The sequence below is a fragment of the Pongo pygmaeus genome, chromosome 6 (genome assembly GCF_028885625.2).
Source record: "Pongo pygmaeus isolate AG05252 chromosome 6, NHGRI_mPonPyg2-v2.0_pri, whole genome shotgun sequence".
NCBI lineage: Eukaryota > Metazoa > Chordata > Mammalia > Primates > Hominidae > Pongo > Pongo pygmaeus.
This window is the reverse complement of record NC_072379.2, coordinates 28506762-28567709: the sequence shown is the minus strand read 5'-3', so window position 1 is coordinate 28567709 and position 60948 is coordinate 28506762. Positions and strand designations below refer to the sequence as shown.

The 60948-nt window shown below is 46.8% G+C and overlaps 2 pseudogenes; one reads left to right on the top strand and one right to left on the bottom strand.

The window, feature by feature from the left end:
• Window positions 1-10430: 10430 nt before the first annotated feature.
• LOC129041370 (beta-glucuronidase-like) lies at window positions 10431-59502 on the bottom strand (annotated as a pseudogene).
• Window positions 46254-47129, top strand: LOC129041369 (ATP synthase subunit a-like; annotated as a pseudogene).
• Window positions 59503-60948: the final 1446 nt, after the last annotated feature.

Genomic DNA, 60948 nt, shown 5'->3' with positions numbered 1-60948 from the left:
CTCTACTGAAAATACAAAAATTAGCCGGGTATGGTGGTGCATGCCTGTAATCCCAGCTACTCAGGAAGCTGAGGCAGGAGAATTGTTTGAATCCAGGAGGCAGAAGTTGCAGTTAGCCGAGATTGCACTGCTGCACTCCAGCCTGGGCTACAGATTGAGACTCAGTCTCGAAAAAAAAAAAAAGAAAAGAAAAAAGGCCAGGCACGGTGGCTCATGCCTGTAATCCCAGCACTTTGGGATGCAGAGGCAGGCAGATCATGAGGTCAGGAGATCAGGACATCGAGACCACCCTGGCCAACATGGTGAAACCCCGTCTCTACTGAAAATACAAAAATTAGCTGGGCGTGGTGGTGCACGCCTGTAGTCCCAGCTACTCAGGAGGTAGAGGCAGGAGAATCACTTGAAGCCATGAGGCGGAGGTTGCAGTGAGCTGAGATCATGCCACTACACTCCAGCCTGGGCAACAGAGCGAGACTCCATCTCAAAAAGAAAAAAGAAAAGAAAACAAAAAAGAGAAAAGAAAAGAAAGAAAAGAAAAGAAAATGACATGGTGTATGACTGGGGGACTGGGGCTGTGGAGGGAGGTGCCCAGCTGCAGGGCAGGAGGGCAGGAGGGAGGGAGGGGCTCTGACCCAGGACCCACCAAGAGGCTCTGAACCTTTCCAGGGAATCATTAAGGCCACACTTTCAACCATGACACAAAGCTGCTAGATACTTGGGCCCCGCTCCCCAAGCCATCTTCTTTGGTTAGTGACAGTTGTCATTCCCCTGATCAAGCTAAGAACATGTCTTATCCATATCTGTTTGCCATAAATATTTATATAAATGAATGAATATATCAAATTCAGCTCTAAGGAATGAAAGAAAAAGCCTAGTGCTCATGTTCCATAGCCAGGGTCTAGCACTTCATCCAAAACAGTCACTCTTTAGAAATTCTTTATCATTTCATAAAGTGAATAAAAGCTATCCCTACATTTCTGACGCCGCGTCCTCAATGCCACACATTTGGGCTAGCTCATCGGTTCCTTCTTCTCTGATAACTGTGCTGTCAACATCAAAACACACAGCATCTGCTGAGGGGAAAAGCTTCCTCAGCTCTGAGTGGGAGACCATCCTTGGAAGAATTTTCCTCCTATAGAAAATAAAAGATAAATATATTTAAAGACATCCAATAAAATTATGAAAAGATCCTACCTTGTCTAATAAGCCAATCTAATTTGTGTCAAAGTCAGTGCAGGCCACATAACAGTGTACTCATGAATTCATTCCTTTCTTTTTCCTTTTCTTTTTTACTTCCCACATGACACCAATTTCTTTTCTATTTCTTCTTTTTTTTTTTTTTTTAGATGTAGTCTTACTCTGTTGCCCAGTCTGGAGGACAGTGACATGATCTTGGTTTACTGAAACCTCTACCTCCTGGGTTCAATTGATTCTCGTGCCTCAGCCTCCTGAGTAGCTGGGATTACAGGCTCCTGCCATCACACCCAGCTAATTTTTTTTTTTTAATTTTTAGTAGAGATGGGATTTCACCATGTTGGCCAAGGCTGGTCTAGAACTCCTGACCTCAGGTAATCCGCCTGCCTCGGCCTCCCAAAGTGCTGGGACTACAGGTGTGAGCCACCGCACCCAGCTGGTACCAGCTTTTAACTATATTTGATGTGGAGGCCGGGCACGGTAGCTCACGCCTATAATCGCAACATTTTGGGAGGCTGAGGCAGGCAGATCACCTGAAGTCAGGAGTTCCAGACCAGCCTGGCCAACACGGTGAAACCCCATCTCTAATAAAAATAAAAATTAATATAAATTAGCCAGGCGTGGTGGTGTGCACCCATAATCCCAGCTACCCAGGTGCCTGAGGCAGGAGAATTGCTAGAACCTGGGAGGCAGAGGCTGCAGTGAGCCGAGATCGCACCACTGCACTCCAGCCTGGGTGACAGAGCAAGACTCCATCTCAAAAAAAAAGATACACATATAATATATATTTTATATATATCATCAAATATATATATGTATTGTTGAAACAATATTCAATTATTTTTGACCTAATTGTAGCAAGAAAGCAAGCATTAAAGTGGAGGTGTGCATAAGGCTCTGTGGGGACACAGGAAAAATGTTTAGCCTTATCTATGAAACAGGACTTCAGACTGGACGTGGTAGCTCATGCCTGTAATCCCAGCACTTTGAGAGGCTAAAGCAGGAGGATTTCTTGAGGCCAGGAGATTGAGACCAGCCTGGGCAACATAGAGAGACTCAGTCTCTACTAAAAATATTAATACAAAAAATTAGCTGGGCATGGTGGTACACGCCTATAATCCCAGCTACTCGGGGGGCTGAGGCAGAAGAATCACTTGAACCTGGGAGGTGGAGGCTGCAGAGAGCCAAGATCGCAACATTGCACTCCAGCCTGGGTGACAGAGCAAGACCCTGACTCTAACTAGAAGAAAAGAAAAGAAAGAAGGCTTCAAGGAGGCACAGGTATTTGAGCTGAATCTGACAGGTAAGTGGCCCTCTAAGTGGGTTGTCAAAGGGCAGGGCATCGATTTGGCATGTGCTGGGAGGAGAGGCAGAGAGGTGAAGACAAGGAGAGACGCTTGTGATGGCAGAGGGAGGAGCATGAGCAAAGATGAGGAGGAGGAAGAAGCAGATGACCTGCTGGAAGCTACCTCATGGCTTGGCCCAGGGGCCTGGCAGTGCATCAGGAGTTTAGACTAAGCAGGTCCTAGGGCCAGGCTAAGGAGCTTAGACTTTAACTTCCAGGTACTGGAAAATGCTTTAAGCTTCAGAAGAAAGGTCAGAGCTAAATATAAGGGCTAAACATACACAAGGTCGCCAATGTAGAGGGGATAGTTGAAGACATGGTCTGATTTAAGTCCAGGGAAAGGCCGGGCACAGTGGCTCATGCCTGTAATCCCAGCACTCTGGGAGGCTGAGGCAGGAGGATCACTTAAGGCCAGGAGTTCAAGACCAGCCTGGTCAACATGGCAAAACCCCATCTCTACTAAAAATACAAAAATTAGCCAGGTAGGGTGGCATGCACCTGTAGTCCCAGCTATTCGAGAGGCTGAAGCAGGAGAATTGCTTGAACCTGGGAGGCAGAGATTGCAGTGAGCCGAGATCATGCCACTGCACTCCAGCATGGGTGACAGAGTGAGACCGTCTCAAGAAAATAAAAAATTATAAAAGTAAAGGTCAGGGACAACAGAGAGAGGGAGAAGAGAAGAGCACTAAGGACAGAGCCTGCAGGACCACCACCTTTACGTCCTCACTTGAGCCTGGGCAGGAGAAGGAAAATGGTGAAGTTACAGGAAGAAACTCTGGGAGGCACACGCCACAGAAGCTGCAGAGGCAGAGAGTCAAAACGAACTTTATTTATTTATTTATTTTTTTGAGACAAGTTCTCACTGTCACCCAGGCTGGAGTACAGTGGTGTGATCGTGGCTCACTGCAGCCTCCAACTCCCGGGCTCAAGAGATTCCTCCTGCATCTGCCTCCCAAGTAGCGGGGACTACAGGCATGCACCACTATGCCTGGCTAATTTTTAAAAATTTTTTTGTAGAGATGGGGGTCTTCTATGTTGCCCAGACTGGTCTTGAACTTCTGGACTCAAGCAATCCTCCCACCTAGGTCTCCCAAAATGGTGGGATTACAGGCATAAGCCCCCATGCGTGGTCTTTATTTCTTAGAAAATCTTTGGACTAGAATTAGGGTGAAAGGGATCCTCAAGGTTGCCTAGACCAGCCTCCCATCAGAGACTAATATGTCATATATAGAAGGCTACACAAGTGATGTAAGTAATCTATATTTAGAATAGACTGTGGTTAAAAACAGACTCAAAGCAGCTGACCAACCCACTGCTCAACTGATTTCCAACCAATGCAGTTGGCAGAATAATGCCATTTAAAGTTGGCCTGGAAAAAAAATCTTTTAAGTCAGGGGTCAGCAAGCTTTGGCTTGTAGGTCAAATCCACCCTGCCACCTGGTTTTGTATGGCTCACAAGTAAGAATAATTTTTACATTTTATTTTACTTTTTTTTTTGAGACAGAATCTCATTCTGTCACCCAAGCTGGAGTGCAGTGTTGCCATCATAGCTCACTGCAGCCTCAAACTCCTGGACTCAAGCGATCCTTCCATCTTGACCTCTCGAGTAGCTGGGACTACAGGTGTGAGCCACCATGCTCAGCTGATTTTTACATTTTAAACAGTTGGAAAAAAATAATTAGAAGAATAATATTTGTTGACATGTCAAAATTAATGAAATTCAAATTTCAGGCTGGCTGCAGTGGCTCACGCCTGTCATCCTAGCACTTTGGGAAGCTGAGGCAGGAGGATTACTTGAAGCCAGGAGTTCAACACCAATCTGGGCAACATAGCAAGATCCCATCTCTACAAAAGTATTTTTTAAATTAGCCAGGTGTGGTGGTGCACGCCTACAGACCTAGCTACTCAGGAGGCTGAGGGAGAAAGATTGCCTGAGCACAGGAGTTTGAGGCTGCAGTGAGCTACAACCATGACACTGCACTCCAGCCTGGGTGACAGAGTGAGAGCCTGTCTCAAAAGTAATAATAATAATAAATAAAAATGAAATTCAAATTTCAGTGTCTATTAAATCTTTTTTTTTTTTTTTTTTGAGAAGGAGTCTCGCTGTCACCCAGCTAGAGTGCAGTGGCATAATCTTGACTCACTGTAACCTCTGCCTCCCAGGTTTAAGCGATTCTCCTGCCTCAGCCTCCTGAGTAGCTGGGATTACAGGCTCCTGCCACCACACCCAGCTAATTTTTGTATTTTTAGTAGAGATGGGGTTTCACCATGTTGGCCAGGCTGGTCTTGAACTCCTGACCTCAAGTGATCTGCCTGCCTCGGCCTTCCAAAGAGCTGGGATTACAGGAGTGAGCCACCGCACCCTACCAGAGTCACCACACCCGGCCAATTAACATAATGTCTTTATTACACAATTTATGCCCTTCATGATCTGGCTCCTATGCCTATGTATTTTACCAACCTCATTCCCCACACACACACATTTTTACACACACATATTATTCACACGGACACACACACACTTTTTTTATTTTGAGTTAGGGCCTCACTCTGTCACCCAGGCTGGAGTGCAATGGTGCAATCTCAGCTCATTGCAACCTCTGCCTCCCTAGCTCAAGTGATTCTCCCACTTCAGCCTCCTGAGCAGTTGGGACCACAGGCATGCACCGGGATGCCTGGCTAATTTTTTGCATTTTTAGTAGAGGCGGTGTTTTGCCACGTTGCCCAAGGTGGTCTCAAACTTTTGGCCTAAAATGATCCATGCTCCTCAGCCTCCGAAAGTGCTAGGACTACAGGCGTGAGCAACCGTACCTGGCCACACACCCAATTTATGGCTCAAGGAATACTAAGAACATGTTTCTTTTCTTTTTTTTTTTTTCGAGACAGAATCTTGCTCTGTCACCCAGGCTGGAGTGTAGTACAGTGCCGCAATCTTAGCTCACTGTAACCTCCCTCACCTGGTTTCAAGCAATTCTCCTCCCTCAGCATCCTGAGTAGCTGAGACTACAGGTGTGTGCCACCACATCTGGCTAATTTTTGTATTTTTAGTAGAGACAGGGTTTCACTGTGTTAGCCAGGCTGGTCTTGAACTCCTGACCTCAGGTGATCTGCCCACCTCAGCCTCCTAAAGTGCTGGGATTACACAACTGAGCCACTGCACCCGGCCGGGCTTGTTTCTTATGCATGTCATGTGTTCATGTGTGTGTGTGCCTGTTTTTTTTTGCTTTTTTTTTTTTTTTTTTTTTTTTTGAGACAGAGTCTTGCTCTGTCACCCAGGCTGGAGTGCAGTCATGAGACCTCGGCTCACTGCAACCTCCCCCTCCCAGGTTCAAGCAATTCTCTTGCCTCAGCCTCCTGAGTAGCTGATTACAGGCGCCCGCCACCATGCCCGGCTAATTTTTGTATTTTTAGTAGAGATGGGGTTTCACCATGTTGGCCAGGCTGGTCTTGAAATCCTGACTCAGGTGATCCACCTGCTTCAGCCTCCCAAAGTGCTGGGATTACAAGCATGAGCCACTGCACCGGGCCACTAAAGAACTTTTTTTGTTTGGGGGAGAGGTGGGGGGACAGAGTCTCACTCTGTCTCCCAGGATGGAGTACAGTGGCGCGATCTCGGCTCACTGTGAGCTCCGCCTCCCGGGTTCACGCCATTCTCCTCCCTCAGCCTCCGGAGTAGCTGGGACTACAGGTGCCCGCCATCACACCCGGCTAATTTTTTTTGTATTTTTTTTAGCAGAGACGGGGTTTCACTGTGTCAGCCAGGATGTCTGGATCTCCTGACCTCGTGATCCACCTGCCTCGGCCTCCCAAAGTGCTGGGATTATAGGCAAGAGCCACCGCGCCTGGTCAACTAAAGAACTTTTTAAGAAGGTACATGAGAAGGCCAGGCGTGGTGGCTCATGCCTGTAATCCCAGTACTTTGGGAGGCTGAGGCGGGCGGATCACCTGAGTCAGGAGTTGGAGACCAGACTGGCCAAGATGGTGAAACCCTGTCTCTACTAAAAACTCAAAAATCAGCCAGGTGTGGTGGCATACACCTGTAATCCCAGCTACTTGGGAGGCTGAGACAGGAGAATTGCTTGAACCTGGGAGGCGGAGGTTGCCATTAGCCGAGATAGCGCCACTGCACTCCAGCCTGGGCAACAAGAATTAAAACTCCGTTCCCCACCCCCCCGCCAAAAAAAAGAAATTTGGAAAACAGAATTGGCTAGAAACTGGAATTCACACTAATTACCCCCAGGATGCAGAGGGCTCAGGGAATGGGTGGGTGGGGGAGTAGTGGGTGTCTTGTTCTCATTAGTTGAGTGCTCATCAGGAGCACCCCCCGGTTGAAACTTTCCGATTTATACTAAAAAAAATCCAGAATGTCCACGGAGAAGAATAAATGTGGTTGCATCGTGGCTTGAAGAATTGAGGATCCTTCCAGAGCAGAGTTTTACACATGACTTCTCAATCTGGTCTTCTGGAAATGTCCTGGTCTCAGGACCAGAAGATCCAGGCGAGAGTCTGGCTCTGACATCTCTCTGCTGTGGGACTTCAGGCAAGTCCCTGTGATTGAGCTACAATACTTTCCCTCTGTAATGGCGGAAGAGAGAGGCATATGCTTTATGGACCATTCAGGGGCATGTAAAGCTCACATTAAATGAGATATCTGTCTGCTCACTTTGACTTTCACATCACTGTGCAAGCATGGATTACCATTACCAACCAGGTGGGAGGGTGTCAGAAGAGACAGGAACAAATGTCTTCTAAAACCCAGGTTAGGTCAGGTGCAGTGGCTCACGTCTGTTAATTCCAGCATTTGGGGAGGCTGAGGCAGGTGGATCACCTGAGGTCAGGAGTTTGAGACCAGCCTGGCTAACACGGTGAAACCCTGTCTCTACTAAAAATACAAAATCAGCCAAGCATGGCAGCACATGCCTATAATCCCAGCTGCTCAGGAGGCTAAGACAGGAGAGTTCCTTGAATCTGGAAGATAGAAGTTGCAGTGAGCTGAGATTGCACCACTGCATTCCAGCCTGGGCAACAGAGCTAGACTCTGTCTCAAAAAAAAAAAAAAGAAAAAGAAACAGAAAAAACAAAATAAAATCCAGCTTAGACTTAGGAAGTTAGGAAGTCTCTTTTCTCTTTCTTTCTCTCTCTCTTTTTTTTTTTTGACAGGGTCTTGCTCTGTCCCCCATGCTGGAGTGCAGTGGCACAATCATAGCTCACTACAGCCTCGACCTCCAGGGCTCAAGAGATCCTCCCACCTCAGCCTCCTGAACAGCTGGAACCACAGGCCTGGCTAATTAAAAAAAAAAATTTTTTTTGTAGAGACAAGGTCTCCCTAATGTTGCCCAGCCTGGTCTCGAACTGCTGGCCTCAAGGCATCCTCCAACCTTGGCTTCCTAAAGATATGGGATTACAGGTGTGAGCCACCATGCCTGGCCTGGTCTCTTCTTTTCATCTGTGAGTTGGAGGCACAGTCTTTAGTAGCTCAGCTTCCTGGGAGAGAGAACGAAACAGTGAGCATGCCTGGGGCCTGGGTTAGGGCAGAATTCTTGGTGGATGTGGGTGGAAGGGGTGAAGTGAAGAATCTGGGCAGTTGTCAAGATGAGGAATTCAAAATGTCAAAGGACAAAGACCTACAAGAAGCACTAACGTATAATCTTTTTTTTTTTTTCTTGCGATGGAGTTTTGCTCTTGTTGCCCAGGCTGGCATGCAATGGCGTGATCTTGGCTCACTGCAACCTCCACCTCCCAGTTTCAAGTGATTCTCCTGTCTCAGTCTCCTGAGTAGCTGGGATTACAGGCGCCCACTATTACACCCAGCTAATTTTTGGTATTTTTAGTAGAGACAGGGTTTCACCATGTTGGCCAGGCTGGTCTCGAACTCCTGACCACAGGTGATCCACCTGGCTCGGCCTCCCAAAGTGCTGGGATTACAGGTGTAAGCCACTGCACCTGGTCTAATGTGTCATCTTAATTGAGAGCCATAAACATTCATTTATCAGATATCAATTGGTGGTTTTTATTTAATGGGTATATTTCTTTGAAGGTGATGCCACATTGGAACAGGGTCTCATGGGATTAATTTGGATTATATTTAGGGATTGACCATCAAAATTTTGGAACTCAGCTGTTGTGTTCAGTTGAACCACTTATTAACCCAAAGCTAGGTGCAGTGGCTCACACCTATAATCTCAGCATTTTGGGAGGGCAAGGCAGGAGGATCGTTTGAGCCCAGGAGTTAGAGACCAGCCTGAGCAACATAGTGAGACCCCATCGCTACCAAAAAAAAAAAAAGAAAAAAAAAAATTAGCCAGTCCGGGCATGGCAGCTTGCATCTGTAGTCCCAGCTATGCAGGAGGCTGAGGGGGGAGGATGGCTTTAGCCTGGGAGGTTGAGGCTGCAGTAAGCCATAATCACACCATTGTATTCCAGCCTGGGCAACAGAGCAAGACCCCAACTCAATAAAATAAAATAATCATGCAAGATCTGAGCTGTTATATAATTAAAAATTTGTTCTAGAATGGGCCGGGCGTGGTGGCTCAGGCCTGTAATCCCAGCACTTTGGGAGGCAGAGGCGGGCGGATCATGAGGTCAGGAGATCAAGACCATCCTGGCTAACATGATGAAATCCCATGTCTACTAAAAATACAAAAAAATAGGCCAGGCGTGGTGGCGGGCACATGTAGTCCCAGCTACTTGGGAGGCTGAGGCAGAAGAATGGCATGAACCTGGGAGGCGGAGCTTGCAGTGAGCTGAGATCACGCCACTGCACTATAGCCTGGAGGACAGAGCAGGACTCCATCTCAAAAATAAATAAATAAATAAATAAAATAGAATAAAATAAAAAATTTATTCTAGAATGAAGAATTTCCCTGGTTTCTGAAAGGGAGCTTCTAAATCCTTGGAACTTCCCGAGTGATAGGAGTGTGTGTTATTCACACACTCTGCTCCCGCCTGAGTTTATGTTAATGAGGTGACTTGGGATGGGAGCTGGCCATGCCAGAAATTCCAACCATGTGATTACAGGGTTGGAGCTTTGAGCCAGGGGATATCAGCCCAACCTGTGGGGTGGGGTAGGGTGGGAGGCTGGAGACTGAGTTCAGTCACATGGCCAACGATTCACTGAATAACATCTATGATGAAACCCCAATAAAAATTCTGGACACTGAGGCTTGAGGGAGCGTCCTGGTTGGTGAACATAGAGGTGTGCCAGATTCTATGGGGACAGAGCCTGGAACCTGTGCATTTGGGACCCTCCCCTGAGGCCTTGCCCTATATGTCTCTTCATTTGGTGGGTCCTGATTTGTACTCTTTATAATAAAACTGTAATAAAAAGTATAGAACTTACCTGAATTCTGAGTCATTTTAGCAACTTATTGATCCTAAGGAGGGTCATGAAACCCCTTTCCCTCCCAGATTGGGGGCCAGTTGGTCAGAAGTGCATGTGGCTTGGTGACCCCTGAAATGGTCTCTGAAATGAGGATGGTCTTGCTGGAAACTGTGCCCTTAAACCTGTGGAGTCTGATGTTAACTCCAAGTGCCCAGCGTCAGAATTGCATCGCAGTAATTGCAGAGCCAAGAGAACACCACACCTTATTTCATTTTGTCAGCCAAGAAATTCTCTCTCCAGGGCTTATTTTGTGCTAGACCTGGTGGTGGGTGCCACAGGTACCACCTAACTGTTGAATGCTGTGTTACTAAAGGAATTAATGAGGCTCAAAATAGCACCCGTGTCAAAGGTACGACACTGTGAAAACACGCCATGATCGGAATTACTATTTTTGGGAGGATGCACAGATTTGGAGGACCAGATTTTCATACACATTCATTAAACCAAGGAAGTCAAAAAACTTCCTAAAGTTAAAGGCTGGAAAGGAATTTTTACCATTACCTTAAGAGATGTCCCATTTCTTAAGAACTTGGAGTCATTGCTTGATGGAGAAAGGATGCCGGTGGCAGACACGGTGGTCCTATCTGTGAAATCTCCTTGGGATGTGCCAGTTGTGGTGAGTTTGCTGTGGGGGAAATGTTTGAGACCACTGTTAGCAAGGACTTGAGAAGTGCACCAGGCATTGTGCACCAAAAGCAGGAGGAAGGGCTTAAGGTCCCCTTGAGTCCTCATGTGGATGGGTGGGCCCATGGCAGAGAAGCACTAGTAGATGAATGTTTGTAAGACTCCATATTGGGGGTTTTCCTGTCCTGGAGGCCAACACCTCCATTTCTCTTTATCTCTCTCATTTCTCTTTCTCTCTTTCTTTCTGTCTCTCTTTGCATTTCTTCCAAATTCCCAGGTGGTCCTGATGCAACTGGACTCAGGACCACAAATAGAGAACCTCTGCTCTCAAGGGTGGCAGAGAAGTAGATGCAAGTAGCTTCAATTCCTGAATCACCACACGTGAAAGGCCAACCAGCAAATACCAACCCGGGGCTCTGAGTGAGAGATCAGCCAGTGTGTTTAACCTCTGAGATTTGGGAATTAACTATCATAGAGGCTCAAATTACTTAATTAAGGCAGAAGAAACGATAGTTGTCTCAGTGGAGAAGAGGAAAACCTCACTGAGGTTTCTGACTATTATTCCTTGGCTTAAAATACAAGACTCTTTAGACCCTAACCTTCTCCCCCAAGTCTCCCACCAGCCTCGCACTCTCTCTAGATTCTAGGTCAACAAGGCTGCAGCAGGAACACTGAGAAAAGGGGGCAGAAGTGAAATCACCTTAGTTGGCCAAAAGACAGCCTTCTGAAAGCTAGGTATGAAATAAGAATATTGCAGACCCAATAATTTATGTATTAATTTTTGAGATAATTGTAGATTTGTATGCAGTTATAGAGAATAAATCAGAGATTCCATATAACTTTTACCCCGTTATTCCAATAGAAATTGCTTGCAAAAATACATTAACAAAATCAGAATATTGATATTGATACGACCAAGATATAAAACATTTCCATCACCACAAGCATCTTTCTGGTTGCTTTTTTAATAGCCACATCCACTTACCTCCAACTTTCTTTTCTATTGGCTTGTTTCAGAAAACTGCCAAACTATTTTTCCAACTTACATCCTCACCAGCAGTGTATAAATGATCTGGTTTCCTCACATTATCAATAGCATTTGTTATTACTATTTTTTTTAATTTTAGCCATTCTGATAGGTGTGGAATATTTCACTGCCGTTCTAATTTACATCTCCCTAATGGCTAACGATATTGAGTATCTTTTCATGTGCTTATTTGTCCTCTGTATATCTTCTTCAGTATCTCTCATTCATTCTATGTCTTTTTTTTTTTTAATGAGACAGGGTCTTGCTCTGTTGCCCAGGCTGGAACACAGTGGCGTGATCATGGCTCACTGCAGCCTCTTAACTCCTGGGCTCAAGGCAATCCTCTCACCTCAGCCTCCTCAGTAGCTGGGACTACAGGCATGAGCCACCATGCTTGGCTCATTCAGGGGAATTGTTTGAACCCAGGAGGCAGAGGCTGCAGTGAGCCGAGATCACGCCACTGCACTCCAGCCTGGGTGACAGAGCAAGACTCCAAAAAAAAAAACTTTTTTTTGTAGAGACAGGGTCTCACTACATTGCCCAGGCTGGTCTCAAACTCCTGGGCTCAAACGATCCTCCCACCTCAGCCTCCCAAAATGCGAGGATTACAGTCATGAACCTTTCATTCATTCTTTAAAAGATATTTGCTGTGTGCGGATTGTAGAGAGGCACAGTTCTAGGAAGTATAGATACGGTGAGAGGCAAGTTACCTAAAGGATCAGAGCAAGAAGACACTGTCATTGCTGGGGTACTGACTGTCTCCTAGACAGGAGCAAGATTAACCATGATCTAAGTGAATGAGTTAACAATCTCAAAAATATCAAATCTTTTTTTAACTAGAAGGGGCAGTTGTTGGTCAGTGTGGCAAAGATTTGGAGACGCATCTTTCGTCTGGTGGTATCTCTCAGCAGAAGACAGAGAGAAAGCACTACAGCCCTTTCGCTCTTCTTATAAGGCAATGTACCTCAATCTGTCTTAACTGAGAAGCCATCTTCCGTGCACCTACGTACAGGGGGAAAAGGTGCTGATGTGCTACTGTATATGTGCTACTGTATATATATGTGCATATATATATATATATATATATTTTTTTTTTTTTTTTTTGAGATGCAGTCTCAGTCTGTCACCCAGGCTGGGGTGCAGTGGCATGATCTAGGCTCATTGCAACCTCTGCCTCCCAGGTTCAAGTGATTCTCCTGCCTCAGCCTCCCACATAGTTGGGACTACAGGCGAGTACCACCACGCCCGGCTAATTTTTTGTATTTTTAATAGAGACAGGGTTTCACCGTGTTTGCCAGGATGGTCTTGATCTCCTGACCTCATGATCCACCCACCTTGGCCTCCCAAAGTGCTGGGATTACAGGCGTGAGCCACCACACCCAGCTCTATAAGTACCCTATATTTATAGGGATCTGAAGAAAGGTAACACAGGCTTTCTGGTTACACATCGGTCTATTTAGAGTTGGGTTACTGTGAGTCTTTCTGAAGATCAATTCCCCTCAGAGTGCATTGACAATATCAAGTTTATAGGCTTGCTCAACTTAGAGGGACATTTCACTGACCTTGACGTCATGTGAAGCCTCATGACAGCAAATCAAACTTCCTTGGTGACCTTCCACCTTTACCACAGGCCTGTCTTAAAGTATTAACCCAAATTGTTGGCAGTTTCATTCTTCTCAGGCTTTGTGTGTGTTCATCTGCCTGCCTGGAATTGTCTCTCTGCTTTGTTTACCAGGAGAACTCCTACATTTCCCCCAAAACCCAATTCAAATATCCACTCTATTGTGATGACTCTTTTTTTAAGTGTTTTCAGTTTTTATTTTCTTTGGACTTATCATCGTACTTTGGATGTGCCTTTGTTTTTAATTACCTATTTAATGCCTGTTGGATATAGGCTCTAAGGTTGCTATTTTGTGTATTTGATCCTCACACAAACTCCTTATAGAGATTTTATTTTTTTGAGAGAGGGTCTTACTCTGTCACCCAGGCTGGAGTGCAGTAGCATGATCATAGCTCAATGCAGCCTCAAACTCTTGGGATCAAGCAATCCTCCTGCCTTGGCCTCTTGAGTAGCTGGGACTATAGGCATGTGCCACCATGGCTGGTTAATTTTTAAAAAATTTTTTGTAGAGATGGGGTCTCCCTATGTCACCCAGGCTGGTCTTGAACTCCCAACTGCAAGGGATCCTCCTGCCTCAGCCTCCAAACTGAGGAGAAAGGAACTACCCAAACTAGGGGGCATCCCAAAGTGCTGAGATTACAGGTGTGAGCCACCACACCTGGCCAGAGAGAGATGTTTTTATCCACATATTATAAACGATAGATTTAAGCCTCAGAAAGTTTAAGTCCAGTCATACAGTCAGTGAGTTTCCTAGGCTAAAATTCTAATTGCGATGTGTCGGCTGCAAAGGGCAGGCCCTTTCAAGCACCTCATTCTGATCACGGCACTTGGTTATTTATTTGCTTGTCTACGCCTCCATTAGTCTGTGTTTATAAGACCCATGACTGTGTATCACACTCACACCGTCACCGCCTTGCCCCAGCCGTGCCATGCACGTGTGTTGAGTGAATAAGTGGATGAGTGAGTGAGTGAATGAATACATGAATTTTTCACATGGCAGAGATACAGTCATGTGTAATAGATTTTGAACAAATATTTTATTTCACTGTCGGTAGCCTTCTGTCGTGAATTAACTACTATTATCTTCTCTTGCTATCCATCTTATATTTTAAAAAATTCCACTGAGATATTCATGGGAAGATGTTCCTCCCAGTCCCTTCTGGAGAACTGTCCAACCACACAGTACTAATTTCATACAACTTAAATGGCCCAGACATTTAGCTTACCTCTCTCATTTATATTACAGTACAAATCTGGGATGTGCTTCTTTAAGTGACAGGAGACAGCCTCTAATCTACACATGATTTCTTCTCAACTGCTCTCTCTGTGTAATGGCAGATGGTTCACAGGCCCATCCTGTGAATGTTATGGTACTTAATGCATAAATAGAGTCTGGGAGGGGAGGAGAGAGAGAGAGAGATGAGATAAAAGACAATTACCATTTGTTCACATTTGAAATCCCATTTAGAGGAGGAGTTGCGGCTCAAAAATGGAAGATGGAGATGGAGCGAGGAGGAAGCCAGTTACATACAAGGTAAAATCTGGGGGATTAGCTGGATATAATTGACAGCAGAGATGTTTATTTCATGCAAGCACAACCTTGATTTCTTCTAATCTGCTTGCTTAAATATTAGGACTTCAGGAAGGCAACCTCCATATTTTACATGAAACAAATTTGCAGTTAAAATAAAATAATTATTAACATTTTACAACAAATGCTTAATCTATTTAATATTTAATTATCTTCTACAGAGCAAATGAATAATTTAAATAAACACTTAGATCCTCTCATGAAACAAAAACACAAAGAGATTTCTAACAAACTTTTAAAACAATATATAGCCACAGCAGAAATGGGGAAAAAAATGCAATCAAGTAGGAGGCCCTTTTCTGTCCATGAAATTAGCAAAGATACAAAAATTATGATCCAAATCGTGGTAAATATATAACGCAATGTGCAGCCTCATATACTTTTGGCTGGAATATGAATTAGTTCCATCTTTTCAGAATTATCTACAAAGAATAGTAAAAGTACACAGAAACATTATCTCTAAATTCGGTTTCTGAAAACTTATCTTAAAGCAATAATTCAAGATTGGTGGAGGGAAGGAAAGTTTTATACAAAAAGACATTCGTCACACTCTTGTTATTACTGGGGTAAAGTAGGTAAAAAAATAAATGACTAAATCTAGAAATCTGGTTTGGTCACAGTAGAGTCCTACAACAAAATATTTTATGTCTTTTACCCACTGCTTTTGTTGACATCTGTAGATAAGCTAAATAGTCAGTTGTATTTTCTTGTAGATTTTGATTTTTTTTTTTTTAAAGACAGAGTCTCACTCTGTTGCCCAGGCTGGAGTGCAGTGGTGCAATCTCGGCTCACTGCAACCTCCCCCTCCCAGGTTCAAGCAATTCTCTGGCCTCAGCCTCCCAAGTAGCTGGGATTACAGGCATGTCACACCATGGTCGGCTAATTTTTTGTATTTTTAGTAGAGATGGAACTTTGCCATGTTGGCCAAGCTGGTCTCAGACTCCTGGCCTCAAGTGATCCACCTGCCTTGGCCTTCCGAAGTGGTGGGATTACAGGCATGAGCCACCAAGCCTGGTCGGATGTTCTTATTTCTTGTTTTTTGTTTTTTTTTTTTCCAGAGTCAGGGTCTCAGTCTGTCACTCAGGCTAGAGTGCAATGGTGCAGTCATAGCTCACTGCAGCCTCCAACTCCTGAGCTCAAACAACTCTCCTGCCTCAGCCCCCCAGGTAGCTGGGACTACACCACTATGTACACTATGTTCACCACTATGCCTGGCTAATTTTGCGTTTTGTTGTTGTTGTTGTTGTTTTTATAGGGATGGGGTCTTGCTATGTTGCTCAGGTTCATTTCCAATTCCTGGCCTCAAGCAACTCTCCTGCCTCATCCTCTGAAAGTGCTTGGATTACAGGCATAAGCCACTGTGCCTGCCTCTCATTTCTTCCTTCTAACCCTTTATTCTATAGAGAACTTATTTTAACATGTGATATGAAGAGTCAGAGGATATGGGTCCAAATCTTATCTTTGCCATCAGCTAAGTTACCTTTGATTCATGGAAACAAAAATGACCTCACCTACCTCACAGATTGCTTGTGAATCTGCTGTGAGTTGGTGCATATAGAATTAGTGAGATTTGTTTTAATTGGTTTCCTAGCTCATGGCCAAGGGGATGCCGCACATCACCCCATCTATCAGGAGACCGATAGTAAGAACTGGGGCTGGGCGCAGTGGCTCATGCCCGTAATCCCACATTTCGGGAAGCTGAGGAAAGCATGTCTCTTGAGGCCAGGAGTTCGAGACCAGCCTGGCTAACATAGCAAAACCTCATCTCTACTAAAAATACAAAAAAATTAGCTGGGCGTGGTGGCATGTGTTTGTAGTCCCAGCTACTCAGGAGGCTGAGATCGTGCCACTGTACTTCAGCCTGGGCGACAGAGTGAGAGAGACCCTGTTTCCCCCAAGAAAAGACAGTGAGAGAATAGGAACTGGAATGGTTGGATAAATCTATGTGGAAAATGCAATCCTGAATCATGTATTATAAATAAGGAGAGGCCGGGTGCAGTGGCTCATGCCTGTAATCCCAGCACTTTGGGAGGCCAAGGCGGGTGGATCACGAGGTCAGGAGTTCAAGATCAGCCTGGCCAACATGGTAAACCCCATCTCTACTAAAAATACAAAACTTAGCTGGGTGGGTTGGCAGGTGCCTGTAGTCCCAGCTACTTGGGAGACTGAGGCAGGAGAATTGCTTGAACCCAGGAGGCAGAGGTTATAGTGAGCTGAGGCAGTGCCACTGTACTTCAGCCTGGGTGACAGACACTGTCCCCCCAAATAGAGAGAGAGAGAATAAAAACTGGAATAGTTGGAGAAATCTATGTGGAAAAGGCAATCCTGAATCACCCATTAAAAATAAGGGCCAGGCGCGGTGGTGGCTCACACCTGTAATCCCAGCACATTGGGAGGGTGAGGTGGGCAGATCACTAGGTCAGGAGATCGAGACCATCCTGGCCAACATGGTGAAACCCTGTCTCTACTAAAAATACAAAAAATTAGCCAGCCATGGTGGCACGTGCCTTAGTCCCAGCTACTCGGGAGGCTGAGGCAGGTGAATCGCTTGAACTCGGGAGGCAGAGGTTGTAGTGAGCTGAGATCACACCACTGCACTCCAGACTGGGCAACAGAGTGAGACTCCATTCCATGCCCCTGCAAAAAAAAAAAAAAAAAGATGAAAGACTTCCATTTCTATCCGTGAAAGTAAAACACGGATCAGAGTTCCACTCCAGCCTTAAATGACTAGAACATCAGATAAATGGAAGAGCCAAGTGTTTTCAGAGATTGAAAAATAGACAACACAGGACATTGATCCCTGCAGTAAGACCAGCAAATGAGGTGAGCTGTAGGAGTGCCCCAACTCACCACCTGCAGAGAGGTACCATGGCTAATCCCAGTGGACAGGGAGCACAGCAAAGCCAGGTGGCCTTGCAGAATTGAAGGGACAGAGTGTGGTTCTAGGGCAGGTGGCTGGAGTTGGCATGGATGTTTCCTGGAGATAATGAAGCCAAGCCAGAAAGAGAGATCCAGTGATTCACAGACCAGCCTGGGTAACATGGTGAAACTGTCTCTACCAAAAATTAGCCGAGCGTGGTGGTGCACACTTGTAATTCCTGCTACTCAGGAGGCTGAGGCAGAAGATTCGTTTGAACCCTGCTGGGAGTGGAGGGTACAGTGAGCTGAGGTTGTGCCACTGCACTCCAGCCTGGGCGACAGAAGGAGTGAGTCTCTGCCTGAATCTTTGAATACTGCTGTGTGCGTGTGTAAGAAGAAACTACCCAAATTGGGGGGTGGGGAGAGGGCATCCCTATCCTTCCCAAACTGGGCCCCTATTGTAATGGTAGGGGTGGAGGATACTTCTAGGTAACACTGAAGTGGTGATCAAAGTCCTCCCTAAAGCGTTCCCCTTTAGTGATATCCAACTGCCCCCCTACTCACTGGCAAATTTTTATTTACCTGGAACACCAACCTCAGATCTTTTTATTTTTTCTTTTCAGACAGGGTCTCCCTCTGTCACCCAGGTTGGAGTGCACTGGCATGATCACAGCTCACTGCAGCCTTGACCTCCTGGGCTCAAGCGATCCTCCTACCTCAGCCCCTGAGTAATTGGGACCACAGGCATGCCTCGCCATGCCCAGCTCACTTTAAAAAATTATTTTTTGTAGAGATGGGGTCGCCCTATATTGAGAAAGCAAGTCAGGGTCTTGCTCTCTCACCCAGGCTGGAGTGCAATTGTGCAATCATAGCTCACTGCAGCCTCCAGCTCCTGAGCTCAAGCAATTCTCCTGCCTCAGCTTTTCAAGTAGCTAAGATGACAGGTGTGCACACTATGCCTGGCTTATTTTGTCTTTTGTGTGTGTGTGTGTGTGTGTGTGTGTGTGTAGAGATGGGGTCTTGCTATGTTGCCCAGGTTGATCTCAAACACCCGGCCTCAAGCAATCCTCTCACCTAGGCCTCCCAAAGTCCTGGGATTACAGGCATGAGGCACCGCACCCAGTCTGAGCCCAAATCTTCCTATGTCTATATTGCTTTCCCTACAAATTCAAGAACCTGAAAAGACGTTCAGCCCAAGGCTACATCCCAACCACAAATACATAAAAACCACCGCAAACACAACTAAGGCCTTCTCCATTCACTATCAGGGACTGAAATATTTGTTGTTGTTGTTGTTGCTGTACACATAATATTTTATATGTTCCTAATAATAATGCTGTGAATGAAGGATGGTAAATGTGCTTTGCCAGCTTTCAGAAACCTAGTACACAGAGAGGTTTATTAACTTTTCCAAATCTGCACAGCAAGATAAGGGGAGAAGTGGAACCAGAGTTGAGGTTAACTAGTACTTAAGTTGATTCTTCCCAAGAAATAAAAAATAAACTTGTAGGCTGGGCACAGTGGCTCACCCCTGAAATCCCAGCACTTTGGGAGGCTGAGGTGGGTGGATCACCTGAGGTCAGGAGTTTGAGACTAGCCTGGTCAACATGGTGAAACCCCATCTCTAAAAATACAAAAATTAGCCAGGTGTAGTGGTGCATTCCCAGCTACTAGGGAGGTTGACGCATGAGAATTGCTTGAAACTGGGGGACAGAGGTTGCAGTGAGCCAAGACTGCACCACTGCCCTCCAGCTTGGGCAACAGAGCAAGACTCCGTCTCAAAAATGAATCAACAAATAAACACATTCATTAAGATACTTCTTGGTATTCATCATCATTCCCCAGACACCTGGGAAATAAGAAACTCTACCTTTTCTGTGCATGAAAACAAACTCTGCAACAAGAAGCCTTCTTGAGTCTGAATTTATTAGAAAATCTGCATTTATAACACACTGGATCTCTGTAGAATGTAACTTTGCGTCCACATGAAAATATGGTTTGACAGCAAAATCATGGTATGAAAGCAAGATCATGTTCCAGACGGCATGCCCTCAATAGATACTATTTAGCGCGTGCTTTGTCAGACATCACAGAGTACCTGGGAAGCAACAATACATAGAACTCCTCTCTCCTGAGCCCACAGTCCAGTCAAAGAGAGGCAAAGAAACATCGGCAGTGCCTGGCGAGAACACTGGGAGAGCCAGGTTCGGGCTGCAACAGGGGCAGAGCATGCGGAAGGTTCCCTCAGCCTGGCGCAGGTAGGGTAAACCTCCCCACAGGGGGACAGCTGTGGGGAGACTCTGAGAGTGAATAGAAATCTTTTCAGCCATGCATCGTGTGACTCATGCTCATATTCCCAGTACTTTGAGAGTCTGAGGGGAGAGAATCACTTAAGGCCAGGAGGTCAAGACCAGCCTGAGAGTGAGACTAGATCTCTACAAAAAAAAAATTTTTTTTTTTTGAGATGGAGTCTCGTCCTGTCACCCAGGCTGGAGTGCAATGGCGCAATCTCAGCTAACTGCAACTTCCACCCGGCTAATTTTTTGTATCTTTAGTAGAGACGGGCTTTCACCATGTTGGCCAGGCTAGTCTTGAACTTCTGACCTCGTGATCCACCCATCTCGGTCTCCCAAAGTGCTAGGACTACAGGCATGAGTCACCGCGCCCAGCCCCCAAAATTTTAAAAATAGACTGCCCATGGTGGTTCATGCCTGTCGTCCCAGCTACTCAGGAGGCTGAGGCAGGGGAATCGCTTCAGCCCAGGGGTTCAAGGCTGCAGTGAGCTATGATGGCACCACTGCACTCCAGCCTACACAACAGAACAAGACCCTGTCAAAAAAAAAAAAAAAAAAAAAAAAAGGCTAGCACAGTGGATCACACCTCTAATCTCAGCACTTTGGGAGGCCAAGGCAGGAAGATCAATTGAGTCCAGGAACTCGAGACCAGCTTGGGCAACATAGCAAGAACCTATCTCTAAAAAAATAAAGAAAAAACAAGAATCTTTTAGTTGGTGATTATGGTGCCCACATGGGCATTCCAGGCAGAAGAAACAGCTCAAGCAAGAGCAGGAGAGCAAACGAGGGCAGTGGAAACAGATCAGTGGCTGGGATAGAGGGGAGAAGGAGATGAAAACCCAGGAGAGAGCAGAGGACACTGAGTGTCCTGACCAGGGGTTAGGGCTTTGTCCTGTGGGCATGGGGGAGCCAATGACAGGACTCTCAAATTTTGATCTGTGGCCGGGCGCAGTGGCTCACACCTGTAATCCCAGTGCTTTGTGAGGGTGAGGCAGGAGGATCACTTGAGCCCAGGAATCAAAACCAGCCTGGGCAACATAGCAAGACCCCATCTCTACAAAAGTAAAAAAATTAGCCAGGCATGTTGGCATGTGCCTATGTTCCCAGCTACTCAGGAGGCTGAGGTGGGAGGATCACTTGGGCCCAGGAAGTTTAGGCTGCAGTGAGCAGTGATCACACCACTGCACTCCAGTCTGGAAGACAGAGAGAGACCCGGTCTCACAAACAAACACACACAAATTTGGATTTGTTAGAAAGACCACTTGGGCACGGGTGATACGAGGCTGTCTAGAAACAAAGCCGATAAGGAGGCCACCTCAGAGGATCAAGTGAGTGGGGCAGAGGCCTGGCTGCTGGCGGGGAGGGAACATGGATGGGGCAGTGGGAGATGAGCCCAAAGCTGAAGTGAGGGGAGCAGTGCAGTGGACGCAGGGCAGGCTGGGGGAGGTGAGTGACATCTCTGTCCCGAGAGAACACACAAGCAGAAAGTTCAATACCACTTACCTGATGAAAACCTGCAATTGTTTCTGCTCCGTACCCGCTCTGAATAATGGGCTTCTCAAACTGGGTGGCCAGCTGCAGCTGAATCAACTCCAGGTGCCTGTAGTCATGATACCAAGAGTAGTAGCTGTTCACACGGATCATGTTCACATGAGCCTAGGACCAGAGCAGCTGAGCCCGTTCAGCGCCCAGAAGACCACATGATTCAGCACTCATACGCTTTAGGGGCTCTTCTGGCAGAGAAGGTAAGAAGGGGATGTAATCCAGACACTCTGGGAGGCTGAGGCAGGAGGATGCCTTGAGGCCAGGAGTTCGAGACCAGCCTGGGCAACACAGCAAGACCCTGGATCTAAAAATACAGTAGTAAGACAATGAACAGGGCACAGTGGCTCCGGCCTGTAATCCCAGCACATTGAGAGGCCAGGGTGGGAGGAATGCTTGAGCACAGGAGTTTGAGACCAGCCTGGGCAACGTCATGTGACCCCATTTGTACAAAAACAAAAAATAAAAAATAAAAAAATAACTAGAAGGGAAGAGCCACCTCTCAAGGCTGAGAACATCCAAGTTCACCAGTTTAGATCCTGAAATTACCCTGCCTCACAGGCAGGAAACATGGTGACAAAATGGCCCAAAGGAAGCAGGCCTGTGACTGCACCAATGTGGCAGCTGAAAACGGCTGAGAGAAGCAGAGCAGCTGCCAACACGCAGTCCTCAGGTAAAGCCCAGGGCCCCCGCCACTGGAACTGACTCTTCTCCAGGCAGCAGTCCCATCACTGGGCTTCCCCTCACCTTGCTCTGGAGAAGCGCTCCCATCTGAGGGGCCGATGCAGTCATTCTCACAGAAAGTCTTTTTTTGTTTTGTTTTGGATACAGAGCCTCACTGTGTTGCCCAGGCTAGAACGTAGGGGCGCGATCTTGCTCACTGCAACTTCTGTCTCCCATGATCAAGTGCTTCTCGTGCCTCAGCCTCCCAAGTAGCTGGGATTAGAGGCATGCGCCATCACGTCCAGCTAATTTTTTGTATTTTTTGTGGAAACAAGGTTTCACCAGTTGGCTGGGCTGGTCTCGAACTCCTGACCTCAAGTGATCTGTCCACCTTAGCCTCCCAAAGTGCTGGGATTACAGGCGTAAGCCACCATGCCCGGTCATCACAGAGAATCTTGAGGCACCTTTCATGAGGCAGCATTCACGAGGCAGCACTGTGGGCTGTAGAGGGCCTGAGAGTCCCACCTAGGAGCAGGGCAGAGATGACCGAGCCACCGGCAGCTTCAGCAAAGTGGTGCTCAGGGCTGAGCAGCAGAGGCTTCTGTGTCCAACTGGCTAGTTTCTAATGCATCCTGAATACACTTCTTTCTAGTAAGAATGCTGGCCAAGTGCAGTGGCTCACGCCTGTAATCCCAGCACTTTGGGAGGCCGAGGTGGGTGGATCACCTGAGGTCAGGAGTTTGAGACGAGCCTGGCCAACATGGCAAAATCCCATTTCTACTAAAAAATACAAAACTTAAGTCGGGCATGGTAGTGTGCGCCTGTAATCCCAGCTACATCGGAGGCCGAGACAGGAGAATTGCTTGAACCTGGGAGGGGGAGGTTGCAGTAAGCCAAGATTGTACCTTTGCATTCCAGCCTGGGCAACAGAGCAAGACTCCACCTCAAAAAAGAATGCTAATGGCAGCTTGTGCCTGTAATCCCACCACTTTGGGAGGACAAGGTAGGAGGATCACTTGAGCTCAAGGGTTTGAGACCAGCCTGGGCAACATAGTGAGATCCCATCTCTAAAAAATAATTTAAAATTAGCCAAGCACAGTGGTGCACACCTGGAATCCCAGCTACTCGGGACACTGAGGCAAGAGGATCGCTTGGGCCCAGGAATTCAAGGCTGCAGTGAGCTATGATCACACCACTGCACTCCAGCCAGGGCAACAGAGAAAGATCTTGCCTCTACAAAAGAAAAAGAAAAACAAAGGCTCCAACCCTGGAGTTACTGAATCAGGATCTCAGAATGCAGAGATTGCCATTTCAAAAAAACTTCCCCTAGAGATTCTGATCAGCCAGGTGTGGGCCAGATGAACTCTAAGCTCCTTTAAACCTTTGACATTTTATGAGTCTATTAAATCAAAGTGCAAAAAACGCTGAGTCCAAACTGAGCAAACAAATCCCACCTATGGGATTTGTCCTATGCCCACCCTCCTTGTATTGAGAAAGCCACACTGCCTGGCAAGTAAGCAGGGAGAGAATTCTCACTAACCTAAAGATCATCTTTGAAAACAGACTGGCTGAGGCTCGGTGCGGTGGCCCACACCTGTAACCCCAGACCTTTGGGAGGCTGAGGCAGGAGGATCACTTGAGCCCAGGAGTTCAAGATCAGCCTGGGCAACATGGCGAGACCCTGTCTCTATCTTTTTAAGTAAGAAAACAAAATTAAAAAAAAAACCCAGATTGGCAGCTCATGGTCCTTTCCAGTTGTTCCATGATCAGGCTTCAGGACAAGCCCAGGCAAAGGTGGGGAAAAATGAGGGGGGACCCCCAGGCTCACCCCTTTATCTGCTGCACAGTTGGAGTTGGTCACAAAGGTCACAGGCCGTGAGGGGTCCAAGACTTTGGTGTGAGCGATCACCATCCTGTCTACAAAAGGCAGAAGACAGGTTCCATCAGTCCAGGAATGGCTCAGACACCCTTCCATCCTCTCTGTCCCATCTTCCCCCACCAGAACACAACACGAGACCAGGCACAATGGCTCACACTGGTAATCCCTACACTTTGGGAGGCTGAGGCAGGTGTATCACTTAAGGTCGGGAGTTCAAGATCAGCCTGGCCAACATGGCGAAACCCTGTCTCTACTACAAATACAAAAATTAGCCGAGCATGGTGGCACACGTCTGTAACACCAGCTACTCAGGAGGCTGAGGCACAAGAATCGCTTGAACCCAGGAGGTGGAGGTTGTAGTGAGCCGGGATCGTGCCACTGCACTCCAGCCTGGTCCACAGAGCAAGAACCTGTCTCGAAACAAACAAATGAACAAACAAAACAAAAAAGAAAAGAAAAAAAGGCATGAAGCCACTGCTTTCTTCCCTAACTTCAGATGTATTTTATGTAAGGGCACACGATCCTGTAGTCCTAGACTGAGCTCTCTAACATCACTCTTTCTTCCCCTGCCTCCGAATCCTGTCCCCCCAGAGGAGCAGCCACCTTTCCAGGTACACAGAGCTGAGGTCAGTGGGCTGAACACTGGCAAAAATGGGGTTGACTCCCTGAAACAGCTCTTGAACACAGGAGCGGATGGATGCAGATTTGGGTGGGATATTTACTAATGCATCAAGCAAACAGGGAGTGTGGGCTCTCAGATGAGAAGCTTCAAAGCCTTGTGACAGCCTGGCTGAACCACTCCAGCCTGGGCAGCTCCCTCCAATTCCTGCCCCGGAAATCAAGCATCTCCTCTGGCCACCTCCCAAAGAAGCCTGTGTCAGGCACCTGCTCCTGGAAGCCAGTGCTCTCCACCTTTGCAACAAAGGACCTGTCCACCCAGTCCTGCTGAGCACACCCCTGTGCCCCCCAGCTCTGAACTGTCCTTTGCCCAGGCTGGGACAACTTCTTAGAACCTTCTGCCTACTGCAGACTTGGCTCAGCCCAAAGCACTCCATGAAATCAGGGTGTGGCGTCTGCCTCAAGGAGCATTTCTACAACCTCTACTGCCTCTGCTGCAAGTGAAAAATCCACCTCTGAACGCTGAGTTAGAATTGCATGATTGTAAGGAAAAAAGGGAGGCCGGGTGCGGTGGCTCACACCTGTAATCCCAGCACTTTGGGAAGCTGAGGCAGGCAGGTCACTTAAGGCCAGGAGTTCGAGGCCAGCCTGGCCAACATGGTGAAACCCCATCTCTATTAAAAATACAAAACTTAGCCAGGCACAGTGGCTCACGCCTGTAATCCCAGCATTTGGGAAGCCAAGGCAGGCAGATCACCTGAGGTCAGGAGTCCAAGACCAGCCTTGCCAACATGGTGAAACACTGTCTCTACTGAAAAGTGCTAAAGTTAGTTGGGCGTGGTGGCACGTACCTGTAATTTCAGCTACTTGGGAGGCTGAGGCTGGAGAATCACTTAAACCTGGGAGGTGGAGGTTGCAGTTACCCAAGATTATGCCACTGCACTCCAGCCTGGGCGACAGAGTGAGAATCCATCTCAAAAAAAAAAGGCCAACAATTAGCTGAGCATGGTGGCATACATCTACAATCCCAGCTACTTGGGAGGCTGAGGCAGGAGGATCACCTGAGCCTGGGAAGTTGAGGCTGCAGGGAGCTGAGATTGTGCCACTGCACTCCAGCCTCGGCAACCAGAGTGAGACCCTGTCCAAAAAAACAAAAAACAGCCCAGGCGCAGTGGCTCATGCATGTCTCTAATCCTGGCTACTCAGAAGGCTGAGCCAGGAGAATCACGTGAACCCGGGAGGCGGAGGTTTTAGTGAGCCAAGACTGTGCTGCCACACTCCAGCCTGGGCGACACAGCAAGACTCCATCTCAAAAAAAAAGCAAGCAAGCAAAAGAAAACCATAATTTGGGTGGGTAGATATTTGGTCCCCTGAACTGTCCGGGTATGGGCAGCCCTCCCAAAGGGCTGAGACGGGCTGATCTTGAACAGCACACACCCACCCCAGTGAGCCACCTGCCTGGGTCTCCTTCCCAATCCAGCCCAGGGCAGGCAGGGGGCACTCACTTGAAGTAGTAGCCGGCAGATTCCAGGTAGCATGCAGGCTCCTTGGCCACAGACCACGTTACCATGGCAGGGTGTGTCCCTGCACACCAGTTCCTTCATCACCCGCATGTGGTGATGCAGACACGTTGTTGAAGAGCTGCCTGCGGGCCAGGAGGGAAGGGACAGAAGATCACGGTGAGGCCCGCGGGCTGGGAAGGCGGAGTGGGTGCGTGGTGGGGACTCATGGCAGCACCAGGCCCATGGAGGGACACTACTCATCGATGACCACAATCCCATAGCGGTCACGCATCTGCAGCACCTCCTCGGCGTAGGGGTAGTGGCTGGTGTGGAAGGCATTGGCACCAAGCCAGCGAAGCAGGTTGAAGTCCTTCTCCAGCAGCGGCCAGTCGAAGCCCTTCCCTCGGATCTAGGAGACAGCAGAGCCGAGTGACCCATGTCCCTGTCGAAGCTGCACTTCCTCCAACAGCCAGGACCCTGGAGAGCCACCCCACGAGCCCCCTCTCCAGCCCAAGCACCAGCTCCACCACAGGGCAGTTTGGAGCCATTTGCCTCATTACCCTGAGCTGTGCTCAACTGCGGGACACAGGGAAGGCAAAAGTAGAAGGTGACCAGAAGCAGCCCCCACGAGGACCCAGGAGCCCCAACTCACGTCCACATCCTCATGCTTGTTGACGCTGTGGAAATACAAAGTTTTCCCATTGATGAGGAACTGGCTCTCGGTGACAGCCACAGTGCGGACCCCCACAGGGAGTGTGTAGAAGTCAGACACAGGCCCCAGTGACATCTGTGCAGTCAGCCGCACCTACGACAACCAAAGCACCAGGTGTGAGCACCCTGACAGCCTGAGCCCCATCTGGCCTGCCCTTTGGCAGGAAGGCCCTTCATGCACTCCAGCAGCTGCCTCGGGGCTGCAAGCAGAGATGTAGCAAACAGAGGCTCTGCCCTTCCCTGGCTGACCCTGGGGACCTGCCCTTCAAAACTGGGCCTTCCCCTTGACCAGACAGGGTAGCTCATGCCTGGAGTTCCCACGCTTTGGGAGGCTAAGGCAGGAGGATCACTTGAGTCCAGGAGTTTAAGACCAGCCTGGTGACAGAGTGAGACCCCCATCTCTAAAAATAATTTTTTTTTTGAGACAGTCTCACTCTGTCACCCAGGCTGGAGTACAGTGACATGATCTCAACTCACTGCAGCCTCTGCCTCCCAAATTCAAGCAATTCTCCTGCCTCAGCCTCCTGAGTAGTTGGATTACAGGCATGCACCACCATGCCCAGCAAATTTGCATTTTTTTATTTTTTTTTTTGAGATGGAGTCTCACTCTGTCACCCAGGCTGGAGTACAGTGGCATGATCTCGGCTCACTGCAAGCTCTGCCTCCTGGGTTCATGCCATTCTCCTGCCTCAGCCTCCCGAGTAGCTGGGACTACAGGGGCCCACCACCACCACGCCTGGCTAATTTTTTTTTGTATTTTTAATAGAGACGGGGTTTCATCGTGTTAGCCAGGATGGTCTTCAAATCCTGGCCTCAAGTGATCCAGCCACCTCGGCCTCCGAAAGTGCTGGGATTACAGGTGTAAGCCACCATGCCCAGCCTACAAAAAAGGTTTTTTTTAATTAGCCAGGCATGGTGGCATGTGCCTGTAGTCCCAGCTACTCAGCAGTCCAGGTAGGAGGATTGCTGCAGCCTAGGAGCTCAAGGCTGCAGTGAGTTGTAATCAGGCCATTGCACTCCAGCCTGGGTGACAGAGTGAGACCATCTCAAAAAAAAAAAAAAAAAAAAAAAACCTGGGCCTCCCACCAAGGGTAGGAAACATCAGAGGACCATGCCTGCCCATCCACCTGTCCTGGGCTCCTGCTGAAGCCAGGGCCACCAGATGGGGGCAAAAGACCTCCCTTAAGCAAGTCCCAAACCACCGTTACCTCCAACGAGTACAGATAGGTGGAGCATTCGTGCGTCAAGTATGGCTACCAGAGGCTGGCACCCGGCACCTTCAGCTGGCCCTGGGTCCTGGCTCCCTTGGCCACGACTTTGTTTTCTGCATCCAGAAGAGGCACTTCCAACTCGAACTGGTTACTGCACTTGACGGAGATCTGGTAATTCACCAGCCCTGCAGGAGGCAAGAAATACCAGGGCTGAGGGAGGGACATGACCTGGGCCACACAAACGGGAGTGTCCTGCAGTCACCACTCCCAGGCAGTCATTTGTTTCTGTTGCTTTTTTAAAACTTTTAATTTTTTTTTTTTTTTGAGACAAAGTCTCGCTCTGTCCCCCAGGCTGGAGTGCAGTGGCATGATGTCGGCTCACTGCAACCTCCACCTCCTGGGTTCAGGTGATTCTCCTGCTTCAGCCTTCCAAGTACGTGGGATTTTAGGCGTGTACCACCATGCCCAGCTAATTTTGTACTTTTTAGTAGAGATGGAGTTTTGACATGTTGGCCAGGCTGGTCTCCAACACCTGACTTAAGGTGATCCTCCTGCCATGGCCTCCAAAATTGCTGGGATTACAGGTGTGAACCCCCACGCCTGGCGCTTTTTTTTTTTTAATTTAAAAAAAGATTTTTTTGGCCAGGCAACATGGTCACACCTGTAATCCCAACACCTGGGGAGGCTGAGATGAAAGGATCGCTTGAGCCCAGGAGTTCAAGATCAGCCTTGGTGACATATTAAAACCACTTCTTCCATAAAAATACAAAAAATTAGCCAGGCGTGGTGGTGCATGCCTGCATTCCCAGCAGCCCTAGCTACTCGGGAGGATGAAGTGGGAGGATTGCTTGAGCCAGGAGTTCAGGGCTGCAGTGAGCTATGATCTTGAGGCAGGGTAGGTAGTCAAGGAAGTGACCGTGTCCTTTGGACATGCCAGCCACGGCGCTGAGACAGGTGATGTGTAAACTCACCTGTAAGTAGATGTAAGCAAGTACAGCTACTGGGCATGTGCACCAAGAGGACGACCCAGAGCTTGCTTAGAGTAACACCTCTTCCCAGCTCCTTAGGAATTCATCATGTAAGACTCCCAGTGTCTCCCCAGTAATAATCAGCGCTGTCTCATCCTTACGAGCAGCCTGCCCTGAATTCTCTCTCTCTCACGGTGAACCGTGTATTTTGTACTTCATTATATTTTCTGAGACGGGGTCTCGCTCTGTCACCCAGGCTGGAGTGCAGTGTTGCAATCACAGCTCACTGCAACCTCCACCTCCTGGGTTCAAGCAATTCTCCCATCTCAACCTCCTGAGTAGCTGGTATATTACAGGCACATGCCATCATGCCCAGCTAATGTTGGCCAGGCTGGGTTGAACTCCTGAGCTCAAGTGATCCACCTACCTCAGCCTCAGAAAGTGCTAGGATTACAGGCACAAGCCACTGCATCCAGGCTATTCTGAACTTAACTGTCAAAACACTTTTTCCTTTGCAATAAATTGCTGTATGCTGCATCGTCTTTGCTGTGCGATTCTTGTTTAAATTCTTATTTACTTATTTATTTTATTTATTTTTTGAGACAGGGTCTCACTATGTTGCCCAGGTGAGTCTCCAACTTTCGGCTCAAGTCATCCGCCCACCTTGGCCTCCCAAAGTGCTGGGATAACAGGCATTAGCCACCACACCCAGCCTAAATCCCTTTAAACTTAGAACTGCGGCCCCACAACAGCTGTCAATAATCTCACCACCGCACACCAGCCTGGCAGATAGCGCAAGGCCTCATCTCAGAAAAAGAAAAAGATATATTTTAAAAAAGAAAAAAACTTAAAAAAAATTTTTTTTTCCTTAAAGACAGAGTATCCCAGCCGGGCATGGTGGGTCACGCCTGTAATCCTTACGCTTTGGGAGGCTGAGGCGGGTGGATCATCTGAGGTCAGGAGTTCAGGACCAGCCAGGCCAGCAATGGTGAAACTCCATCTCTACTAAACAAAATACAAAAATTAACCGGGCATGGTGGTGGGTGCCTGCAATCCCAGCTATTCGGGAGGCTGAGGCAGGAGAATCGCTTGAACCCGTGAGGTGGAGGTTGCAGTGAGCCAAGATCCCACCACTGCCCTCCAGCCTGGGTGACAGAGCGAGAAATCTGTCTCCAAAAAAAGACAGGGTCTCCGTCTGTTGCCCAGACCGGAGTGCAGTGGCATGGTCATAGCTCACTGCACCCCTGACCTCCCAGGCTCAAGTGATTCTCCTGCCTCAGCAGCTGGGACTAGTGGCACACATCACCATGCCTGGCTAATTTTTTAATTTTTTGTGGTGATGGTCTCGCTATGTTGCCCAGGCTGGTCTTCAACTCCTGGCCTCAAGTGATCCTCCCACCAGGGCCTCCTTGCAAAGAGCTGGGTTGACAGGAGTGAGCCACTGTGCCCGGCCCCCCGAAGCTGCCTGTTCCTTGAACACAATGTGTATCAAGGGGAGCTGGAGTGAGAGCAGCACCATGGGGAAGGGACAGCATGGCCACCCTGAGCTGTGTGATGTTAGGCCAGACCTCTCTTCTCCAAGCAAGGTCAAACACATGGGTGATTTTGGGAGCCTGTGCCCACTCAGACCGGCTGGATTTTACCTTCGTAGGTGGATGGGAACCTGTGAGGGTTTAGAGAAGCTGGGAGAACCTTTTTCCTGGGAGAGCTTTCCAAACAGGGAACAAACAGTGCCACCCTGGGCCCGCTGAGGGAGGATCCTACCAGAAGCCCTCACCACTGTCATGCTCCACGCTGGTGGTGACGGTGATGTCATCGATGTAAGTGGTGGGTGTCGTCTACAGAAGCACAGCCCACTGCAGTCCCGCTTAGTTGAAGAAGTCCACTCTGTGAAGGCCACCCTGTCCCTTACAAGAAGACCACGGGGTGGGATGGGAAGGTGGGTGGGTGTGGTGGAGACAGGATGGTACCCACTTGGAGGTGTTGGTCATGTAGCGGATGGTCCCTGGTGGCAGGGTGGAGGGGGTGAGCATGTTGTTGATGGTGATAGCGATGGGGAGGCAAGAGGCCAGGGGCACCACCTAGACCAGGCTGCTGATGTCTGCCCTTCATGCTCTAGTGTGTCAACCCCATTCACCCACTGCAGGCACAGGGGATAAGGGGAGGGGGTGGCAGGTCAGGGCAAGAGGTGGGGCCCTGCTATCAGGCACTCCCTCACATAACCTGCAACATGGGGCTCAGGGGCCTGCCAGCCAGATGGGAAGAATGACATCCCAATAGGGTAGATCAGGCCACCTATCCCCCTACACAGCACACAGCCCTCTGGGCAGGGGAGTGTCCCCTACTGTCCCACCCCAGGAGACAGGCTGTGGGGTGGTAGATGGAGGTCCCATGCTGTTCAGCAGCCGTGTGCACTCAACCCGCCCTGCCTGCTCCTGACCGCACTGACCACAACAGCATAGGAGTGGGCACTGCCAATTCTCAGCACCACTCTTGTGCGCAGGTCCTGGGTCCATTGCTCTGGCAGGGTCACCTCCCGTTTGTACCACACCCAGCCAACAAAATGCCACAGCCACCAGTCTTGGCCGATGTCGTTGAAGCTGGAGAGAACTCACATGTCCAGGGTAGGGCCCGACTGCAGAGAGAAGGGCCAGACAGGTCAACTGCCAAGGCAGTTTGTGCACCTGGGCCAGTGGGGCCAGGAGTTCCTCCTCGGAGTGGATGGGCCCAATATCTCCTGAGACAGGGGAGAGCCCAGGGCCACATCCAAGCCTGAGGCAAGAGGGTTCAGACGCATGACTAACAGGCAGATGACCCACTGCCTGTCACAGGGAGGAAGGCTGGTTGGGGGATGGGGGGCTTTGCTTAGGACACTGTGAGTGGGGTGCATGCTGGCACCCAGCCCTCTCCTCTCTTCCTCCTGTACTGAATGCCACAAAGTCAGAAAAAGAGGATGTAGACCAGGAAAAAGCGGCCCAGACATCACCTGGTGCCACTTCTCTGCTGACCACACCCAAGTCAGGAGGGGAACAGGGGTGGCATCCTTCGCCTGATGTCACATCCCGTCCTCTATCTGAACCTTGAAAACCAACGGACCTTCCTGCCTTGGCAGAGTTGACCTCAGGATGTCTTAACTGTCCCCTCCTCCCGATCCCCGGGCCCAGCTCTCTGCAACACATGACACTCTGGCAGGATGAGTGTCTGGGTGGCTTATGCTTGTAATCAGCGCTTTGGGAGGTCAACGTGGGAAAATGTCTTGAGGTCAGAAGTTCGAGAACAGCCTGGACAATGTAGTGAGACCCTGTATCTTACAAAAAAAAAGTTTTCTGTTTTTCTTTTTTGAGACGGAGTCTTATTCTGTCGCCCAGGCTGGAGCGCAGTGGCGTGATCTCGGCTCACTGCAACCTCTGCCTCCCAGGTTCAAGCAATTCTTCTCCCTCAGCCTCCCAAGTAGCTGGGATTACAGGCATGTGCCACCATGACCAGCTAATTTTGTAGTTTTAGTAGAGAGAGGGTTTCATCATGTTGGGTGGCGTGGTCTTGAACTCCTGACCTCATGCGATCTGCCCACCTCGGCCTCCCAAAGTACTGGAATTACAGGCTTAAGCCACCGCACCCGGCCCAGGCAAATTTTTAAAAAAACATTTATTTCAGAAATGGGGTCTCACTACGTTGCTCAGTCTGGTATCAAAGATCTTTTTTTTTTTTTTTTTTTGAGACAGAGTCTTGCTCTGTCACCCAGGCTGGAGTGCAATGGTGTGATCTCAGCTCACTGCAACCTCCACCTCCTGGGTTCAAGCGATTCTCCTGCCTTAGCCTCCTGAGTACCTGGGATTATGGGCACCTGCCACCACACCTGGCTAATTTCTATATTTTTAATACAGCTGGGGTTTCACCATATTAGGCTGGTCTCGAACTCCTGACCTCGTGATCTGCCTGCCTGGGCATCCCAAAGTGCTGGGATTACAGGTGTGAGCCACCACACCCAGCCTTCAAAAGATCTTTCTACCTCAGTCTCCCAAGTAGCTGGGACTCCAGGCATGCACCACCACACCTGGCTGAGTTTTCTAATGTGTTTCCAGTATTTTTTTTTTTGGGACGGAGTCTCACTCTGTCACCCAGGCTAGTGTGCAGTGGCGCAATCTTGGCTCACTGCAAGCCCCGCCTCCTGCGTTCACGCCATTCTCCTGCCTCAGCCTCCTGAGTAGCTTGGACTACAGGCGCCTGCCACCACACCCAGCTAATTTTTTGTATTTTTAGTAGAGATGGGGTTTCACTGTGTTAGTCAAGATGGTCTCGATCTCCTGACCTCGTGATCCGCGCATCTCAGTCTCCCAAAGTGCTGGGATTACAGGCGTGAGCCACCACACCCGGCCATGTTTCCAGTCTTTATAACATTAGGATCTGATGGACTTAGACGTCCCAGTTCCCAGGATCATGGTAAGCAGAATACTTTCTTTCTTCCTTTTTTTTTTTTTTTTGGCTGGGCATAGTGGCTCACACCTGTAATCTCAGCACTTTGGGAGGCTGAGGTGGGCGGATTGCTTGAGCTCAGGAGTTTGAAACCAGTTTAGGGAACATAGCATAACCCCATCTCTAAAAAAATACAAAGATTAGCCAGGCGTGGTGGCACATACCTGTAGTCCCAGCTACCCAGTAGGCTGATGTGGGAGCATCGCTTGAGCATGAGAGGTTGAGGCTGCAGTGAGCTGTCATTGCACCACTGCACTGCAGCCTGGGGAACAGAGCAAGACCCTGTCTCAAAAAAAAAAAAAAAAAAAGGGTAGTAGAAAAGTAACATTAGAAGGCTGGGTGCAGTGGCTCACACCATCAATACCAGCATTCTGGGAGGCTAAGGCCGGCAGATCACCTGAGGTCAGGAGTTCGAGACCAGCCTGGCCAACATGGCAAAACCCCGTCTCCACTAAAATACAAAAAATTAGCCTGGTGTGGTGGCATGCACCTGTAATCCCAGCTACTCGGGAGGCTGAGGCAAGGAAATCACTTGAACCCCAGAGGCAGAGGTTTCAATGAACTGAGATTGTGACACTACACTCTAGCCTGGGTGACAGAGCAAGACTCTGTCTCAAAAACAAACAAACAAACAAAAAAAAAAAAAAAAAGGAAAAGAAAAAGAGGAAAAAGAAATAACATTTGATATATATGGACCCAGAAGCTAATGTGTATGAAATAGTTCGAGTCATCAGAGAAGTACAATTGTAAGCATATAATTTCATTCTTGTTGCTACCCAGTCATAATGTGTCATCACTCCTAACAGAACGGCCTCAATCATTTGGTGTGTGCAATCTCACACACACAGAGTTTTTATTTTGTTTCATTTTGCTTGCATGTTTTAGAGACATGGATGTGCTCTGGCACCCAGGCTGGAGTGCAGTGGTGCGATTATAGCTCACCGCAGCCTCCAACTCCTGGGTTCAAGCAACCCTCCTGCCACAGCCTCCTAAGTAGCTGGACACGGGTGCATGCCACCACACCCAGCTAACTTTTTAAAATAGAGTTTGCATTTTTATGATAATTATGTGCACTAGAAGTTATTACAATTCTTGTGTTTATAGGGTACAAACCTGTACCAGTACTATAAACAATGATAGTATCTTTTCATGAAGTCACAGCCCAATGTATCAGTTCACATATTTTTTTTTTTTTAGACTGAGTCCCACTTTGCCTCCCAGGCTGGAGTGCAATGGTGCAATCTTGGCTTACTGCAATCTCTTGTCTCCTGGGTTCAAACGATTCTGCTGTCTCAGCCTCCTGAGTAGCTGGGATTACAGGCACGCAACACCACACCCAGCTAATTTTTGTATTTTTAGTAAATACAAACATATTTCACCATGTTGGCCAAGCTGGTCTCAAACTCCTGACCTCAAGTGATCCACTGCTTCAGCCTCCCAAAGTGCTGGGATTACAGGCATGAGCCACCACACGCAGCCAATTTTTTTTTTCTTTTGAGACAGATCTCACTCTGTTGCCCTGGCTGGAGTACAGTGGCACCATCACATCTCACTGCAGCCTCGACCTTCTAGGCTCAAGCGATCCTCCCATTTCAGCCTCCCAAGTAGCTGGGACCACAAGCATGTACCACCGTGACCTGCTCATTTTTAAATTTTTGGGTGACATTTTGGGGTCTTTGTTTCTCAGGCTGGTCTGTCTCAAACTCCTTGGCTCAAATGATTCTCCCACCTCAGCCTCCCAAAGTGCCCGGATTAAAGGTGTGAGCCACCCTGCCCGGTCTCCTGGTGCACTTGAAATATAATTCAAACTCCTTACTATGGCCAAGAAAGCTTTGTATGACCCAGCCCCTGCTCAATTCTTACTCTCATTCACCGTTCTCCAAACAGTCAAGCTACTACTTTCTGTTCCTTAAAAGCCCATTCCTGCCTTAGAGACTTTGCATGTGTAGCTCCTATAATTTCCGCTTCTTTGTCATTGAAGCCTCACCTCAAATGTCGCATCCTCAGTGAGCTCTCCTCTGCCTACTTTTTAAATTATGATTAACCGTAGATGTTAACCAAATATTTATTTCGCCCTCTTTTTAGACACGAAGTGGAACTGCATGCTGCATGTCTTTGACCCTGTCATGTGAGGGGTGACCGTGTGACTTTTTGGTCAATGAAATGTAAACAGCGATTTTTTTTTTTTTTTTTTTTTAGAGAGAGAGAGGTTCTCAGTCTGTCACCCACGCTGGAGGGCAGTGCCACGGTCTCAGCTCACTGCAACCTCTGCCTCCCAGGCTCAAGCAATCCTCCCAACTCTGCCTCCCGAATAGCTAGGACTACAGGTGCACGCCACCATGCTGGGCTAATTTTTTGTAGAGACGGGGTTTTGCCATGTTGGCCAGGCTGTTCTCAAACTCCTAAACTCACGTAATCTGCCCCCTACTTGGCCTCTCAAAGTGCAGGGATTACAGGCATGAGCCACCATGCCCAGCCTTAAACAAACAAAAAACAATAACAACAAAAAATTTTTTTGAGGCGGAATCTCACTCTGTTGCCCAGGCTGGAGTGCGGTGGCATGATCTCGGCTCACTGCAACCTCTGCCTCCCAGGTTCAAGTGATTCTCCTGCCTCAGCCTCTCGAGTAGCGGGCACTACAGGCGTGTACCACCACATCTAGCTAATTTTTGTATTTTTAGCAGAGAAGCGGTTTCACCACACTGGCCAGGCTGGTCATGAACACCTGACCTCAGGCAATCCACCCACCTCAGCCTCCCAAAGTGCTGAGATTACAGGCATGAGCCACCATGCCCAGCAAACAGCAATATTTTTAAAAGCCAACGCCTGATTTTCTGCAACCCTTTTTCCTGCCTTGGTGATCATGGAAGCACAAGTGAAACTGAGCATCCCTCAGCTGGGATCCCTGAGCAACTTATGGAAATCAAAGCCCCCTTTCCAACCTGTCATGTATGTGTAGCATGAATGAGAAGTAAGTCTTTTATTGATCCAAACAACTGAGGTTTTGGGGTTGTTTGTTACTGCAGCTTAATTAGCCTGTCCTGACTGATATACCACGTGCCAGACAGACCCTCATCTGGGGGCTCTACCTGTATTATCTCATCTACTTCTCACAACAACCCAATAAAGTAGCTCATCCTCTTAGGTTGTTATAAAGGAACAGCTGAGGCTGGGTCATTGGTCTCTTTTTTGTCAAAAAGAGATTTGTCTGGCTCACGGTTCTGCAGGCTGTACTAGAAGCATGGCCCCAACATCTACTTCTGCTGCAGCCTTGGAAGCTTCCACTCACGGCAGAAGGGTGAAGGGGAGCTATGTGCAGATCACACGGCAAAGGAGGAAGCAAGAGAGCGGAGGTGCCAAGCTCTTCCAACAACCAGTTCTTTAACTTTTTAACTTTCTATTTGTTTGTTTGTTTTAAATGGAGTTTCGCTCTTGTTGCCCAGACTGGAGTACAATGGCATGATCTTGGCTGACAGCAAACTTCACCTCCTGGGTTCAAGCAATTCTTCTGCCTCAGCCTCCTGAGTAGCTGGGATTACAGGCATGCGCCACCATGCCTGACTCATTTTTTATTTTTAGTAGAGATGGGGTTTCTCCATGTTGGTCAGGCTGGTCTGGAACTCCCGACCTCAGGCGATCCAGCCCAAAGTGCTGGGATTACAGGCGTGAGTCACAATGCCTGGCCCATTTCTTAACATATTAGAGGACTGTGGCCCTGTGTTGAGCTAGTGGATTGGTGCCATGTTTCCAACAGCATGTGCTCATGTGGTGTCTTTGTGTCACATTTTGGTAATTCTTACTGTATTTCAAACTTTATTACTATTTTTTTGAGATAGAATCTTACTCCACTGCCCAGGCTTAAGTGCAGCGGTTTGACCATAGCTCACTGCAGCCTCAACCTCCTAGGCTCAAGTGATCATCCTGCCTCAGCCTTCTGAGTAGCTGGGATGACTGCCTTGTGCCACCATTCCTGGCTAATTTTTAACTTTTTTTGTAGACATGGGTTCTCACTATGTTGATCAGGCTTGTCTCAAACTCCTGGATGTCCAGCAATCTTCCCGCCTCAGCCTCCCAAATTCTGGGATTACAGGCGTGAGGCACCGTGCCTGTTTCTTTTTTTTTTTTTTTTTGAGACAGAGTCTCACTCTGTCACCCAGGCTGGAGTACAGTGGCATGATCTCAGCTCACTGCAACCTCTGCCTCCCAGGTTCAAGAGATTCTTCTACCTCAGCCTCCCGAGTAGCTGGGGCTACAGGCATGAGCCACGGAGCCCAGCCCAGCTGTTTTATTCGTCCTTCTTCCTTCCGCCTTTCCTCCTCCTGTTTCTTTTTCCTCTTCCCTCCTTCCTCCTTTCTTCCTCCTCCTCTTTTTTTTCCTCCTCCCTCCTTTCAGCTTGCTGCCTCACCGCCTCCCAAACTGCTGGGATTAAAGGCATGAGCCACCACACCTGGCTGTTTTTTCTTTCTCCTCCTCCTCCTCCTCCACCTTTTTTTCCTCCTCCTCCACCTTTTTTTCCTCCTCCTCCTCCACCTTTTTTTCCTCCTCCTCCTCCACCTTTTTTTCCTCCCCCTCCTCCACCTTTTTTTCCTCCTCCTCCTCCTTCACAGGCGTGAGCCACCTCACCTGGCTGTTTCCTCCTCCTCCTCCTCTACAGGCATGAGCCACCATGCCTGGCTATTGCCAGCCATGGAACATGCCTTTTTCTTTTTGTTCTGTTCCTTCTTTTTCTTATTTTTCTCCTCCTCCTCCTCCTCCCCCTCCCCCTTCCTCTCCTCCCCCATCAACCTCCCCCACTCTTCCTCCTCTGGCATGAGCCACTGGGCCTGGCTGTTTCCTCCTCCTCCGCCTTCTCCTTTTTCACAGGCGTGAGCCACTGCATCTGGCTGTTTCCTCCTCCTCCTTCTCCTTTACAGGCGTGAGCCACTGTGGCTGTTTCCTCCTCTTCCTCTACAGGTGTGAGCCACCATGCCTGGCTGTTGCCAGCCAAAGAGCCTGCCTGTTTTTGCCTCCTCCCCCTCCCCCTCCCCACCTTTCTCCCTCCCCCTCGTCCTCTACAGGCATGAGCCACAGGGGCTGGCTGTTTCCTCCCCCTCCTCCTGTTTCTTCCTCCTCCTCCTCCTCCTTTACAGGCATGAGCCACCACATCTGGCTGTTTCCTCCTCCTCCTCTTTGACAGGCGTGAGCCACTGCGGCTGTATCTACTCTCCCTCCTCACTTACAGGCGTGAGCCACCATGCCTGGATGTTTCCTCTCCTCTTCCTCATTTACAGGCATGAGCCACCTCACATGGCTATCTCCTCCTCCTCCTCCTCCTCCTCCAACTCCTCCTCCTCATTTACAGGCGTGAGCCACCACGCCTGGCTGTTTCCTCCTCCTCCTTTACAGGCGTGAGCCACCATACCTGTCTGTTTCCTCCTCCTCCTCATTTACAGGCAGGAGGCAGTGTGCCTGGCTGTTTCCTCCTCCTCTACAGGCCTGAGCCACCTGCCTGGCTGTTTACTCCTCCTCTGTTTTTTCTTCCTCCTCCTCTGTTTTTTCTTCCTCCTCCTCCTCCTTCTCCTCCTCCTCCTTTACAGGCATGAGCCTCCTTGCCTGGCTGTTTCCTCCTCCTCCTCCAGCTCCAGCTCCTCCTCTACAGGCATGAGCCATCACACCTGGCTGTTTCTACCACCACCACCACCAGGACCACCACCTCCTCCTCCTCTTCCTTTACAGGCGTGAGTCACCTCACCTGGCTGTTTCCTCCTCCTCCTCTTCATTTTATTTTATTTATTTTTTAGACACAGTCTTGCTCTTGTCAACCAGGCTAAAGTGCAATGGCATGATCTCAGCTCACTGCAACCTTCCCCTCCTGGGTTCAAGCAATTCTGCCTCAGCCTCCCAAGTAGCTGGGATTGCAGGTATCCACCACCACTTCCAGCTAATATTTGTATTTTTAGTAGAGACAGGGTTTCACCATGTTGGCAAGGCTGATCTCGAACTCCTGACCTCATGTGATCCACCCGCCTTGGCCTCCCAAAGTGCTGGGATTTCAGGCATGAGCCACTGTGCCCAGAATAACAATAATAATAATAATTATTATTATTATTTGAGACAGAATTTCCCTCTTGTTGCCCAGGCTGAAGTGCAATGGTGTGATCTCCACTCATTGCAACCTCCACCTCCCGGGTTCAAGCAATTCTCCTGGCTCAGTCTCCCAAATAGCTGGGAATACAGGCATACACCACCATGCCCGGCTAAGTTTTTGCATTTTAATAGAGACAGGGTTTCACCATTTTATTCAGGGCGGTCTTGAACTCCTGACCTCAGGTGATCCACCCGCCTCAGCCTTCCATAGTGCTGGGATTACAGGCATGAGCCACCACGCCCATCCTATAATTATTATAATAATATCTGTCACACTGATCTGTGACCAGTGATCCTTGATGTTACTATTACATTGGTACAAAAGTAATTGCGGATTTTCCCACTGAAAGTAATGGGACTAGGCCAGGTGTGGAGGCTCATGCCTGAAATCCCAGCACTCTGGGAGGCCAAGGTGGGTGGATCACCTGAGTTCGGGAGTTTGAGACCAGCCTGATCAACATGGCGAAACCCTATCTCTACTAAAAATACAAAAATATTAGCCAGGCGTGGTGGTGGGCACCTGTAGTCCCAACTACTTGAGAGGCTGAGGCGGGAGAATTGTTTGAACCCGGGAGGCAGAGGTTGCAGTGAGCCAAGATCACGTCACTGCACTCCAGCTTGGGTGACAGAGCGAGACTCTGTCTCAAAAAAAAGTAAGATCAACAATGGAAGCAGAGAGAGACTTGAAGATGCTATACCACTGCTCTTGCAGACAGAAGAATGAACTACAAGCCAAGGAATGCAGGTGGCCTCTAGAAACTGGAAAAAAACAGGGAAATGGATCCTCCTCCTGATCCTGGCTGACACTTGATTTCATCTCGGAAAAACCAATTTTAGATTTGTGATGTCCAGAATTATAAGACAACACATATTACGTTGAGTCATTGAATTCATGGGTTAGGCCGGGCATGGTGGCTCATGCCTATAATCCCAGCACTTTGGGAGGTTGAGGCAGGTGGATGGCTTGAGCTTAGGAGTTTAAGACCCCATCTCAGTTTTTAAAAAATAAAATAAAATTATTTAAAAAGTTTGGTTTCTCTTTTTTCTTCTTTTAGGAAGGAATCTCACTCTATCACCTAGGCTGGAGTGCAGGGGCATGGTCTCGGCTCACTGCAACCTCTGCCTCCTAGCTTCATGTGATTCTCCCACCTCAGCCTCTCAAGTAGCTGGGACTACAGGCACATGCCACCACGCCCAGCTAACTTTTGTATTTTTAGTAGAGATGAGATTTCACCATGTTGGCCAGGCTGGTCTTGAACTCTTGTGGCCTCAAGAGATCTGCCTGCCTCGGCCTCCAAAAGCACTGGGATTACAGGTGTGAGCCACCATGCCTGGCCAAAATCATTATTATTTTTTTTAATTTGTGGTAATGTATTACAGCAGCCATAGGAAGCCAGTACTGAGCTTTGGTGTAAATAGATGTTAAAAGACAAAGGAAGAGAAAAAGATCAAGCCAGTTGATAGCAGAACAGGAGAGGCAAATGTGAGTAGTAGCTCAGTGCTGGAGAAGAGCTATGCAAATCCTGGATCTCCCTGAACTAAGACAGGCTCGTTCCTTCCAGTGGGGTCAGACCACATGTGTTCAAGTTCATGGGTGACAGGCACTGGTCAGCTAATTGTAGTTTGGTTAGGGAGAAAACCTTTTTCCTTTCTTTTTTTTAGAGACCAGGTCTCACTCTGTTGCCCAGCCTGGAGTGCAGTGGTGTGATCATACCTCCCTGCAGCCTCAAGAAGTCCCAGGCTCAAGGGATCCTCCTTCCTCAGCCTCCTGAATAGCTAGAACTACAGACATACACCACCACAACTGGCTAATTTTTCATTCTTTTTATTTTTTGTAGAGAAGGGGTTTTGCTATGTTGGCCAGGATGGCTTCCTACCTTGGGATCAAAAGATCCTTCCCTATCAGCCTCCCAAAGTGCTGGGATTAGAGGTGTGAGCCACCATACCCAGTGACAGGAACTTTTTAATGGAATTGTCTAAAAACAGATTTCCCACTTAGAATGGGGTATGCCCCATCGATGGAGGCAGCAGAATTGTCACCACAGCAATCTTCTGATTCTCTATTCCAGTTCTCCTTGTGTTATAGGTATTACAATGATTATTTTAATACTATCTGCTGTTTCATGGACATAAGGCCTTCCCTCATTTCTGAGAATAGATTTTTAGACACTCTCTCTGGATCAGCACTTCTGGAGTCCCCTAGGCATAATATGATTTCTCTCCACATTAGCAGAAACTAACCGAGCCCCTTTTACCTAACAGAAGGAGAATCAGAGTTAGTCTCAGGTTCCAACATCGAATACACCGCAGGTCCATTTGCCCTCTTCTTCATAGCAGAATACATGAATATTATCATAATAAATGCCCTAACTATTATAATTTTTCTAGGAACATTACACACTATATATTCACCAGAACTCTATACTACATATTTCATTACCAAGAGCCTCCTCTTAACCTCCCTATTTTTATGAATTCAAACAGCATATCCCCGTTTTGGCTACAATCAACTCATACACCTCCTATGAAAAACCTTTCTACCACTTACACTAGCATTCTGTATATGACATATCTCAATACCCATCCTAATCTCCAGCATCCCACCTCAAATGTAAGAAATATGGCTGACAAAATAATTACTTTGATAGAGTAAACAATAGGATTTCAACCTCTTATTTCTAGAACTATAGGAATTGAAGCCACCCCTGAGAATCCAAAATTCCCCATGCTACCTATCACACCATGTCCTAAGATAAGGTCAGCTAAATCAGCTATCGGGCCCATACCCCGAAAATGTTGGTTACACCCTTCCCGTCCCAATTAACCCATTAGCTCAACTTATTATTTACCTTACTATTTTTACAGGTACTCTTATCACAATGCTAGGCTCACACTGATTTTTCATCTGAACAGGCTTAGAAATAAATATATTAGCCCTCATCCCAATCTTAATTAAAAAAATAAACCCCCGCTCTACAGAAACAGACACTAAATATTTCCTTATACAGGCAACCACATCTATAGTCCTCATAATAAGTATTCTCTCCAATAACCTGTTTCAGACAGTGAACAATAATAAATACTATTAATCAATTTTCATCCTTAATAATAATAACAGCCTTAGTAATAAAACTAAGGATAGCCCCTTTTCACTTCTGAGCTCCAGAAGTAACTCAAGGAACTTTCCTAACATCCGGCATCCTCCTCCTCACATGATAAATCTAGCTTCTATTTCGGTTATACATCAAATTTTTCCATCAGTAAACACCAACATCCTCCTCTCTCTCTCAATCCTACCTATTACGGTGGGCAGTGGAGGAGGACTTAACCCAACACAACGACGTAAAATTCTAGACTACTCCCCAATTACTCACATAGGTTGAATAAGAGCAGTACTAATATATAACCCAAACATTACCATTTTTAACCTATTTACTTCATCTTAACCACCACTGTATTCCTAGCACTCAGCCTGAATTCAAGCACCACAACCCTATCACTATCCCACGCCTGAAACAAATTAACATGGTTAGTATCTATAATTCTATCAATTATCCCTAGGAGGTTTACCTCCATTCATAGGATTCCTGCCTAAATGAATCACCATTCAAGAGTTTACAAAAAATAAGTCTTATTATCCCAATCATTATAGCTATCATAACTCTACTCAATCTGTATATTTACATATGCTTAGTTTACTCCACTTCAGTGACAATATTCCCCACATCCAATAATATAAAAATAAAATGATAGTTTGAAAATACAAAACCCGTATAACTTCTCCCCCCACTTACCATCTTCTCTACCCTCCTCCTACCAATCTCTCCAGTAACGCTACCTATAATCTAGAAATTTAGGTTAAGTAAGTCCAAGAGCCTTCAAAGCTCTTAAAAAGTGAATTATACTTAGTTTCTGCAAAAAACCTAAAGACTGCAAAACTGTATTCTGCATCAGTTGAATGCAAATCAATCACTTTAATTAAGCTAAGCCATGGCTAGACTGGTGGGACTTAAACCCACGAAAATTTGGTTAACACCTAAACACCCTATCAACTGGCTTCAATCTACTTCTCCCGCCTCTGGGGGAAAAAGGCAGAGAAGCCCCAGCAGGATTGAAGGTGCTCCTTTGAATTTGCAATGCAACATGAAAATCACCTCGGGGCTGCTAAAAAGAGGCCTTGACCTCTGTCTTTAGATTTACTGTCTAATGCTTACTCAGCCTTTTTACCTTTTCTCACTTCACTTATGTTCACCAACTGTGGATTGTTCTCATCCAACCATAAAGATATCGGGACATTACACCTGCTATTTGGTGCATGAGCAGGGATAGTGGCTACAGCCTTAAGCCTCCTTATTCACCAACCAGGTACTCTACTAGGAGATGATCAAATTTACAATGTCATCGTTACCGGTCATGCATTTTTCATAATTTTCTTTATAGTAATACCAATTATAATTGGAGGTTTCAGCAACTGGTTAATCCCTCTGATAATTGGCGCCCCCAACATAGCATTTTCCCGGATAAATAATATGAGTTTCTGACCCCTCTCACCCTCTTTCCTACTATTACTTGCATCCACTGTAGTAAAGGCTGGTGCTGGAACCGGCTGAACAGTCTACCCTCCGCTTAGCAGGAAACCTAACACATGCAGGAGCCTCTGTAGATTTACCCATCTTCTCACTCCATTTGACAGGTGTCTCTTCTATTTTAGGGGCCATTAACTTTATCACAATTATTAACATAAATCCTCCAGCTATGTCCCAATGTCACACACCCCTTTTCGTCTGATCAGTCCTAATTACAGCGGTTCTCCTACTCCCTTCTCTCCCAGTCCTAGCCGCCGACACTATAATACCGTTAACTGACCGCAATCTTAATATTACTTTTTTCGACCCAGCTGGTGGAGGCAAATCCTATCGTATATCAGCACTTACTCTGATTCTCTGGTCACCCTGAAGTCTGTATCCTCATCCTACCGGGCTTCAGGATAATTTCCCATATCACAACATACTATTCTGGAAAAAAAGAGCCATTTGGGTACATGGGCATAGTGTAAGCCATAATATCAATTGGCTTCTTAGGGATTATTGTATGGGCTCGCCACATATTGACAGTAGGAACAGATGTAGATACATGAGCATACTTCACCTCTGCTACTATAATTATTGCTATTCCTACTGGTGTCAAAATCTAGCTGATCAGCTACACTACATGGCAGTAACATCAAATGATCTCCCACAATACTCTAAGCCCTGGGATTTATTTTCCTTTTTACAGTAGGAGGTCTAACCGGCATTGTACTAGCCAATTCAACACTAGATATTGTTTTACATGACACATATTATGTTGTAGCCCATTTCCTTATGTCTTATCAATAGGAGCCGTATTTGCTATCATAGGAGGCTTTGTCCACTGATTCCCCCTATTTTCAGGTTATACACTTAATCAAATCTGTGTTAAAATTGACTTTGCCATCATATTTAGAGGTGTCAGTTTAACTTTCTCCCCCGCAGCATTTCCTCGGCCTATCCGGTATGCCTCGATGTTACTCCAATTATCCCGACGCATACACCACATGAAATATTATTTCATCCAGAGGCTCATTTATTTCCCTAACAGCAGTAATGCTAATAATTTTCATGATCTGAGAAGCCTTTGCTTCAAAACGAAAAGTTCTAACAATTGCACAACCATCTACCGACTTAGAATGACTGTATGGCTGTCCAACACCCTCTCACACATTCGAAGAACCAACCTACATGAGGACCTAAGTGAAAAAGGAAGGAATCGAACCTCCACAGACTGTTTCAAGCCAATCCCATAACCTCTGTAAGTTTCTCGGTATTAGTAAAATTATTTCATAACTTTGTCAAAGTTAAGTTATAGGTTAAGCCCTATGTATCTTAATGGCCCATCCAGTTCAATTAGGTCTTCAAGACGCTTCATCCCCTTTTACAGAAGAACTACTTGCCTTCCATGACCACATTCTTATAATTATTTTCCTAATTAGTTCCCTGGTTCTATACATTATTTCTCTAACACAACAAAACTAATTCATACTAGCACCACAGATGCCCAAGAATTAGAGACTGTCTGAACTATCTTGCCTGCCATCAGCTTAATCTTAATTGCCCTCCCATCCCTATGTATCCTGTATATAACAGATGAAATCAATAACCCTTCTCTCACTGTTAAAACAATTGGACATCAATGGTATTGAAGCTACGAGTACACAGATTATGAAGAATTAAGCTTCAATTCTTATGCTTCCAACAGCCGACTTAAAATGAGGAGAACTTCGACTCCTTGAAGTCAATAACCAAACAATCTTCCCAAGAGAAATTCCCATCCGTATGCTAATCGCACCCGAAGATCTCCTGCACTAATGAACTATTCCCTCACTAGGGTTAAAAACAGATGCATTCCCTGGACGCTTAAACCAATTTGCCTTACCTGCTACATGATCAGGCATCTACTACGGACAATGCTCAGAAATGTGTGGATTTAACCACAGTTTTATACCTATTGTTCTAGAATTAGTCCCATTAAAAACTTTCAAAACTTGGTCTATATCTGCACTATAATATCACTGTAAAGCTACCCCAGTGTTAACCTTTTCAGTTAAAGACTGAGAGAAATCATACCTCTCTACAGTGAATGCCTCGACTAGATACTTCCACATGACCTATTATTACTATATCAACAATCATAACTTTATTCTCCATTATTCAATTAAAACTATCAAAGTTCATTTACCACACACCCCCTACACCAAAAATAATTAAAACACAAAAATGTTAACAACCCTTGAGAACTAAAATGAACTAAAATCTGCTCACCTCATTTACTGCCCCGACAATCCTAGGTTTACCCTCAGCAGCACTAATCATCTTCTTTCCCACCACACTACTTCCAACCTCCAACTACCTAATCAATAACCAACTGATTTCTATTCAACAATGACTAGTTCAACTTGTTCTAAAACAAATAATAATCACACATACTATTAAAGGATGAACCTGATCCCTTATACTAATATCCCTAATTCTCTTTATTGCCTTAGCCAATCTCCTTGGGTTTCCACCCCACTCATTTACACCAACTACCTGATTATCAATAAATCTCGGTATAGCAATCCCCTTATGAGCAGGCACAGTAATCACAGGCTTCTACTGGAAAACTAAAAACTCCTTAGCTCACTTCCTACTACCAGGCACACACATTCCACTTACCCCTATACTAGTAATCGTCAAAACCATTAGTCCACTTATTCAACCAATGGCACTAGCTGTACGTTTAACAGCCAACATTACAGCCGGTCACTTACTCATACACTTAACTGGAGGAACCACACTGGTATTATCAACTATTAACCTTCCCACAGCTTCAATCACCCTTATTATTCTAATTCTATTGACCACTCTCAAATTCGCTGTGGCCCATATCCAAGCTTGTGTCTTTATGCTATTAGTAAGCCTTTATTTATATGACAACACATAACGACCCACCAAACACACCCCTATCGTTTAGTGAAACCCAGCCCTTGGCTGTTAACAGGGTCTCTCTCAGCTCTCCTAATAACATCTGGCCTAGCTATTATGATTTCACTTTAACTCTATTACTCTTTTAACCTTAGGCCTACTAAACAATACACTGACTATATATCAATGGTGACATGACATTATCTGAGAAAGTTCATTTCAAAGCCACCATGCAACAACTGTCCAAAAAGGCCTCCGATATGGAATAGTTCTATTTAATATCTCAGAAGTAATTTTTTGTTTTTCTTTTGCTGGGTTCTTCTGGGCATTCTACCATTCTAGTCTAGCCCCAACTCCAGACCTAGGAGGACACTGACCCCCAACAGGCATTTCTCCCTCGACCCTCTGGAAGTACCCCCCCGCCCCGAATACATCTGTATTACTTGCATCAGGGGTTTCAATTACTTGAGCCCATCACAGCCTAATAGAAAATAATCAAAAACAAATAATTCAAGCACTACTTATCACAATTACCTTCGGTATTTACTTCACCCTCCTACAAGTCTCAGAATACTTGGAGGCTCCCTTTGCTATTTCTGATGGAATTTATGGCTCAACATTCTTCACACCTACAGGCTTTCACAGACTTCACATCATTATTGGATCAACATTCCTCACTATCTGTCTCCCCTGCCAATTAAAATAACACTTTACATCTAGCCATCACTTCGGCTTTGAAGCCGTGGCCTGATATTGACACTTTGTAGACGTAGTATGACTATTCTTCTATGTTTCTATTTACTGATGAGGATCTTACTCTTTTAGTATAAACAGTGCCATTGACTTCCAATCAGTTTCGACAACATCTGAAAAAGAGTAATTAACCTGCCCTAGCAGTCAATGCCCTATTAGCCCTATCACTAATAGTTATTACATTTTGGCTCCCACAACTTAATATTTATATAAAAAAATCCAGCCCCTATGAATGCGGATTTGACCCATTACCCTCCACCCACATTCCCTTCTCCATAAAATTTTTTCTAGTAGCCATCACATTCCTCCTATTTGACTTAGAAATTGTCCTACTACTACCCTTGCCATGAGCCCTTCAAACAAGCACCCTGACACTCATAATCAGCACAGCCCTTAATACTAGTTATAATTTTAGTTCTAGGGTTAACTTATGAATGAACTCCCAAAGGATTAGATTGCACTGAATTGGTAGATAGTTTAAGTCAAAATGAATGATTTTGACTCATTAGATTATGATAGAACATATTTACCAAATGCCCTCTATTTGTATCAATATCATATTAGCATATAACACATCACTTCTGGGGATATTAATCTTCGATCCCACCTGATATCATCCCCACTACGCCTAGAAGGAATAATATTATCATTATTCATCATAAATACCCTTATAACTTTAAATATACATTTCACCCTAGCATTCATAATACCCATTACCCTCCTAGTATTTGCTGCCTGCGAAGCCACAGCGGGCCTTGCCATACTAGTTTCAATTTCCAACACCTATGACCTAGACTATATACATAACCTAAATTGACTTCAATGCTAAAAATTATTATTATTCCAATAATTATACTGCTACCAATAAAATGACTCTCTAAAAACTCTATAATCTGAATCAATATGACTATTCACAGCCTAATCATCAGCTTCATTGCCCTATTATTTTTTAATCAATTCAATGACAATCTATTCAACTTCTCATTAACTTTCTCTTCTGATCTGCTGACATCACCCCTTCTAATCTTAACAGCCTGACTACTACCTCTTATAATTACAGCAAGCCAGTACCACCTCTCCAGTGAGTCACCCCCATGGAAAAAGCTCTATTATTTCCATATTGATTTCCCTACAATTTTCTTTAATTATGGAATTCACAGCCACAGAGCTAATTATATTTTGTATTCTCTTTGAAGCTACATTTATCCCTACCTTAATTATTATCACCCCCTGAGGTAACCAACCAGAACGCCTCAATGCAAGCTCATATTTCTTATTTTATACACTAGTGGGATCTCTTCCCCCTGCTTATTATACTTATTTATACTCAAAATACCTTCGCTTCACTGAACACGATAATAATATTTACCACCCAAGAACTGTTAATTTCCTGATCCAATAACCTTATATGATTAGCATGTATTATGGGTTTTACAGTAAAAATACCCCTACACGGACTTCACCTATGAATTCCTAAAGCCCACGTACAAACCCCTATTGCAGGCTCAATAGTACTTGCAGCAGTTCTCCTAAAACCAGGCGGCTATGGCATAATACGGCTTACCCTTATCCTCAGCTCCGACAGAATATACACCTTACCCCTTCCTCCTGTTATCCTTATGAGGGATAGTTATGATAAGCTCTATTTGTCTATGACAAACTGATCTAAAATCACTTATTGCATATTCCTCTGTAAGTCATACAGCACTTGTTATTATGGCTATCCTCATTCAAACTCCCTGAAGCTTTACCGGTGCAATCACCCTCATAATTGCCCACAGACTTACTTCATCCTTACTATTCTGCCTAGCAAATTCAAACTATGAGTGAATCCATAGCCAAATCATATTACTCTTTTGAGGTCTTCAAACACTACTCCCACTAACAGCCTTTTGATGACTTATAGCAAACCTTACTAACCTTGGCTTACCCCCCACCATTAATCTAATAGAACTCTTTGTAAGGGTAGCTTCATTCTCCTGATCAAACATCATCAATAAGCTTATAGGACGAATATATTAATCACAGCCCTTTATTCCCTATACGTGCTTATCACAACACAAGGAACACTTACAGATTACATTAACAGTATTAAACCTTCCTCCACACGAGAAAATATGCTAATACTTGTACACCTTGCACCTATTCTCCTATTATCACTAAACCCTAAAATTATTATAGGTTTTATACCCTGTGAATATAGTTTAATCAGAACATTAGATTGTGGGTCTAGTAACAGAAGTCTGCAATTTCTTATTTACTGAGAAAGTATGCAAGAACTGCTAACTCATGCCCCCGTGCCCAACAACATGGCTTTCTCAAGTTTTAGAGGATAAGAGCTATCCATTGGTCTCAGGAACCAAAAATATTGGTGCAACTCCAAATACAAGTAATAATCATGTATTTTTCCATTACTATAAACTTAATCTCCTTAACCTTACAATCATTACTACCTTAATCAACTCTCACAAGAACTCGTATCCATATTACGTAAAAATATCTACCGCATGCACCTTCACCATTAGCTTCATTCCCACAATGTTTGTGTATATAGACCACGAAGCCATCATCTCAAACTGATATTGAATAACAATCCAAACCTTAATCTCTCACTAAGCTTCAAACTAGACTACTTCTCCATAAAATTTATCCCAGTAGCACTATTTGTCACCTGATCTATTAGAGAATTCTCAATATGGTATATAAAATCAGATCTCAACATTAATCAATTTTTCAAATATTTATTTTCCTCACTACAATATTAATTCTAGTTACCGCCAACAACCTTTTTCAACTTCTTGTCAGATGAGAAGGCATAGGAATTATGTCTTTTTTTACTGATTGGCTGATGACAGGGCCGAGCAGATGTTAATACAGCAGCCCTCCAAGCGATTCTATATAACCGCATTGGCGATATTGGCTTCATTTTAGCTATAGCATGATTCCTCTCATCCTGCAATACATAAGAACCTCAACAAGCATTTATCCCAAATCCTTCCCCCGATCTTCTTCCATTAATTGGCCTTCTCTTAGCAGCAGCGGGAAAGTCAGTTCAATTTGGCCTCCACCCGACTTCCTTCCACCATGGAAGGCCCAATCCCAGTCGCAGCCGTACTCTACTCTAGCACTACAGTTGTAGCAGGAGTTTTCCTGCTTATCCACTTCCACCTTTTAATAGAAAATAGTATATTAATCCAAATCCTTACACTGTGTTTAGGGGCTATTGCCACCTTACTTACAGCAATTTGTGCTCGAACACAAAATGTTATCAACAAAATCATAGCATTATCCACCTCAAGTCAACTAGGCCTTATAATAGTTACAACTGGCATTAATCAAGCACACCTAGCATTCCTACATATCTGCACCCATGCCTTTTTTAAAGCTATATTATTTATATGTTCAGGATCCATCACCCATAACCTCAACGATGAACAAGATATCCGAAAAATAGAAGGACTATTTAAGACTTTACCCCTTACTTCCTCCTCTCTTATTATTGGCAGCCTAGCACTTACGGCTATGCCTTTCCTCACAGGCTTTTATTCTAAAGACCTCATTATCACAACTGCAAACACATCATATACCAAAGCCTCAGCCCTCTCTAGTACTCTTATTGCTACCTCCCTAACAAGGATCTATAGTATCCAAATTATTTTCTTTGCTCTAATAGGACAACGCCGCTTCCCAACCCTAATCAGCATTGATGAAAATAACCCTTCCCTAATAAACCCAATTAAATGCTTTATAGTCTGCCGTATCTTCCCTGGGTTTCTCATCACCAATAGCATTATCCCTAACTTCATCCCCCCAAACAACCAAAACTTACAGCCTTGGGTGTAACCATCCTAGGACTCTTACTGGCAATGGAACTTAGTTTTATAACTAATAATCTTAAGATAACATATCCATTACAAACATTCAACTTCTCCAATATATTAGGATTCTACTCAATCACAATTCATCCTACAACCCCTCACTCAAACCTATCTACAAGCCAAAACCTGGCATCACTTCTGCTAGATCTAACTTGACTAGAAAAGTCCATACCAAAGACAATTTCACAGACCCAAATCACAGCCTCCATTACCATAACTACTCAAAAAGGCCTAATTAAATGTTATTTCTTCTTTTTTTATTCCACCCTTTTTAACTTTACTCTTGTCTACTCTATTACCCCCAAGTAATTTCAACTGCAACATAAATACAAACAAACAATGTTCAATTAGCAACCACCACCAATCAACACCCATAATTATATAAAGCACCAGCACCCACGGAATCCTCACAAATCAACCCTGGCCCCTCACCCTCAAAAATTATTCAACTTCCCACACTAATAAAATTAACTATGATTACCACCCCATCATACTCACCATTCATCAAAGTAACACCACCTCTATTCGTATCCCCAGTAATAAAGTTCCTAAAACCTCAATACTTGATCCTCATGCCTCAGGGTATTCCTCAATAGCCATCACCACAGTATATCCAAAAACAACCATCATCCCCCCCAAATAAATAAAAAAGACTATTAATCCCATAAAAGCCCCACCATAATTCAACACAACACAACCTACAGCACCACTAAGAATTAACCCTAAATCCCCATAAATAGGAGAAGGTTTAGAAGAAAAACCTACAAATCCCGTAACAAAAGAACACTTAATAAGAATAAAGCATATGTCATTATTCCCACATGAGTTATAGCCATGACTAATGATATGAAAAACCATCACTGTACTTCAACTATAAGAACACTAATGACCATTATATGTAAAACAAACCCACTAATACAAATCATTAATTACTCATTCATTGATCTCCCCGCACCATCTAATATCTCTATATGATGAAACTTTGGCTCACTTCTTGGTACCTGCTTAATCCTCCAGATCATCACAGGGTTCTTTCTGGCCATACACTACACACCAGATACCTCATTTGCTTTCTCTTCAGTCACCCATATTAACCGAGATGTGGACTACAGCTGAAGAGTCCGCTATTTTCACACTAACGGCTCTTCAGCACTCTTCATCTGACTCTTCCTACACATCGGCGGAGGCTTATATTATGGGTCATTCATATATTTAGAAATCTGACATAGTGGCATTATCCTTCTACTCACAACCACAGCAACAGCATTTATAGGCTATGTTCTTCCATGAGGCCAATGAATCCATTGTTCTTCCATGAGGCGCTGCAGTAATCACAAACCTACTATCAGCCATCCCATATATTGGAACTGACCTTGTCCAATGAATCTAAGGTGGATTTTCAGTTGACAAAGCCACTCTTACACGATTCTTCACCTTCCACTTCATCTTACCTTTCATCATCATAGCGCTAACACTTCTCCACCTTTTATTCCTACATGAAACAGGGTCTAATAACCCTTCAGGAATTTTATCACATTCTGACAAAATCACCTTCCACCCTTACTACACAACCAAAGATATTCTAGGTTTAATTTTTCTCCTCCTCCTTTTAATAATTCTAGTACTGTTTTCGCCTGACCTCCTGGGTGACCCAGATCATTACACCTTAGTCAACCCCCTAAATACCCTGCCCCACACTAAACCACAGTGATACTTTTTATTTGCATATGCAATCTTATGATCCATCCCCAATAAATTAGGAGGCGTACTGGCCCTTCTATTATCCATTCTCATTCTAGCAGTTATTCCTGCACTCCACACATCCAAACAACAAAGCATCATATTTCACCCATTAAGTCAGTATCTGTTCTGAATCTTAGTCACCGACCTATTCACACTCACATGAATCAGAGGACAGCCAGTTGAACAGCCTTTTATTACCATTGGACAGATAGCATCTAAGATATATTTCTCTATTATTCTTGCCCTCATACCACTCACCGCCCTAATCGAAAATAAACTACTTAAATGAAACTGCCCTTGTAGTATAATCCAATACATCAGTCTTGTAAAGCAGAAATGGAGAGTCCCCTCCCCAGGGCAACTCAGAGAAAAAGCATTCCCACTTCACCATCAACACCCAAAGCCAAGATTCTAATTAAACTATTCTCTGTATTCTTTTTGGCACGCATTTTAACTACTATGTAAGTGCTGACCATCAACACTAATACACTAATACTTTTATGTACTTTGTGCATTATTGCTAGTCTCCATGAATATACAGCACTATCAATGCCCAATTGTACACAGTATATTCTCAGATTATATGACATTACAAGCTTGCTCCACATGAATATAAGTATTAGCAATTTCTTAACTATCGTACATAATACTACACTTACATATAGAACTAGTTCCACATGGATATCGACCAGTACTCAAAATCCTTAATATTACATAGTACATTCATTGGTTCATTGGAATAGCACATTTCAGTCAAAACCACCCTCCCAATATGGATATCTCCTACCAAATTTTGGTATCTTAATCTACCAACCTCCGAGAAATCATCATCCCGCTTGGGTGTGTTACCCTCCTTGCTCCAGGCCCATAATACTTGGGGGTGACTATACTGCAACTATACCTGGCATCTGGTTCTTACCTCAGGGCCATAAAACTAAGATTGCCCACATGTTCCCCTTAAATAAGACATCTCGATGGACTAGTGACTATCACCCTATTAACCAGTCAAGGGAGAACTGTCACGCATTTGGTATTTTTAACTTTTGGGGATGCTATCACTCACCATCACAGAAGGCCTGGTCCCCTGTCCATTGGCTGTAGTAGTACTTGGATTTGATTTCCACCAAACCAATTGTAGAAGTCGCACCTACTCCTCAGGTGATCCACCCGACTCGGCCTCCAAAAGTGCTGGCATTACAGGCATGAGCCACCGTGTCTGGCGCTCTTTTTAAATTTAAAAAAAGATTTTTTTGGCCAGGCACAGTGGTCACACCTGTAATCCCAACACTTAGGAAGGCTGAGGTGGAAGGATCGCTTGAGCCCAGGAGTTTAAGACCAGCCTGGGTAACATAGGGAAACCACTTCTTCCTTAAAAATACAAAAAAATTAGCCAGGCATGTTGGTGCATGCCTGCAGCCCCAGCAGCCCCTGTAGCCCCAGCTACTTGGGAGGCTGAAGTGGGAGGATTGCTTGAGCCAGGAGTTCGGGGCTGCAGTGAGCTACGATCTTGAGGCAGGGTAAGCAGTCAAGAAAGTGACCGCATCCTTACGGCACTGAGACACGCGACCTGTGAACAAGCAAGTACAGCTACTGTGCATGTGCACCAAGAGGACGACCCAGAGCTTGCTTAGAGTAACACCTCTTCCCAGCTCCTTAAAGGGAGCTTCCCTTGTAATAATCAGCGCTGTCTCATCCTTTTGAGCAGCCTGCCCTGAATTCTCTCTCTCAGGGTGAACTGTGTATTTTGCACTTCACTATTTTTTTTGAGACGGGGTGTCGCTCTGTCACCCAGGCTGGAGTGCAGTGTTGCAATCTCAGCTCACTGCAACCTCCACCTCCCGGGTTCAAGCAATTCTCCCATCTCAACCTCCTGAGTAGCCAGTATTACAGGCACACGCCACCACACCCAGCTAATGTTGGCCAGGCTGGTCTGAACTCCTGAGCTCAGGTGATCCACCTGCCTCGGCCTCTGAATGTGCTGGGATTACAGGCATGAGCCACTGTGCCCTGGCTATTCTGCACTTAACTTCCAAAATACTTTTCCTTTGCAATTGCTCTATGCTGCATTGTCTTTGCCTTGTGATTCTTGTTTAAATTCTTATTTATTTTTCATTTAATTTAATTAATTTATTTATTTTGAGACACAGTCTCACTATGTTACCCAAGCGGGTCTTGAACTTTCGAGCTCAAGTGATCTGCCAACCTTCGCCTCCCAAGGTGCTGGGATGACAGGCATTAGCTACAACACCCAGCCTAAATTCTTTTAAACTTAGTACAGTGGTCCCACAACAGCTGTCAATAATCTCGCCACTGCACTCCAGTCTGGGCGACAGTGCAAGGCCTCATTTCAGAAAAAGATATATTTTTAAAAAGTAAAAAAACTTAATTTTTTTTTTCTTAAAGACAGAGTATCCCAGCCGGGAACGGTGGGTCACGCCTGTAATCCTTACACTTTGTGAGGCTGAGGTGGGTGGATCGCCTGAGGTCAGGAGTTCAAGACCAGCCAGGCCAACATGGTGAAATGCCATCTCTACTAAAAACATACAAAAATTAGCTGGGCGTGGTGGTGGGTGCCTGTAATCCCAGCTACTCGGGAGGCTGAGGCAGGAGAATCACTTGAACCGATGAGGCAGAGGTTGCAGTGAGCCGAGATCACACCACTGCCCTCTAGCCTGGTCAACAGAACGAGACTCTATCACAAAACAAAACAAAACAAGACAGGGTCTCCCTCTGTTGCCCAGACCGAAGTGCAGTGGTGCCGTCATAGCTCACTGCACCCTTGACCTCCCAGGCTCAAGTGATTCTCCTGCCTCAGCAGCTGGGACTACTGGCACATATCACCATGCCAGGCAAATTTTTTAATTTTTTGTGGTGATGGTCTCGCTATATTACCCAGGCTGGTCTTGAACTTCTGGCCTCAAGTGATCCTCCTACCAGGGCCTCCTTGCAAAGAGCTGGGTCGACAGGAGTGAGCCACCATGCCCAGCCCCCTGAAGCGGCCTGTTCCTTGAGCATGATGTGTAGCAAGGGGAGCTGGAGTGAGAGCAGCACCGTGGGGAAGGGAAAGGACAGCCACCCTGAGCTGTGTGACCTTAGGCCAGACCGCTCTTCTCCAAGCCAGGTCAACCACATGGGTGATTTCAGGAGCCGGTGCCCGCTCAGACAAGCTGGATTTTAGCTTCCTAGGGGGATGGGAACCTGTGAGGGTTTAGAGATGCTGGCAGCACCTTTTTCCTGGGAGAACTTTCCAAACAGGGAACAAACAGAGTCACCCTGGCCCCACTGAGGGAGGGTCCTACCAGAAACCCTCACCACTGTCATGCTCCATGCCGGTGGTGATGGTGATGTCATCGATGTAGGTGGTGGGTGTTGTGTACAGAAGCACAGACAACGCTGCAGTCCTGCATAGTTGAAGAAGTCAAAGTCTGTGTTCCGGACAAAGTAACCCTTGAGATACCTAGGGTGGGAGGACTATGGTTCGCTGGGCCCTTGCCCTGGGTCCCTTACCTCAGTTCACAGGCCTCCCCAGCCTCCCCAGATCCAGGGCCTCCACTCTGCGAAGGCCACCCTGACCCTAGCAAGAAGACTACAAGGTTGGGCAGGAAGGTGCGTGCGCGCGGTGGAGGCAGGATGGTACCCACATAAAGTGTCGGTCATATCATGATTGGTCCCTGGTGGCAGGGTGGAGGGAGTGAGTGTGTTGTTGGTGGCGACAGTGATGCGGAGGTGGGAGGGCAGAGGCCCCACTAGGACCAGGCTGCTGATGTCGGCCTGGAAGGGGAGATAGCCCCTCTCACCCTCCAGTGCTTCGATCCCATTCACCCACTGCAGACACAGGAGATATGGGGAAGGGGCGTCAGGTCAGGGCACGAGAAGGGGTCCTGCTATCAGGCACTCCCTCACATAACCTGCAGCATGGGGCTCAGGGGCCTGCCAGCCAGACGGGAAGAATGACATCCCAATGGGGTATAGCAGGCCACCTATCCCCCTACACAGGGCACAGCCCCCAGGACAAGGCAGGGCACCCCATTGTCCCACCCCAGAAGATAGGCTGTGGGTGGCAGTTGGGGGTCCCATGCTGTTCAGCAGCCATGCCCACCCACCTACCCTGCCTCCTCCTGGCCACACTGACCACGACAGCATAGGAGTGAGCACTGCCAATCCTCAGCACCACTCTTGTGTGCAGGTCCTGGGTCCGTCGCTCTGGCAGGGTCACTTCCCATTCGTACCACACCTGGCCGACAAAATGCCACAGCCACCAGTCCTGACCAATGTCGTTGAAGGTGGAAGGAACCGGCATGTCCAGGGTGGGGCCCAACTGTGGAGAGAAGGGCCGGGCTCAGCTCCTAGGACCCCAAAGGGATCTGGGACCAGTGTGCTGCACAGCTGTGTCCCCAGGCCTAGCGGAAGCCCTGACACATAGCGGGGACTCTTGACAGAACCGACAGATTACTCGCTGATGACAGGTCAACTGCCAGAGCGGTTTGTGCACCTGGGCCAGTGGGGCCAGGAGTTCCTCCTCAGAGTGGATGGGGCCCAATATCTCCCGAGACAGGAGCGAGCCCAGGGCCACATCCCAGCCCGAGGCAAGAAGGTTCAGACCCATAACTAAGAGACAGATGACCCACTGCCTGGCACAGGGAGGAAGGCTGGTTGGGGGCATGGGGGGGCTTTGCTTAGGACACTGTGAGTGGGGCACACACAGGCACCCAGTCCTCTTCTCTCTTCCTCCTGTACTGAATGCCGCAAAGTCAGAAAAAGAGGATGTAGATCAGGCAAAAGCGGCTCAGATCTCACCTGGTCCCACTTCTCTGCTAACCACATCCAAGTGAGGAGGGGAACAGGGGTGGCGTCCCTGGCCTGTCACGTTCTGTCCTCTATCTGAACTTGAAAACCAAGGAAACTTCCTGCCTAGGCAGAGCTGACCTCATGACGTCTAAACTGTCCCCTCCTCCCCATCCCTGGGCCCAGCTCTGTGCAGCGCCTGCTGCTCTGGCCAGATGAGTGTCTGGGTGGGTCATGTCTATAATCAGCGCTTTGGGAGGTCAACGTGGGAGGATGGCTTGAGACCAGGAGTTCGAGACCAGCCTGGGCAACATAGTGAGACCCTATATCTTAAAAAAAGTAAGTTGTTTTTTGTTGTTGTTGTTGTTTGAGATGGAGTCTCACTCTGTCACCCACGTTGGAGTGCAGTGGCGTGATCTCGGCTCACTGCAACCTCTGCCTTCTGGGTTCAAGCAATTCTCCTGCCTCAGCCTCCCAAGTCGCTGGGATTACACGCATGCACCACCACACCCAAGTAGTTTTTATATTTTTAGCAGAGACAGGGTGTCACCATGTTGGCCAGACTGGTCTCGAACTCCTGACCTCAGGTGATTTGCCCATCTCGGCCATCCAAAGTGCTGGGATTACAGGCGTTCGCCACCGAGCCTGGTCAGAATTTTTTTTTTAATTAGCCAGGCGTGGTGGCCCCAGCTAACTTGCAAAGCTGGGGTGGGAGGATCGCTTGAGGTCAGAAATTAGGATTGCAACACTGCGCTCCCGCCTGGGCGACAGGGCCAAACTCAGTCTCAAACAATTTTAAAAATTAAAAATAAACATAAAAAATAGGACACTGCTAGGGCTCAGCCTTCGCCTCGGGAGGGGGCTCGGCAGGAGTGCTTCCTCCTTCTCCTGCATCCTCTGCCTCGGCCCTTCTGGTTCCCCCTGGTCCCCCTGTCCTCCAACCCCGCGTCCCCAAGCCCGCTGACCTTTAACCTCCTCCCAGTTGGGCTCCCAGTCTCAAGGCGCTCAGGTGAAGGAGCCTGAGGGGGTGACCGTGCTCCCCTACTCCCACTCCCGCCGCCGGGCTTCCGTGCGCCTGCCGGCCCTGCCCCGAGCACGCACCTCGTGCAGCGGACGAGGGTAACACTGCTCCTAGAAGCCCCGGCGCCGGTTGTCGGAGCAGTCGGCGCTGAAGCTTCAGAGGCCGTCCAGCTTCTTGAGCTCCCGCGACGGGCTCTCCCGGGGGTACAGCATCCTGCCCTGCAGCCAGCGCGCAGCCCCGTAACAGCGCTAGAGCGCCGCCAGGGCAAAGACCAGAGCACGCTTCCCGCTCCTCTGCTCGGCCGCCGTCTGCGGGGCTAAGCGCACCGCGGGAGGAGCCTTGCAGGTGGGTCGCGTGACGCACATGTCCCGTGGTGCGCCTGAGGCCGTCCGCGCCATCTTTGTTGAGGGCGAGTGCCAGACCTTGAGGGGCTGGGCGGGGCCGGGCGCTGCCCAGTGGAGCCAATGGCTGGGAACCCTGGGGAAACGGGACCCACACCCTCTGCCCCAGCCAAGAAGGGCGACGTCTGCTCTCCTCCTCGGCCCAGGCTGGACGATCCAGGGCCGCAGGCCAGGAGAGGACCCCTGAGATTGGTGGGATTCCCGTTTCTTCAAGGAGCACCTCCACTCACTTTCTCCAGCGGGAATCTTCCATCGCTGTGGCTCATGCCTGTAATCCCAGCACTTTGGGAGCCCGAGGGAAGGGGATCACTTGAGGCCAGGATTTGGAGACCCGCCTGGCCAACATGTCGAAGCACCGTCTGTATTAAAAATACCAAAAAAAAAGAAAAATTAGCTGGGCGTGATGATGGGCGCCTGTAATCCCAGCTACTAGGGAGGTTGAGGCTGGAGAATCGCTTGAAGCCGGGAGGCGAAGCTTGCAGTGAGCCAAGATCGTGCCACTGCACTCCGGCCTGGGCGACAGAGTGAGACTCTGTCTCAAAAAAAAAAAAAAAAAAATGCAGGGAGAGGGTGCCCTGCAGGACCCCACTTTACACCAGTAGGGAAGGCACCATGTGGAAGAGGTAGAAGAAGAGATCTGGAGACAGCAAAGGTTTATTGACGGGACTTTCATACAGGAAAGGTGCAGTGGATGTGGCTGGACATGAAAACCACTACTATTTGTAAAAACCATGCAGCTTACATAACATTTTCACCTAGCATCCTCCACCTGTTGCCGGTGGTAGGTATCCGAGTTCCTGGTGATGAATCTGTACACATCTGCAACAACTTCAATTCTTGCCTCCTCAGAAGAAAGAATTCGACTGAGGGTCATAAGGCATAAAGCCAGAAGGAGGCAAGTTGCAGAACAGGTGTAAAAGTTTATTAAAAAGCAGGCCTGGCACAGTGGCTCAAGCCTGTACATTTAAATGTTAAATCTGCATCCCAAAATGAACACTGGTCTTATATTACATTCATATTTATTTGTTCAATGCACATGTGTCAGGACCTCCTTCGTGATTATTCACAGCTCCTCCTGTAACCTGTTAAATACATTTAACCATTCTGCTGTCAGATCACCATAGAGGCCGCGGGGTACAATTGATAGTGCAGAATTTATTATTAATCCATTTAATAATTAAGATTGAATGCTGGATGGGCATGATGTTTCACGCCTGTAATCCCACCACTGTGAGAGGCTGAGGCAGGTGGATCACC